Source organism: Scleropages formosus, chromosome 19 (assembly GCF_900964775.1).
Source record: "Scleropages formosus chromosome 19, fSclFor1.1, whole genome shotgun sequence".
NCBI lineage: Eukaryota > Metazoa > Chordata > Actinopteri > Osteoglossiformes > Osteoglossidae > Scleropages > Scleropages formosus.
In genome coordinates, this window is record NC_041824.1 from 1,927,245 (window position 1) to 1,999,333 (window position 72,089).

Consider the following 72,089-nt stretch of genomic DNA (forward strand, 5'->3'; position numbering starts at 1 on the left):
CCACCTGCTGTATTCGAGCTCCACGTGGACTGACTGACACCGGCAGTCACTTTGTGTATGTACGGCTTTCCCAAGTCAAATCACGTGACATTTTTTTGAAGGGTCTCTCTCATCAGCGAAATGGAGGGAAAATTGCTGCTGGAATGTGTCGTACCCTAATGCCCTATTATTTTTACATCCCTCTGAATGTTAGCGGGGGACAAGGAAGTTTATCTTGCTTGTAATTCCTGAATCTGGCAAATTTTTCTTTGTTTCATTCATTTTCGTTTTGTTGAGGATCCCTCCGGCACCCGTTTCTCACAATGCCGTCTCGCTGCATGCCTATGGAACTTTGCAAAAAGACGAGTGAAAACGAGGAAAGGAAGGGGACAGAAGTGGGGGCCAGCTATGGAACGAGTAGAGGGGGTAGAGATACAATCCAGATGGTGTGGAGGTGTGTTTAGAGCCTTGCGGAGCTTAAATGCGTCCCAAGGGGGTATTGTGGGTTTGTTATGGTTGCATGCTGTACACAAAAGGGTTTCACTCACTCATGGTGACTGCTCGTCTAATTCTGGGCTGTGGCAGTACAGAACTTGCATTTCTTCATTTAGACGATGCTTCCTCCAAAGCGACTTACAATTATTTACCTCAGCTCCGCACCTGAGGTCTGTAGCGTAATGAGTGTAACAGTACTGTGGTCAGGAAATATGTAATGAATAAAATGAGTGCGGAGCAGTATGGAGCAGTATTGACAGACTGTACTGCTGGACTCTAAAGCTCTTGATTACGAGTCTGAGTTCTGAATATCTCCTCTTGAGCAATACTTTGCTTTGGTTGCTCCTCTAAAAAACAAATCCGGGTGTACGAAGCAGTTGAAGAACATGCTTCATATGCTCGTAGCCTTAGGTTAGGGTGTCCTGCCGAACATGCTGAGCGAAAGTCTTTCTGGACAGACGACAAGGCGACATATCATCTAAAAAACATCTGGAGGTTCCTTGGGGTCTCTCAAGTAGGAGGGAGCGAGAGAAAGAATCAATGTTTCGCGGTCCAGGCCAAAGCATTTAAAAAGTCTTTGTGTCGGAAGCGGGCATGATCTCATCAAGAACCTGGCATGAAAGAAAGCTGCAGATGTTTTCTGTATGTTATTTCTCTTCTGAGCTGAAGCGCGTTCCCTCTGCAGGCAACTCAGCCCTGTGATGGGCCACTGATAATGACATTACTGTTTCACGTCCACGTGTTTTTTTCTGTTATTACTCCCACTGGCATACGCTAACTTGTAATGACATGGGAAAAAATATATGTAAATGAACAACAAAGCACTATCAATAAGTACGTTTTACCATATGCGATATAATGGCAGTTCACACAAAATGCATTTTCCCTTTCTAAACTGCAATACACCCACTGTCACTAATTTCATGGTTACCATGGAAATCAATATTTTCTCAGAACTCCCTTGCTGCCTTAATATTGATGTTTTTTTCCTCTAGAAATGCATGCGCTTACTTGTGTGTGTTTCTGTGAGTGTGTGCGGTCTTACGGCGGTATCACAGGTGAGAGTTTCACACCCACGAAAACCAGCCCACACGGAAAGCGTACGCTAATGACCCCTTTTCTCCTGCTGCACTCATTTGGCACTTATCCCACTTTATTTCGAAGTGGAGGAGTCACTGGTGTGTGCCATCCATTAATGCTTTATGTCTTTTAGAGCGCACAGGGGAAATAAGGACATCTATTTACCTGGTTTTAACTAACATCTGATTTCAGAAATAAGGGTAAATAGGCAGAGTGCATTTCCTTTTTTGGGCTGAAGCTCAGATTCAGGTTATTGTTTCATGTTAGGATCTGAGAAGAATGAGGTAGGGAAGGGTGGGGAAACTGGAGCAGCAGTGGGGTTTGGAGGAGGAGGAGATGGCGGGGAGAGAGTGTAAGAATACCCTGGTGAAATGTCATTTGGGATTAGTAACTGAAGAATCTGACATGTTAAATCAATAACTATTACAAACAATAACAAACAACAATAATATGAATAATAATCACGATGATGATGATCATCAAAAGAGGCTATAATAAAAGTGAACATATACCTGTGTCTAAACAGCATTGACAATAAGTGATTTTCACTGCCCTCTACTGTACAGCTTGATAAAAATTCACTTCTAAACACTGTAAATACTGTACTGTATCCAGGTAACTCCCTGCTGTACTAAAAAAATTAAAAAGGGAGAAACGGTGAGAAACGATAACGAAACTAAAGTGAACCTTGGCAAACTGGCAGAAAAAATAACAGAATCAAAATAACCGCATCAGTCAAAAATAATTAATGAAAAGATTACAAGTTATTGTAGCCCAGGTAATTTTAGATGTGCTTTTCCCCCTCTTTTACATCTTGCAAATTTCTTCTTAATGCGTTAAGAAAGCGAGGGTCTAAATTACTGTGTTCAATACAGGTGCTATGACTATGAGGGTCTTCACTGTGTTCAGAGGAGATGCTCAGTGGGGGGTCTTTCTTTGTTCAGCAGAGGTGCTCGGTGACGGTGTGGATCTGTGCTGTGTCGGAGGTGTTCAGGGAGAATGTTTCCTCTGCTCATCGAGGGTGTCTCCCTCTCCTCCGTCTCCTCCGTCTCCTCCCTCTTCTCTCTCTGCGCCGTCGGGCTCCTGACGCGTCGCTCCGTCCGTTATAAGCGGCTCCGCTGGGGGCTCCGCAGAGCGCAGGCGCCCTGAAGCGGCTGCGGGTTCAAAACGGCCGGCTATGCCGCTGAGCCGAGGCAGCCGAGCTGGGAGCGACTGATCGGCGCATCCATCGGGACCTGCGAAGAGCGCGCCGCGCCGCGTCGCGTCGGTCGGGTCGTGGACGGGGACGCGGAGGAGGAGGAGGAGGAGGAGGACGCGGATTTTGCGTGCCTTTTTCGTGAACCGTGAACGCGCTCCGTACCCGGTACCCGGTAGTCGGTACCCGGGCTGAGAGCTTAAATCTCCGCCGACGGGATTTACTCCATCTACTCGCTCCACCAGTTTTGCTCTTCACTCGCTGAACGCAAGCAGCAAATAAATCGAAAGAGAAACTGCCGCGCCGCGGTCGCGATGGTTTTATTCACGTTCCGCGCTCCACGACGCGCGAGCAGCGCGTGTCCCGGGCCGCTGTGCCTGCAGCTCGTGCTGTGGATTGTGTGCGCGGTTTGCGGAGAGGAGCCGCCGTTCAGCGTGGAGGTAAGACCGGCGGGGGACCCACGCACGGCGCCAGGACGGTGGTTTGGGTCATTTGTGAGCAGCCACGCACACGCAGCCACGCACACACACACACACACACACACGCCGGACCCCACGGTTCACCCACGGTCCACCCACTGGCAGTCCGGACTGCGCCCCGCTCCTCTCCTCTCCTCTCCTCTCCTCTCCTCCTGTCCCCGGCGGGGACCGACGCCGGTCCGGAGCGCTCGCCGCCGCGCTGCATGCCATGCCATGGTTTCCTCCCACGGTCACGTCCAGTGGACATCGCTCCCTCCCTGTCACGTGCCACTAACGGCCACGCGGTGACAGTATGGTAAATGTCGTTTTTACCTGCTGTACTCCGTCTGTGGGCGCGTGCCGCCGTGACAGTTTGCGTGCACGTGCAGGTATGAGGCTCAATGGGATTCTGGGAAGGACCGGTCAGTGTGTTTCGGACATTTACGGCCCGAAGCCTGTCGTGTGTCCACACTACACTTCACTGCTCGAGCCCTGGACCTCGAGGAAACCCGCCACGCAGTCAGAGTGTTTCCATAGTCCGCCGTGCCGGTGTCTGTGCATCGCGAGCACGCGACCCCCCCCCCCCCCCCATCCCGAGTAAGGAGCCCCTGGCCTGTTACACACCGTTGCTGTAAGTGAACCTGTCACGAGACGTAACGAACACCTCTGTCGCGCGCCGCTGTAATCGATACTGCAATCGACAGCATCATGGGCGCGCGGCGTTTCCATGTGAACGCCACTGGAGTGGTCGCGCGCGAACCGCCGGTACTGCCGCTACGCGGGGGTCCCGAGTGAGGGTTTGGGGGGGGGGGTCTCGGCTCACATTCCTCCTGTGGACTTCACCCGGGCCGTGTTACTTCGCTGCACCTGCGCAGCCTCGCGGACGGAAATGATGGGGGGCGCGTGGGTGACACATGGCATCTTAGGAGGACACGAACAACGGTTGAGTTCTCCCGCTCGGGACCTAGGGTTCGAGTCACGGGCGGCGCGCAGCCGTGGGCGCGCCTCATGAACGCGCTTCACCTCGAGCTACCTACCCCGGTCGGTAAAAAAGGTCAACTGTACCGTTTCTTTTTTCCGACACGTATGTAATAATGAGAAGGGTGTGATGCTCCTCGCTGTGCTCCATGATGTACCGACTGGCAAGATTTCGCTCCTTCCTTTTTTCTCTTGTTGTTGTTTTTACTGTAACAAACACTTTTTTAAACAATAAAAAGTTTCCTGAAATTGATAGAACTGTAAGGAAGTCCAATGAATGCTTATTATTATTATTACTGTTATTGTTGTCATAATTGTTACATGCGGGAGGTGCGCTGTTTGTTTGTTTCAGAAATCGCTGTGTCCACGTCGGGCTTGGGGGGTTGGGGGGAGGTTGGGGGGGGGGGCTGCGGCCCGGCAGGGTGGGGCTCTGATCACACTGGGCCACACAGACAACGCAGTCGTGGCAGCGCAGCCACTTCAAAGCTGTGCAGAGTAACATTTGCAGACAGTAATAAATGAAAGGATGAATAAATGAACAGACGCTCAGTGCTCAGTTGAGCTCAGCAAAAAAAAATAAAAAAATCTGGGAGGGGGCTGAGGGGGTTGTGAGGAAGGAGAGCACATTTTTCACGATGGTTTCCCTCAGGTTACAAGAAGGACAGTGGTTTTTTGAATGGGGGGCCGGAGTGGGAGGCCCGTGGACAGCGCTCATAGCCGAGGCTCTTCTGGTACACAGGCATAGCCGGACACACACACACACACACGCAAATGTACATGCATCCTGAGCTCCCGTTCAGTGTCCCCAAATTCCCTCAGCACCACAGCCTTTGATGTTTTACCGAGTGACAGGGAAAATCTACACACACACACACACACACACACACACACACACACACACACACACACACAGAGAAATGATCCCTTTCCCTCTTCCTCCGTCGTCCTCCTTCCCAACCAGTGCGCGAGATGCCAAACGCCCCTCGTCGGCTCCCTTTTCTTCTCCCTCCGGTGCTTTTGTGCCTCTTTGAGCTGCCTGACAGTAGTAATCGTGTGTGACAAAGGTGCGTTAACCACTCTGCCGGCTGAACAAGGACATGTCAGTTATAGAAGAGAGCTCTTGGAAAAGATGTTTTATGTAACAACAGGCGGAATAATTAGAAAAGGACAAAGGATCTGTAATCTTTTTACACGCTGCGCCGTCACTCTGTAGGTGTTTGAAGGTTTTTCTCGCGCAAACTGCAGGGTGGCCTGCGGACCGCGGTAACCGGTGCCCTCGGCCCACCGCCGCCGCTCGTCTGCCGAAATGGAGTAAAAAAAGCACTTGACTCTTGCTGCCATGAACCATTAAAGCTTTTCACGTGCAGTAAAATGACGTGGAGGAGCTGCGGTGGAGCAGGACGACCGGGGTGAAGGCGAGTCGCCCTCAAAAGAAGCTGAGCGGCTGTGAAATGCAAAAGTATATCGATGTCGAGCAGAGTGACTCATGACAAGAGTTTTTTTTTCAGAATTGTGACCCAGGGCTTTGCTGCTTCACGGTGTGCGTATGAGTGTGTGTGTGTGTGTGTGTGTGTGTGTGTGTGTGTGTGTGTGTGTGTGTGCGTGTGTGTATGATCAAGCAATGGGAGGGTTTTAACTGGCATTAATTTAATAAGCACATTTTTATATTTGTGTGTGTGTGGGAGAGTTTGTGTTGCGTTGATCGTCTCTCTGCTGTCCTCCTGAGGGTTTCACACCCACACCTACATCTCCTGGACATCGACTGCTTGTCCAGCGCAGGGTTACTTGTCCACCGTAATACACACACACACACACACACACATTTTCTGAACCGCTTGTCCCATACGGGGTCGTACTGAGCCTTATTCGGGTTCCGTGTGATTTGGACACGGACACAGCTGAGGTTCTTGGTGTGACGGCGCCCTTTTGCTTCTTCATCCTCGATGTGGCATCAGTTTCAAAGTCCTGCTGAGATTTGATATCGCAGCGTTTTTGCTAAAGAAATTGAGGGCCTAGAAACTGCTCTGTAGTGTTTTACCAGGGCTGTGGAGTCGCTACACAAAACCTTCGATTCCAACTCCACAGCACTGGTTTATACTTTTGTGTCTTTCAGGATTGCTAGGCCATCAAAACTCCTCTGGTGTCCTACTACCTGCCCTGTTACCCATCCTGTTACCTGCCCTGTTACCCTGTGTTTTTACCCATCCTCTTACCTGTGTTTGTTACCTGTGCTGTTACCTGTCCTGTTACTTCTTCTATCACAATGCCATTTACCTGGCACATGTTCTCCACAGCAGAATAAGCACCCTATTTCTTCTGCAGCTCTTAAACGAACTACAACATCCTTCTTTCTCGTCACTACCACCTGTTTCGTCAGGGGAACATGATGCAGTAGCTAAGGAACCGGTCATATGGCCAGAAGATTGTTGGTTTAACTCGAAGGGCGCAAACTACTTTTAAAAAAAATGAGAAAAGCGCTTCGTCCAAATCGCTTCGATGAATGTAAGAAAATATCTATGCGTTGTTATTAAAGTATGTTAGTATAAGCTGTGGTTGTGCTGTCAATTGAACGCGTTTTTAATAGTTTTTTTAAGAAGGAAGGTTTGTTTTTTGTTCTCGTCGTTACCGTGGTGCAGTAATTTCATCCGTGACCTATTAACACACATCTCCTCCAACAAATGGAAGGCGCCTAGTGTTGTGGTAATATGAGCATCTGGCTGGGCAGTCATGCACGCACTTCGATGGTCACATGATCCTCTCCAAGGAGCCCACGTATCTGGCCTGGTGATCAGCTTGCTTCACCGAGACACCGTGTGAGTGGAACAGGTTTCTGTTTCCTGCCGTAGACAAGGCCAGTTGCAGCGTGGGCTTCCTTTTTTTGTCCGTAGACCTGTATCCGTTGCTCAGCAAATGCTTCCATCCCTCAGCGCTCTATGCCTTTCACACTCAACCCAGTCTTGCACCTGGATGTTCACCGCAGAAGTTCTGAGATGCAAGCCGAAGGCTACAAATGTACTTCCCCTCTTGGCATTTGAGCCTGCAACCTTTTGCTCTAAGGCCGAGTCGCCACCATCTATGGAAACCTGTCCTGGAAAAGCCCACAGAGGCAAAGGCCTCGAGGATTTGTTATGGAAGCCAAAGATTTTTTTTCCCCCCTTTCTGGCTCCTCTTCTCACTTGCTGTTCGCTTTGTTACTTATCGCTCTTAAGGGAAAGTCGCTGGGAAGTTGTTGGGTTTTTGATTTTGGAAGCTGATGACTGAAGCCAATTGCTTTAGTGGCGGGGAACAGAAAAAAATGAACAAAGCGATAAGCTGAATCAGGCATGTTTGGACGAGAACCTTTCGAATGCGGTTGGCAGACCATGAGGGAAATTATCGAAAGGCCTGGAGGTCAGCTCAGTTAAAGACATTTCCGGTGACATTTCAAGGTTCGTGTGTGTTCAAATGGTACAGTAATGGTGCCCCAGATTTTTTGTTTTAGCTTTATTAGGAACTGGATATTTCTGCCCTTGGCAAAAGAGGAGTTTGGGGTGCTACCATGTTGGCCCTTCCATTTTTTCCCCTCCATACTACTTAAACCCATTTATGCAGTCAGGTAGGGTGCGGCAGTGCCTTTTTTTTTTCGGAATGGACAAGAAAAAGATTAAAAATCTGTCTGGGATGCATTTTTTGCATTGGAGTTGGGTTCTGAGCTACTGTTTCTTCAAAGGGTCAGTTTAGTTGGATGTGGAGGCATCTTCAGGGCTTGTAGTTGTAGGGGAAAGCTCTGTAGAGAGCGCTCTAGCAGCTGACGCGCGCACGAACACGCGCACACACACGCACGCACGCACACACACACACACACACACACATACACAGTGAAACATTTCCCTACCAGCCCGCAGGTACATTCACACGAACACAGTTTCGAGTGGAGCGACCTGTCGAAGTGCACATCATGACACACACGCATTGTTTGAGTGGGAGGCCCATCTTCTCTCGAGTGTCCATGTGTTTAATATGTATCACGAGGGATTGTGGTGTTAGATTCTGACTGGAAAAAGCCAGCAGGCATAAGGGCATTCTTGAGTGCTTTTGGAAGATCCCTCAGGAAAGTTTTAACGCCTTCTCCAGAGCTGGTGGGAAGAGAGTTCTCCTCCTTGACAAAAGAAAATATATTTGAGATATTTTTATTAGATTTTTTGTTTTAGTAGAACCTCCCAAAGCTGCCTCTGACAGTCTACCCATGAAATGCTGTCTGCCGAGGGCCCTGCCTTCTTTCTAAAAAGCCAAACTTGCACCTCTTTGAAACAAGACGCTTGGTATGCTCATTGTAAGCATTGTAAGTGCTGTTTGCTTGTCACTGTTCAGACTGCTGAGTGGTCTCCTTGGGCCATAACTCCTCCCCCTCAAAGGACCATAGGAGTGTATGAGGCCGTCACTCCTCCTCGGAGGTTCAATCTCTGGTTCACCCATGTGATTGGAATGTGGTCTTGGTGGATATTATCATGGAACTGAACCCTGCGAGTACTGTTGGGATGTTGGGTGGGCCTGGGAAGGGGACGGTGTTTTTCACCACAGTCTTGTTCTGGATCTGTCCGCACCCGAACTGCGTCCTCCACACGTATCATGTACTAATGAGCCGAAAGCCTCGGTGTCTTCAGCTCTGCAGAGCTGAGCTCCAAACAGCTGTAATTCACGTCGATGAAACAAATTTCCAGAACTGACTTCCAGACATCTGTGTTCCACTTGCAGGGTGTTTTGCTTCCAAGACCAGGATGCAACATCTGCCATGTACATTGTAGATCCAAATTTCCAGAACAGGTTTCCAGGACTTGAGATCCACATCATGCAAACACACACAGATTGAGATAATGTCCTCCCTGCTGGATGGACTCCAGGCAGAGCGAGGAAGAGAATCAGTGTGAATAAAAAGAGCTTTGAGGAAAGTGGGCTTTGACAGCAGAAGAGTCGTGTCACCTGTTCTTGTGTAGGAGTCCAGTACACCTGCACACTGTATACAGAGTGCAGGGCTTTTGGCTCAGTGCCGCGTTTGGCAGCCAAGGCATCAGCCAAAGAGCTAGATTACATCACCTCTCCTACAGCTGTATCCCAAAGGAGGTTTGTGTTCTCGGTGTAAAGTAGCACACTGCACAGAGTGCATGTGTAAACTCCACTGCCACAACTCCAGAAGCGAACTGAAACACGCTGTGCCTGCTAGAGAGTTGCTTTTTGAAGGTTTGGATGCGGAGACGTGGAACGTCAGGAACCAGGGGCTCCGGGACACACGCTGTTGCTCGCCATCGTGCTGTAAGGACTGATCATTTCCGCTTGTGCGGGGAGCCAGCAAGAGTTTCAGATTGGGGCCGAGATTCTCATTTCTTTAACTGGGACACCAAGACCACCCTTGGAGGGGGCCCACATGGTCCGAGGGCCAAGTGAAAGTCCTAGTGAGCCTTGGGAGTATACGTCCCTGGGGCCGTCTTACTCAGAAGCAGCAAAAATCTGCACACGCAGGACTGGAGAATCCTGCAGTGGACTTTCACACAGGCAAAAGTGTTTATTCTGGTGGGGAATAAAAAAATAAACTGGCTCTAGAACTTCTGCCCCGCTGCTATGTGGCAGTGGGATGCTGGCCTGCCCTTCTGCGGTTTCCTCTCCCAGACAGGACGTTAACTACAGGGTGCGCTGTGGTCAGAACTCCACGCCCCCCAAGGTCACACGTCTCCATTCCAGTGGCACTGGTGTGGAAGGCTGACCCAGTGGGCAGGGCCACTTTCCCAGATCCCCTTGGCAGACTGGTGCTGAGGACGCCATGTCATGGAGGCAGAATGAGAACTGCGGCGTTGAGAAACTGTCATCGTCTCAGAGGACGCGTCACCGCGTCCGATTGTTTTCGGACGCAACATTCTGAGTACAAAGAGTTTTCTCTTGATGTGTTTCATGCGCTGATCATGACTCTGCAGTGGGTCATACAGTGAGAGGAAAACACTGTTTGGTCTGAGACCACAACAACCAACAAACATGCGCGTGTGATCACACACACACACACACACACACACACACACACTTGTGCAAACACACTGAGGACTGCCTCCATTAGAGAAATCCCAAGGTTTTAGCAGGGAAATTGATGTTTTCCAGCTGCTGTAACTGGGCACTAAATGAATACATTTACTCATTTAGATTAAGCTTTTTTTTTCACAGATCAACCTAATTTACTTACAAGGATTTATCCATTGATATAACTGGGTAATTTTTCACTACAGCAATTGTGGTAAACACATTGTTCAAAGGTAAGGCACCTGGAAATGCGGTCCAGACTTGTAACTTGCGAGTTGAGCGGTGGCGCCTCTAACCACTGTTCTACCTGGGACCACGATAAATGTCAACAGACCTTTCCCTTCAGTACCAAATCCCTGGGGTAAACAGGAGGTAATTAAAAAAGGACTTAGACTCCAGCACAGGAAGTTCTTTATGACTATATTAACCACACTGCTTTGCCCCCCTCGCTGTGTTGGATTTTGGCTTTTTGGGTGCTTATATGGCAGAACTGGTTTGTAATTTTTCAATATGGGCTTCAACTGCTTCTTTAAGTGACAGGATGGAAATCTTTGTCATTCCATGAATGGAGAATGAAAACGAGAATAATTGAAACATTTTGTACCTCTTAGAAATGTTTTTTTTTTTTTGCCGTGCTTGTATTTGAACATACTTTTTGCGCAAACTTTTCTCCGGTCGTGTTAGCGAGTCAATGTGTGGCACTTGCGCACGTGAGGACTTTCGCATCCGGACAACAGCAGGAGTTTGTGGTCATCGTTTGGTTCCCTGTTTGCAGGGCTGAATATGACTAAACAGTGGTTGAAAAATTTCTAGACAGCAGTTGCCTGTTAATAAGTTACTTCCTGACGTACAATACTGGCATCCATTAAATGGGTTATTGGATAATTTCCATAATTTTGTGGGAACAGGAAATAACAAAAGAGGTACAACAGGGAACTGACTTTCTGTGCCATTTGTGTCTGTTGGAGTCTTTCCGTTGGCAGTTAAAGCATTTATTTAGCCCCTGATGGTAGTTGCAACAGAAAATACATCTCTGATTCCAATGGCCTCACCCTGGGACAGCCGGTTTTAATGAACGCGTCTCACGCTGTTGACTGTCTTTTTCTGTGGCTCTACAAACGCTGTCGTAACGTTTCCAGGAGATTGTCACTGCCACGCCACTGCAACACTGGTACGGAGTGTGTTTGTTGTGGACACTGCCATGGAAATAACGAGGAAAGCCACTGAGCCCAGGTTTAGTTTCCCATGGAAGTACGATTTTAGCTCCCCTTTAATTGGGCCATTCGGCTTTGTTTGGGACCGTTAATCTCTTTTATGCCGTGTTATTATTATGGTGAGTCCTAGGAGCTTAACAGGGCCTGCTACCCAAAGGTACTTACAGTACACTGCTCACAGCTGTACCCTTTATACATATGCATATTCAGTTCCTTAAACACTCTGCTACCTGCTGCCGCAACATATTGCTTTTCACCGTGCAAGTACAGATGCTCCTCGACTGATGATGGGGTTATGTTCCGATGAACCCATCGTAAGTGGAAAATTCGTAAGTGGAAAAAAAAATACAGTAGCGCACCTACCGAACGTCATAGCCCAGCCTGGCCGACCTTAACCGTGCTCAGAACACTTACCGTAGTCTACAGCTGGGCAAATTTAAGTAGGAGACACACATGGGAGTTCAGCAGACATGATGGGTGATGCGAAAACATGAAATAAAAAATGTTTGCAACACAGTATCAGTTGCCTACATAGACTGCGAGCGCGGCTGAGTGGATGCTGCGGCTCGCTGCCATTGCCCAGCATCGGGAGAGAGTATCGTACTGCATATCGCAAGCGCGGGAACGGAGCGAAATTCAAAATTTCAAGTACGGATTCTACCGAATGCGTATCGCTCTCGTAACTTCAAAATATCGTAAGTAAAACCATCGTAGGTAGAGGAGCACCTGTACTTCATTCTCCGAAGCTTTATAGTGTAACAACCCTCGTTACCTTAAGTTTGAGCGGGAAATGTGTTTAATGTAAATAGTTGGATTATGGGTAAATTGTAACTAATGTGTTCAACCACTGGAGGCACTTCTGGGGAAAATTATGGGGTGACTATGCTTGCCAGTACAAAAGGAAAAAGCTTGGAGGCGCTAAGCAGGCTGGGAAGGCTGGCTCAATGCACAGGTCCTTGAGGAAATGGTTTCTCTGTGTGCGGGTGTTCTAATAAAACGTTCGAAATAAACACTGCTTGGGCGTCCTTCTTCGCCCCATCCAGACGCAGAGCGCTGCGTGCCACAATAGTTTTGTTCTCTCCGCAATGCACCATAGCAGCTCTCAGGGTTGTCGTGTACCTTCTGTACTGTTTTACCCTTTTACCGTAGCCTCTGACTCAGATTCCTCAGCTAAGCTCTTTTGGGAGGGGTTGCAGATGCCGGTTGGCAGTCTTGAGAAGGTCCTGTGCTTTTAATTTTGCCTGGAGAGCCATGGCGATGGAATGGGATCCCTCCGTTTGAGCTGAGGACTGTGTCAACAATCAGTGCTGTAGTTAATCAGCTAAACTTGTGGGTTAAATTTCATGCTAAGAACACTACAGTTTTGCCTTTGAACAGGATGAGCCTTCTGTTTGAAATTAGTGAAGCTGTGCACTGTAATCAATGTATGAGCTGCTACATTAAGTAATCAATGATGTCATTGCAATAATCCGATTTTCACAGAGCTGTATACAAAAACATTAACAGGTGGCGCACAGAGCCACACTCTGCGATTCAGCATTTTTTCCATTGTTTTTTGCACGCGATTAAGAAATCTATTAAGATATTATTAAAGAACAGTACGTGTCTGACCCGGCCCCTTCTCCTCCGACCCAGGCATGGCTACAGCGTTATGGCTACCTCCCACCCACTGACCCCAGAATGTCCGTCCTGCGTTCCGCCCAGACCATGCATTCAGCTATCGCTGCCATGCAGCGTTTGTATGGTCTCAACGTCACAGGAACGCTGGACAGGAACACCATCGAGTGAGTATTGACCCCTTTACTCCCCGACAGCTGCAACGATGTTGAACACCCCCCATCCAGACTGGGTTGAGACAACAAAGACCACGTATATTCTAACCCTGCAATGTGGTTTTCAGGCAGGTCTGTCTGCATGCAAGGCATTCCTGACACCCTGCATTCATTATGATGTGTGCAAAGTACAGGGTGTTTATATTAGAAATAGTTACTGTTGTGTAAACACTGGAGGGGAACGATCTGACCTTCTGGTCAAAGGTCCAGATGGATCCCAACAGGCCCCAGAAGATTCTTACCTACAGTGTGTTGGGTGGGGTTATGAGAAGCTACCTGCTTGGGTCTACAGGTGTTCCATTGAAACTCAGTCACCCTGTCTGTTCAGGGGATATCTTTTTCAGAGGTAAAACAGCAACTGTTGGGGTAACTGGTAGCGTAGTGCTTAGAGCTGCTACCTTTGGACCTGAAGGTAGCAGGTTTCAATCCCACCTCAAGGTGTAGTACCACTGAGCACAGTACTTTTCTTAAAATTGCTCCAGTAAAAATTACCCAGCTGTATACATGGATAAATCATTGTGTGAGTTAACATTGTAAGTTGCTTTGCAGAAAACTTTCGGCTAAGTGAATAAATGTAAATGGAAACTTATCATTCAGGTAGTTGAGCCTGTCCTAGAGCACAGGCCTCAAGAAGATTTCCGGTTTGGAAATCGGATAATTTACTCAGTTGCCAGGAGTAAGATTAGTATTTTTTTCGTTTATTCAGCCAGTCATGGGGCATGAAACACAGTGAGATTAGGTGTCTGTCAATCAATTCATTCATCCAATTCTAGGACATAAAACGTAGGAAGATTAGTGGTCTGTCAATCGGGTCATTTTCCAAATTGTAGGGCGTGAAAACCAGAAGAAGATTAGTTGTGTGTCAGTAACTATATTGGTACACATGATCATAGGAGATTGTCTTTTTCACTAAATGATGGTGAGAGAAAGAAAGCACCTCATCTGCCATATGATGATATTCCATATACTGCATGTTTGTAGTGATGTAGTGATATTTCAACTGTCTGTCCATTAAACATACATTAATCATGTACGATACCCTGTTTTCCCTCCTCTGTACATCTCTCCACCCTACTACTGTAGTATTTTAATTGGTGTCTATTTGTTTTTTTTCCTTTTGGCTTCTGTGTAATGATGTAGTGATGATACACTGAGGTGAGGCTGTGTCTCTTTGTGTCTTTTTATTTATTCATTAATTTCCCAGGGCTAAACTAAATGTCTATGAGGGCCAGTAGTGATTTAGATCCAACTCCTGTTATCTTTATTACATCACCATGTTTACTAAGTTTAAGTATGTATTTGGGAGGAGCAAAACGTGCAGCAGCCTTTGCAGTGGTTGCACTAGTAGAAGTGTTTGAGAAAGGAGAAGCAATAGTGAAGGTGGCAGCATTCTCTTCCAAAGTATGAGAAATCATTATAGGAGGAATAGTGTTCATCGCAGCAAACCCTCCGAGAGCTCAGATGAGGGTTGGGCCACTTCACATTGTGATGCTCTGTCGTTACTTGGGAAAGGGGTAAAGATATTTGAATGTAAAGAACAGCATGCAAAAATGTTTTCATTTGTACGATGCATGACACTATAATTTTATAGAGCTTTAGCTGTAGGCACTCTGGTCCGACCCTTGATGAGGTAAAGCCCCCCTGTGAGGTGAGGCCTGGGCCAAATGGTCCTGCTGATCCCCCTCTGCCATCGCAGGAATATTTTCAGCCGTAACGACAATCATGTAGTAGTTGTGTTGTGAATAGAAGCAGTGACTGTGAGTGTTGAGGAAGCTCTAGCTGAGGTTGGCATTCACATGTGATCGTTCGGTGCCAAAGTGGCCACTCTTGAGTCCCCATTCTCTTGTGCCCTTCCTGTAGCTGGATGAAGAAACCCCGCTGTGGGGTACCAGACCAACTGGGAGGTGCATCCAGGTTCAGTGTGCGAAGACGACGGTACGCCCTCACGGGGCAGAAGTGGCAGCACAAGCATATCACCTATAGGTAAGCAACCTTCCTGGGTTCACTGTGGCAACGCCGGTGTAAGTAAACGGGGTGGAGACGGTGCACGAGCCACGGAAAGCCTGGTTTTCATCTTTCCGAAGCGCGTCTGCATTGTTTCCCACCCGGATTCCCCCGAATCGCTCGTGGTTTTGTTGTTATTTTGGGGGTCAGGTGATGCTGGGTTGAGGGCAGGTGGGTTTCTGGTGAAATACCTCAGTGGTGAGGTTCTTCAGGCATCACTCGCCCCCCGAAAGGACCCAACTGTGGTCCTCAAGTCGACATATTTCCTAGCATGGTAAGGCTGGGTTCAGGTCCGAGGAGGACACCTTATGAGCGGTAATGCAGCGTAAATACGAGTCACGTCTTTTCCCTTTCGCTCGACTGGCAGAAAACTGCGGCGTGGTCACGCTTTTTTGAATCTTTTTTTTAATTGCAGAGAAGCACTCCCCAAGCACACCCCCTCCTGCGGGGCTATTTCCTGCTGCTTTGCTTTGAAGTTGTAGTCTTCCTATTTATGGCAGGGATTTCGTTGGATAAAACCGCCTTTTTTTTTTTTTTTTCACAATTTCTCTGCCAGCTCTAAGTTGGATTTTAATGAAAATAAAGGTCAGGTTCAAAGTTAAACTGTTCCGTCTCCACAACCAAGGATTAAACCTTCTGGCTAAGGTCCAAACGTTTTTTTATGGCCTAATTTCTCGTTTAGGGAACAGATTTCGATGATGTCCAGCCCAAAATCTCTTCTGGCTTTTGTTCCACATTTTGTAGTCTAGGTCACCACGGTGGTACAGCTGGTAGCACAGGTGCCTCGCAGCACCGGGACTGCGTGACTGGGTTTGGGTTTGATCCCTGTTGGGTCCGCCTGGAATTTGTATGTTCTCTCCATGTTTGTGTGGGTCTTCCTCTGGGTGCTATGGCTTCCCCTCGCAAGCCAAAGGTGTATTTCAGGTGGATTGGTGGCGCTACAGTGCCCGAAGTGTGTGACTGTGAGCATGATTGTGTGTTTGTGGTTACTCCGAGATGGACTTGTGTCCTTGCCTAACCTGGCACCCAGCGTTTCTGGGACAGGAATCCAACCATCGCAATCCTACCCAGGACATGAGGTTATAAATAGTGAGAGAGTTAGTCTGGCCCATGTTTGAGTCTTGAAAATGAATTATATTTGCACAACTGGAGAAACAATGAAGAGGCCCACATCTGTGGCCTCTGGTCCAGTATGAAGGATTCAGCAGATCAAAGAGGGGAGGGATATAACAAATATCTGAGCTGAGGAAATATGGAGGTACAAGTGGGAGAAGAGAGCGATGTGAAGAAATACAATGGCTTCTGGGATGATTACGGCACCGCTTTCACCTCTTTCCTCTTGATATGCCAACAGAGGCGGCTCTCCTCTCGGTGTGTTATTTTGGACGCGGTGAAGATGTTTTCCATGGCATTTGGTCAAGAGCATGATGCTTCCACTAGCAGACATGAAATAAGTGACAGAGTCATAACACACAGCTGAAAACCCTTGGCTTTAATTTTTGAGCGCTCCAAGACAAATTCAGAAGTTACAGTGGCTGTTTGGTGAAGTGCGGCTCATCAGAAGTTCTCCATCTTCCTTCCTTCTTCTCCCCTTTCCAGCTTCTCCTCTTATCCTCTTATTTATTAGGAAGGAGATGACAACCAGTTCTGAATCTGGGTAAGTCCACCGCTTTTGCTCGTCCACAGGTGGACCGAGAGGGAGGAAGGGCAGGTTATTATTGGAAGTGCCAGGGAGGTTGAAGGGCATATCACACGCGCCACGGCTTCTCATTTGTCCATCTGAACACTTTACCTGCACAGCGCCTCTTTGGCCCTTCACATCCCAAAGGGTATCCTTCTGTTCCACTTCTGCTCTCCCTGTCAAACTGTCTGACCTCAGATCCCAGTTTTTCTCCCTTTTTGATGAAATTCTGCTCATGTGCCTCTTAAAAGCCGACGTCATCCATCATTCCGGAGTGTGATAAACAGCCGCTGTTGCTTTTTATTTGTTATTCCAGTGGACTGGTTCACAAAGACTCTGTCAGCAAACGGCCTGCCAGAAATCACTCAAAGTGGCCCCAAAAAACCCGTAAACATGGTATTTGTCATATACTGCCTTTGTAACAGTGCTGCTGTTTCTCCTCTTCAGCAACCGGGTGGCTGGTTGCACAGTGGCTAAGGTTGTTCTTCAAATCCCATAAGCGAGACACCTAACTCAGATTTGTCAAACAAATATTCGATTTTATTAAACAAGTGTCCTGGATTTTCCAACATGTAGAAGGAATCAAATGAAATGAGGTTTTTTTGGAACGCACTACAAGCACCGGTCAACCACTCTAGAGCACGTGAGTGAGGAGGACTTCCTGGAGGGCAGCGCTGTGCCGTGCTATCAATACTCCTCCGAGATGATGGGTTGGACTTGAGCTTGTTCTCATGGCTCAGCGTGAAAGAAGTCAAAGCTCTTTCAACAAAGGCCTAGATGGAAAAGCTCAACAATTTTTTTCATATGACTCAAAGGCAAACATACATGAAATACTCCTTTCAGTGATGAGAGAGCAGCAGAAGATTTTAACACTGCATTACTGTTGGAGGCCTAATGCAGGGCATACACCTGGTGTTTTCACCAGATGTTTTAAAAGCTGACCTCGGTTATTAGCCTGTGTGATACGAGGAGGAAGATGAAATTAAGAGAGTGAGACATGGCAAAACGAGAAAATTACTTATTGATTCACAAGTATATTTTTCAGGTCAGCTCAGCAAAATAGATGAGATGTATGTGCAGGGCTGAAACAACAAACACATATAATGAGTGCTGGTGATGATTAGTGTTTGGAAAGAAACCGACAGTTTCTTCAGCAAAGATCAGTGCTGCAGTCCATTGATTTGTCCCTCAGTGATGTTCAAATGCTGGGAAAACTGGCTGAGGGATGTTTTAATTTGCATATGAGGAGGACCTTGAAGAAGAAGTAGATAAAGCATTCTATTTCCAGAGGAGGGGAAAAAAAAAATTATAAGTCAAACCCACTGTTGCCCTGCCTGATTAAAAAAAATGAATTGAAATGCGAAATGAAATAAGATGAAAATCTGAAAGTCTGAGAATTACCCAAGCCCAACTGGAGTACTGGCCTCTTGATAATCCCTAATTAGAAAATATAGTTCCTGAAATCGTTCAACTCCTTCAATGTCTGTGGCGCATAGTTTAGGGCAAGAACCCAGCTTTACGGAACGCTAACATGGTGTATTCTCCGTTGCGTTTTATACATATTTAAAAAATATACCAGTCTGCATCAATGTATAAATAGTAAAGCCACTGTTCCCCGGCCGTGTTTGCATTACACTGTTTGTGACACGGTGACAAAATAACAGAAGTACTACATTAAAATGAAGTTAAATAACTAAATCACAGTTACGAGCTCAGCTGCAGAGTCATATTGGGTGGATTGCCAATGAGCAGTATGTGTCGGCTATAAAAGAGGTCTGACAGTGAGCACTTTGGTATTACAGTTTTCCAAGCAACTAACAGAGTCCAGAAGAGGTCACATAGTTGGTGTGTGAATTGCAGGTGCAAAGGGAACAGTCTCAAAAATAATGAGTGCATTTGACAAGCAGGGATAAACTGCACTGGCAAAGAGGGACGGCGATGGCCGAAGCTCATCGACAGGGACAGACGGACAGTTCGCAGGATAGTTGCTAAATGCTGCAAAAATACAGCCTCGAAAATTAACACAGAATTTAACCAGTACCTCTGTGACCCAGTGTCAGCAAAAACCTCTGTGAGCTTCTCAAAGCTGGAATTGATGGCAGGACTGTCATTTAGAAACTGCTTGTATCCAAGACCAACGTACAAAGATGCGTAACCTGGTATAAGGAGCATAAAAGCTGGATCCCTGAGAAATGGGAAAAGCAATATACTCTGATGAGTCATCTTTCGCTCAATTTCCTACGTGGCTTTACATGTGGAGAAGTCTCGAGACACCAAAGGATGCCTTCAGCCCGCAATGTCTGCTTCCAGCTGTTAAAAACTGGGGTTTTACTATTGGTACGAGCACCCATATTGTTGCCCCTGAAGATACTTTATCGCTGCATTTTGTGGTATATCACGGTATGTTATTGTGTGGAACAGTCAATAAGCTCTAAGACTGGCTGCCGTTTGATGGTTTGCAACCGATACATTGCTGCATCGCGGCTAGTCTTAAAACTTATGATTGTATCATGTATATAGTGTAGCTTAGCACTGCGGTGTGTTGTATAGTATGTATACAATGCTATAATACACTACAGTGTATAGTGTAATATACGTATAGTACGGTGTATATTCCTCAATGTCAAATACAGGCGAGAAGTATCTATGTCACATAAGTTAAGGGATAACTTACCACTGCCTATAGCAGCTGGCCTTTTTTTATGGGCAAACTATAACCCTAGCAAGGGAAAAGCAATCGCAGATCACTGCGGGATGAGAATGTCTGATACCCTAGTAAGTTTAGTCATTTGGGGAAACAGATGAGGTGGACGAGCCATATAAACGGTTGTAACGGTGTTCTCTCCCCACTTGCCTCTTCACCTCACATGTTGGCTGTTTGTTTTGTCTCCCCAACCCTTGTACAGCATAAAGAACTTCACGCCTAAGGTGGGTGCAGAGGAAACGCACAACGCTATCCGCCGAGCCTTCCAGGTGTGGCAGAGTGTCACGCCTCTGCGCTTTGAGGCCGTGCCCTACAGCGCCCTGGAGAACGGCAAGCGTGATGTGGACATCACCATCATATTTGCCTCTGGTTTCCATGGCGACAGCTCCCCCTTCGATGGGGAGGGGGGCTTCCTGGCACATGCCTACTTCCCAGGGCCTGGAATTGGGGGCGATACTCACTTTGACTCAGACGAGCCCTGGACCCTCGGGAATCCCAACCACGATGGTAAGTGTCTAGTCTGTTTCCAGTTTTGCACTTTTGATACCACCCTGTGGTATCAGGGTCAGTAGAGTGTCACACACATTGAAATGTATACAGAGAAAGACAAGTTGCGCTATTATGTTATCGTTCAGTGACCTAAGGTGGCACAGCAGCTTTCTGCCTTCGGTCTCTATCCAGGCATACATTGGCGCACTTTTGTTGAAGCAGTGACTGTGGTCAAGGTTACAGCATTGTGTCCTCTCCTGGGATGTGAAGCAGCTATCTTGTATGCTCAGGAAACACGGCACAGAGCTTGGCATATCCCCAGGGACAAGAATCCTTGCAATAACAGCTACTCATGAAAGAAAATCATAAAATTGTAAATGCTGTTGACATGGGTGCAGCTAGGAACTCTGGGCCCTCTGAAAATACTGTTCTGCTCCCCTCCCCCTTTTAAATAAGGTAAATGAATTCAGGAATTTTTGTTGGTCCTCCCTGGGTATGGAGCCCAGATTTGTCACCAGCGCTCACCCCACTATGAGCGATGGCCCTGATGTCTATTCATCCATCCTTCTGTAAAATACGAATCGCCACTTATCCACACTAATTTTGGTGACCTGGAGGCTGAACCTCTATTGTAAATCACAGGGCATTAGGTGGGGGACACCCTGGGTGGAGTATCTGAGAATGTGGTGGTTTAAGTCTTCAACTTTGCTTTCTAAATGTAGCACATCTTACACGTGTTGGCTGATCTTTGGGAACGGATTGACCACAGATACACGTACAAAAACAGAAACACAAAGCTATAAACAATCACACACAGATTCATATATATATATATATATATATATAGAGAGAGAGAGAGCGAGAGAGAGAAGCAAACACAAATAGGCAGAAAAATACATGCACTCCCACATATACACGCTGGCAGACATTGCACAGGCATATCAAGTTTGCTCCAGAGTACAGAGCAGCGGGGTTTGATTTTACTCCCCTATGGCCATGACTCATCAGCCCAAGTATAGTCCATGAGCTTGTTGGCTGATCTTTCACACACACACACACACACACACACACACACACACACAAACACACTCACACTATTCCTCTAGAAGCAGCCTTGCCCCATACATGCCATCCAGCCAGCAGTTCCCATCTGCAACAAAACACATCAGAAGAACTGAGCTCAGACTGAAGAAGTCGTGGAACAACGAGGAGCGCGAAAGACCGAGGAGGGGAGGGCGACTACAGCGAAGAGAGAGAGAGGGCGAAGGAAACAGACATTGTCAAAGACGTGAGGGCAGCTGAGGAAAAGACAAGGAAAAAGAAACACAATTAAGGAAAGAAACGGAGGAAGATAAAATTATCAAAGAAAATTACTGAGAGGAAGAAGGAAAAACGGCAAATGAAGGAAATCGATAAAGAGGAGGTTCAGAAAAGGAAGGAAGCAAACTGAAGGGAGGCACTGGGGGAGGTGGGGGGTGGGGTGGGGCGGGGCTTACTGAAAAGGTAAGGATGGGTGCGTAGATACACCCAACTGCGGGAAAAGGGGGTGGGTTGGCGAGGGCCTGTAACCCTGCAGAAGCCGATTGGGCCTTAAGTCTGTCAATCAATACAGGTATACGTCATTTACAATGCATTTACAGTATCTAACACAACTTTTGAAATGGCGTAAAACAAGAATGTGTCAAAGGTAAGAAGTCAACTGAGCCACAGTTGAGCCACAGAGCCAAGTATGACATCTATAGGAAAAATACAGTTGCATATACAAGAAATGGTCTTGCATGTAATAGGAGATGGAGAAAAGCATAATATCACAACGATCGTGAACGTGCGATAGCCGTCACGAAAGAAACAGGGTGAATGATAATGGTGAAGCCCGTCAGGGAGCTGACATGCAGTATCTGATGCATTGCACTGTGAGATCAGGTTGGCACAAGTGCTACCAAGCAGCACCGAGGGTTGGGTGAGGGTTACGCTCATCTGATCAATGCGGAGTGGAGCCACTCAGCTGGATCATTCGATTTCACTTGGTGGTTAAAGATTTTTAAATGCATTTAAAGGCCTATTAAAACATATCGCCGAGAACAAGGGCGTTCGATGGAAGGTGGGATTACTTTAGCGATTTATATTTAGCTGTGCACACAAATGAAAAGGTCCAATTAAAATTCCACTCTAATTACAGTGCGGCTTCACCAAAAGTATTGTGTACCTTTAAAAGTAGCCACATAGTGCTTTCTTCCCCTGAACACCAAGTATGTACTTCTACCTTTTGTAACCCGGTTCCGGCACTTACTGCTGTTTTCCCCAAGAACTGACTCTCCACTTCTGTCACAGTCAGCATTTGCTTGGTTATAATTGTTGAGCCCAGCACAAAGTTCTCCTTTCCCATGACATTTACATCTATTTGTTGACCACATGTCTTCCTCCAAGGTGGCGAACAATTTGGAGCACGCAAAAGTACATGTATCTACAGATGAAAAGCCGTAGATGCGGACGTGAGGTTAGCAGAGCAGAATTTATTTATCTGATACCCCCATTTTTGCGACCACACGTCGCTTGAGTAACCGCTCATGCAAACGACGCTCAGATGGGAATTGTGAAGATGGTTATGTGGCCAGAGGTGGAGGAATGCAGCTCTCTTGCTGGGCTGTAACAAGTGGTCAGTTGAAACCTTGTGCCATGCTCCAGGATGCCACGATCTGGCCAGCTTTATTCTTTCCCCTCGTTCTCCTCCCTCATGCTGGCCATTGCTAAGCGCTGGTTTGTCTTACGTCTCTTGTAGCCTTTGCTCCACGTTGCTGCATTACGGATGTTTTGTTTCACAGTTCGTTTGGAGGCTTTTCGCCGGCGTGGAAATGCACGTACGAACTCATCTTTCCTCCACGTATCTTCAGCGGTTGTGACCCCCCCAATACTGAATACCTTGGAATCCCGTGTCCCTTCGCAGGCATGGTCTCTTATTTACTCGTCCCACAGCTGTTTATCAAACAGAGTCTCGGAGAGGTTGGAGGAAGTAGGTCAGGCTGATAATGTACAAAACGCTCACTGACAGTGATGTAGCGAGCATGGAAATGAATAGGTCACATTCAACAGTACATTTCATCCGGGGCCCCAGAGAGGCCCAGTGCCAAGCCAAGCTTCTCTCTATCATACTCTCTCTCTTCACCCTCTGTCCTTGTACACTGCTTATCTGCTTTGTTGAAATCTCCCAGTGGAGCAGGAGGCCCGGTAAGGAAACAGCAGCAGATAGTGAGGAGATGGGGAGCCTGAGCGTGCCAGGGAATGAGCAAAGCTGGCTGTGATGTACGACTGATGCGTGAGGATGAGACAGCAGAAGCCTGCTCCGTCCCGCCCTCCACAATCCACTTTCCTGGCCCAGCAAAGTGCTCACATCAGCCTCTCTGTCCCTGCCTGTCCTGTGACCTCTTCTATCTACATTTACATTTATTTATTTAGCAGACACTTTTCTCCAAAGCAGCTTCCAATGAACTCTGTGTAGTGTTACTAGCCCACACATCTTATTCACCACAGTGATTTACACTGCTAGATATACACTACTTACACTGGGTAACTCATCCATACCTCAGTGGAACACACACACTCTGCCACTCACAGACTATGGGAGAACCTAAACAGCATGTCTTTGGACTGTGGGAGGAAACCTGAAAATGCAAACTCCATAGAGACTGAGCAGGGATCAAACCCATGTCCTCTTGCACCACCCAGGTGCTGTGAAACAGCAGCACTGCTCACTGTGCCACCATGCCACCCATGTTTAAGACCAGAGATTAACTGCAGTCATAGTTATCCGTCACTGTGCCCAGGTTGGCCAGTGAGTTTCAATTCTGAAATATTAAAATGAGGAGAAAAGCTCAGATTATTGATTGTTGGGTAGGACCCTCAGAAAGACCTGTACTGAGAAAAAGAGCTGGAGGGACATACTTAGAAGATGAGAAAGAGTGCATGAGCAGGAGTACTTGGATGATGAGTGGGTTGGGGTAAAGTACTTGATGGATGAGTAGAACAGCTGGAAGAGAGTACTTGGTGGATCGGTGGAGCTGCTTGGAGAAAGAACGTAGCAGCTGAACCGAATAGCTGGTCGAGGAGCAAAAGCCAAGAGTGAATACTGGGGACTGTACTGGGAGCAGCAACCCTGACGATGTTCCCAGCCGATGAGTTTGTCATCTTTTTGTTGTCATTACCTCCACATGGGATGCCGGCGCAACAAAACCCCTCGCGTGTGAGTCGGTGTTCGCCAAGGTTGCACACCCACTGTTTTGCATGTAACCGCATGATTATTATTGCTCTAAATCGGGAAGCTTTTTTGCATTCTTCAGCCAATGTTTTCTCAATGTCAGTCTCCCCTTCTTTTCTTCAGTGTAGTTATCTGAAAGGTCTCACCTGATTTATCAGCCCTTTTCTTTCACGTTGGTGAACCTGAAATGCAGATGGACATCAGTTCTGTGCTCCTGATTTTCCATTGCTGTAGATTTCACATTGATTACATGTATTGCTGTTATTCTAGATGCTGGAAGCTGTTAATGCTGGTACCTGTGGAACTGGGTGGTTTGGGTAGTTGCCGAGACTCTGTCGTGCTTAGAGAAAAACGTTCTGGTGATAAGACAAGCCGTTGGCTAGGGAGCGAGGGGGGTTGTCAAACAAACCGGGGTCATTAAGGCACAGGAAATTGAGGAGAAGGCCAACGCCGGATATTTAATGCGAAACATTGCAGCACTCTGTGTTGCCACAGCGACGGGCAGCGAATCACAAACCAACCTGTGAATACTTGATCGCTGACGCAGGAGAAGGAGCAGGAGCATGCGTTCCCATGACGAGATCGCCCTTAGTCGCCCCAGCAACACAACTAATGAGGGAGAGAATGTCACAGACCGGATGACCGCAGGGCAGCAAGGCAGTAGATGCGACAGAGCCTATACATGGCCACAGCAGTTTATGAACGCAGTCATTCTTGCCTGTTAAATTTACGCGAGCTGTGATGTTGTCAAAGGCCCTTGGAACAAGCCAAGGTTATGTACAGTGGGAAATTGTAAAGAGTGCATGGGGCGGTTGAGAGGCGGTTGTGCTCATTTGGCGACTTTATGATGACTCAGTGGGCAGTGTGGTGCCTGCCTGCAAACGGCTTTCAGCCAGGAGAGCCAGGAGAGCCAGGGCATCGCCAACATCTTAGCTAAGTCTGGGTTTACTTGGTCCATTAGCCTTGCCTGAGAGGCCTCATTACGGAGCACCTCAGAGACTCTGGGACCAGTTCTTCTTATGGTTCACCCCGCAAACGGCCCACTTTACCCTGGGGTTATCCGCAGTCCAAGTCCCTGGTGGATTCCTTTGTCCCGCTCCGTGTCAAGCGAAGGTCAGGAGACTGCTAATGAGGCATCCTGAGGTCACGTCTGTGCTTAACCGTGAATACCATTGACGGAAACACTTTAGATTAAGGATCTGTGCATAAATGCATTTTAAGGGCATATCAAGTTATTAACCAGCATTTATAAATTCATGTATAAATAGTTAATAACCTTTTAGAATTTATACATCATAGATCATTTCTCGGCTATAAGAGCAGCTTGAATTCTTTGCGGCTGGAGTGGTCGCGAAATACTGTGGATTAATAATAAATTGCTCAGATAGACTCCAGCACTGATAAAAATATGAGACAGGAGTAAAATGCAAACCATAAAGGAGATAAGTGAACTTTTTCATGTTTCCCGAGCCTTTTATAAAATACATTTTTGTAAAGTGAGTGAGACGATGGGTGCCTGAATACAGCCTTGCAGGGCCAGGCCACGTGGTTCAAGGACAGTTCAAGGACAAATGGATGGGTGACAACAGCATGCTGGGTACATGTTGCAAACAAAGAAATTCCATGCAAAAGGTACGTCTTTCCAGGTATCATCCAGCTTAAGGATGATTGGACAACAGTTTCCTCCGTGGTGGGGGAGTGAGGATAACGGTACCTGCCTTTACGCTCTGCACTCTGGCAGCGGCTATGCTCTATATCTAGGCCCGACTAGCAGTCCACTCTGAACTATACAATGCCGGATGCTTGAGTGCTTTTTCTTCCATTGCAAAGTGTCGTGATCATAACTTAAGAATCTTTTGTTTAACCATGAGACACCGTTGTGCTCAAAGCAAGGCAATCCAGGTACCATTTTTCAGTGTCCATGGGACCATCTGCTCTCGGCTTACACACCATTTGTCATCCTGTGCTCAGAGGAGCTCGCTGCAGGTGCGCAGGTGTTAAATTGGGAAATTTTAAAGGAGTGCAGCTCGTCTTTGATGGCTAATTTTAGCCTGTTCAGCAGTGTGTGATGGGCAGGATGTGTCCCAGTGATAACGGTGAACAGCCTTTTAGCTGCGGGAGAGCAAGGGCTATTTATTCAGCGCTCGGGCATGATCGCTATCAGCCCAACCTAGGCACGTGAGATAGCGGGCACCAAGAACGGGAGATTAAAGTCACCCAGAGCAGCCATCTGCAGAGCCAGGCGGTGGTACAGCAATATCGACATTTGCAGGCCATAAAGGATTTGTCAGCTAAGGGCACAGGGAAAGAAGTTGTGAATTCCAAGTATGGTACAAAAGTGTGAGTGTCTGGAATCCCAATCCATGTCAAAACAAGAAACAGCAATCAGAAGAAATAAACAGTGATAAGTAACACTAAATAATGTGCAAGATAGTGTTTATTACCTAATTATTGTGAGTCACCACATCTTACATTAGAGCCAGCAGTGGTGGGATCGTGATGCCTCCAGGTCATGTCTGCCCACACCCTACTGGTGCAGCAGCGCAATCCTGCTTCTCCAACATTTTGCTTCATCGGTGGGGGGTGATCTATATTGCTTGTGCCTGGTTCAGTGCTGCAAATTCTGGTTATAATGTCCATCCACCCACTCAACTACTCAGCAGAGAAGTGTGCCTAACAGGACTGATTCCTGAGAAACTCTTTGTGTGACAAATTCTCTTGTTTAGTAGGGATGGTATTGAGGTCACTGAGCTGAGTTCATCTCTGCTGCTTTGCAGGATGGCCAACAAAATGGCTTTTTACTTTCCGAGATCTCACTTTACACTGAGGTTTAGTCATTTATCTGACAATATTAATCTATTTACAATTATTTATCCATTTATACAGCCAGGTAATGTTTTTTTTACTGGAGCAGTTTTGATTAAGTACCTTGCACAAGGGTACTACAACTAGTGGTGAGATTCAAACCAAAGGCAGCAGCTCTAACCACTACGCTACCAGCTGCCTTTACTTTATACTTGCACTATTTGAAAGGCACATATGTTGTATAATCTGATCTGGCAGGAACATAGCTCTGTCCAGAGAGATTATCTTGTTGCCATTTTGACCTCAAAGTGTCCTGTCATGGGATGAAGTCCTCTGGGAGGCCTCTTCAAAGGCAGGAAATAGGTGATAGTGCCCAACTTTGAAGATACATTCAAGCATCCGGCTGTGAAAGGGAGCAATTGTACAGCTCTTAAGGCCTGTGAGTGCAGATGAAGGCCTCTGCTACTCTTGTCATACAATCTTTGTTGAGGATAGGAGACCTGAGGTCAGCTGGGTAGAACAACACATCTGGCCTCATTTCTCACACCATGACTCACTCCTGCTCCCTGGACCTAACCTGACCACTCTTGGCTTTCTAGAGCCATAAATTGAGGTCTTGAAGTGTCTGACTTTCCGTAGAGTTGAGTCCTTCTCTGGAAGAAACATCCAGCAGGTTCTTCTGCCCTATCATTACATTGCTTATTGCTGTTTTTGAACCTCTCAAAGTGGGCTTCAAACAAGAACACCAATATGTAGCATTTGTCTCAGGGGGTCCCATAGTACATATGAGTCCTTCCTGATGCCTGTGAAGATGCACAGCACTGGAGTGGCTGGTACCTGGTGTACTGCAGCCACTCCTTGGAAATCCAGCTGCCCGTCAGTGGATGCCAGTCGCATGGGGAGCCCATGTTCCTAGAGAGGGAGGGGTTTTTGTTGATGACACTGACTTCTGCAAAGGAATTTCTAGGGGAACAATGAACACATTTAGAGGCTCAGAAAGAGCAAGGAGAAAACAAGTGAAAGAATGCACTTATTTTCAGAGGCTTGGTTAATAAGGCAAAAATTCTCGAGAAAGGGAAAATGTGGTCTGGTGGAAATGGGGGGGGGGGGGGGGTGCTGATGTATTTCTGTCTTCTTCACTTTCATGTCTTACATCTGCTTCCATCTTTTAAACTTGGTCTTAATGAACAAATTAAGTGAATATAACATATTTATGTGGCCACAGTGGAAAATATAGTCACTTATAACAACAAATCAAAGTCGGAAAAGTAACATTATTCTAATTTTAAAAGTCAGTTTTTATTTGGGTAACAGGTCCGACAGTGGTTAGATGTGTGGCCCTACAGCCAAAGGGACCCAGGTTTGAATTCCGATTCCGCTGTATTACCCCTGATCAAGGCAACGCCTCCGACAAAGGTGTCAGCCAAGTAACAGCTACAAAATTATTTTCCCTAACTACAACTAATAAAAGGTACCTGAGGACGTTTAAATAGAAAAGAAAAAAAACATCCTTGAAAATGCATGAGAAGTTAATGTGTGTTGCAATAACGATAGAGAGTCTGACGCTACGCACTTCCTCGCTTGATTAAACCTCAGGGCGATTTAATTTCATTACCTGAGCCAGCTGAATGATAATTTCTTTAATTACTTATGAGCAGGACAAGTTGTTGCTGGTTCCAGCATACGAAGGTATCTGAATGTGCTGCAATGGGGGAAGGTGGCAACTGGAACTGGGCGGTAGTCGATTTCAGACCGTAAGCGCTCTACTGCGACACAAGTGGTTTTGACCCTCGTGCAACATAGTTTTTGCAGTCAGGAAGAATTATCCCGTTGGGAGAAGGGGTATAAATTCCCTTCATCTTCTGCTAAAGGGCCGGACGAGACAGCAAGTAATCCTCGACGCTCCAGTCGTCAATCCTGCAGCGTCTCGCTGATTCCATCATGAGGTGACCCTAAGCACCTCTGAGTGTTACATCCTCATACCTTGTGTGAAGAGCGTAACCTTCTCTTCAGACAGCTCTTTCCCCTCAGAGCTGCATCCCTCTCATTAATCAGCAGGGGGTTCAATTTGAGGTGTCACTGGCAAGTGGAGCCACGTGTGGGTTGCATAACACGCACTCTTACCGCTCCTCTTTCGACCTCTTGATGCCAGGTGTTCGTCCCCTTCATCTCAGCGCATTTGCATTGTGATTTCATTGTGTTTAAAAATATATCCCTCCTTCGGTTCCCCTGCCACCGCGACACGTGCTCTCAGCTGAGCCTCACACCAGGATTTCAAACAGCCGTCCTCTTCATTACAGCTCTCTCCATTCATAAAACACGAGGCACGTACCGTTAGACTACTATGATGTTGTTTAGTGGGAACAACAAAGAGATCCTTTGGATTCTGACTCCATTCATTCGCAGGATTATGGCATAACAGCTGCGTCACTTGACTCAGCCAGGTCCCATACAGATACATATTTGTAAAGAGAACTTGTGGACCCCACTTACCCACCCATGATCCATCATTTCCTACAGCCACTTTTTTTGCATCCCTGACTGTGGCTCATGAGTAGGTTTGCGCTCAGCCTGCTGTTCGCTGCCACCAGACCTTGTTGGATCAAAGGTGCTCTACCAGTGTAAAATCCTGGAGAGTGATTTGCTGGTGTAATTAGAGCCAATGAGGGTTGTCTTCCTGCAATGGCAGGTTCCCAGATCTTTGAAGTGAGCTGCTCCCCATCTTTCTGCCTAAGCCTCTGCATCAGATGGAATCCGAATACACACAATACAAAGACATGCAGAGGCGCAGGACCACTCTTCGTAACCAAAGATACACAAGTTCTCGAGTGAAATATTTGCATAGCACTTCTGCTATTTACAAGGTCTTATCCTCACAGCTTCCTCTGTGTTTGGTTGTGTCCAAACTGGATGTGTGTTCAGAGGTGTGGGTTGTTGTGGTTGAACCCAAATTTGACCTGGCGTTATGGGGAGTATACAGAGTTTTATTTATTTATTTATTTATTTTTATTTTTATAGAGCGCTCTTCTCACGCAGTGACACAGAGTGCTTTAACACAGGCATAAAGCAAGAAAAATTGATAGAAACAAAGAAGACAGTCAACTAATGGCTGCCATAATGAAGAACTTATCATAGAGCTACAAGTATACCTACTGGCCACCGGGGAAAGGAACAAAAACTCCCAACTGAAGGTTGAGGGAGAAAAAAAAAACCTCTGGGGGTCCACGGGCCAGTGGTTGCCCACCCCTCCTGGGCACTCTAGAAAGTAACAATTTGTGTGTAACAAGTAATAATCATAATGTTGGTAAATGGCATCTTGGATCCCCAGCTCGGCATGGAAGGTCTCGATCGTCACGGCAGATGGACATCATCCTCTGTCAGCAAGGGATTTGTCTGTGACCGCTGGCCGGCCTCCTCAGGTCTTATGTAGCGAGGTAGTGCTCAACAAGAAGAAAGAACAGAGTTAGTAATTTGTTACTTAAGTAAATTTAATATGCATTTTTATAAAGGTGATAAAAAACAACCAAGGCAGGCTTCAGATGATCCCCAGGTGTTCCAGGTTAGCTGCTATGTATGTGGGCATCTTGACTGCTCTCATGTCTCATAGTTTGGTCTTGTTAAGTGTGTTTGTGTCTGTACCTCCTCAGGAAATGACCTCTTCTTGGTCGCGGTGCATGAATTGGGCCATGCGCTGGGCCTGGAGCACTCTAATGACCCCACTGCCATCATGGCGCCCTTCTACCAGTACATGGACACAGAGAACTTCAAGCTGCCTTATGATGACCTGCAGGGCATCCAGAAGATATATGGTGAGATATACAATTGCTTCCCCAATCCGTTTCTCCAGTCCCGTCGCCCACATCTGTCACATCAGGCTCCGGGGGGTGCACAGTTTGTTTTTGGCATTTTTTCCTCCTCACTTTCACTCTCGCTCTCTTTCATGTTACGTAAAAGAGAAGATCTCCCCCCTCCCTCCTAATCCAGATGCTATTTTAAGAGGGTTCATTCAGGCAGTAGCAGAAATCCCTCTTTCGTGGACCATAAGCTCTGGGCGGGTGGGGAGAGAGAGAGCGGAGGGTAGGTAACTAGCAGAGCAGCAGTCACCCTGCTGAGTGTAATTTTAATGTGCTGCCTCTGGGGTCCACCTGATGGAGGACATTTATAAATTCACTCACCCATTCACTCATTCATTCATTCGTTCACACGGCTCTTTTTTGCCACCCTTTCCCTTGCTCCCTCGCTCCCTCGCTCCTATTTAAACCGTAGTCCATAGCAGAGCATTAAGCATTAACATTTTCAACATTGGGCTCATTTCAAAGTTAAAATTCACCTTATCTTACGTTCTGCAGAATGTTGGGAATTTCGTGTGCCAGCTTTTCAGTTGTATACGGAGGGTGCACTACAATAATGACTCATATAATGGCTCCCATAATAACTTGCATGCGTGATGTAATTGATATTGTAATAATAACAGTTGGCCGAGCATTTAAATGCACACTGTTACCAAATTACCAAACCCGATGAATATTCCATTTGCAAGGTGATTACTGGTTTCTTAGTGGGAGACGTCTCTGTTCGGTGTGTGTCTGTGCATGTTTGTGGGCATGTGTGAGAATTCCTTCTTGTGTAACTCTGTTTGTGTGTGCGTTGTGTTCGCGAGTTTGTGTGTGTGTGAGAGAGAGAGAGAGAGAGAGAGAGAGAGAGAGAGAGAGAGAGAGAGAGAGAGAGAGTTATGTCTGTATTATTCCAGAGTACATTTTTATACCGATTTGCTCGCCGGCCTCTGCGGGAGAAGTTGATGTCTCCAAACTGAAGCGTAGCTGCCTGCCTGCCTCCAAGTGCCTGACACTAATTTAGGGGTGGAGGGGAGGTGGATGTGGAGGCGGAGGGGGCTCTGTGGGGCTCGTCATGTCGTCCCACAGATGGGTGATACATGACGAGTGGAGCTTGCTGGAAAGAAGTGACTCAAGCTTTTCACTGGTTCTTAGTACAGAGTTGATGCTCAGGTCATGCATGTTGGGTGACTGTTGGGGTGATGACCTGTCCAGCTCCTGTCCTGCATGACCCTATGTGTCCCACAGGGATGAAACACAGTGTATTTGAAGTTTACTGCTTAAAATGAGGAAAGAGTATGGTACTGAAGCACTGTGTGTGTGTGTGTGTGTGTGTGTGTGTGTGTGTGTGTGTGTGTATAACCGAGTGCGCTTACAACCGTCCAGTCCAGAGGAGTGCTGTGTTTGCAACAAGACACTTTACTCTCGTTTAATTCAAAGTAGTAGCAATTTAATATCTTAAGGCAGATTTAATGGGCGACTCCTTGATGGAGCTTGTTCTTCTCGGAAGGCGATGAGCTGCCGGTGAAATCCTCACCAGGACAGGGTGAGGTAGGAGATGTCAGTCAGCCCTGCTGATGTGAGGGGGCTTAATACAGTAGTGATGTCACACGGTGGCATTTACAATTGCAGTAAACATCCTTCCCTCCTCCTTCCAGGTCCGCCGGACAAAATCCCCCAACCCACCAGGCCGCTGCCGACGGCACCTCCCCCACGGAGCCACGCCCCCTCAGACCCTCGCAAGCACGACAGGCAGACGCGGCCCCCGCGGCTGCCCAACGGGGACAAGCCCCCCTACCCGGCAGGCAGGCCCGATATCTGCGAGGGGGGCTTCAACACATTGGCTATCTTGCGCAGGGAGATGTTTGTGTTCAAGGTAAGGGGAGCCACACAGCAATAAGGGTGGGGGGGCACTAGGAAGGAAAGTGAGACGGACACTTCGTTGTTGCGCTTACAGGAGTAGGCTGGCTGAGAAGAACTGCCTGTCCCCTTGGTGTGTGCTGGTACCAATAGTTGAAACGCGCACACACATTTCAAGCTATAATAATAAAAGCACGCGCACACACACTATATATTTGACTGTACGTGTGTTTGTAAATGCTGTTGTGTAGACAGAAGAGCCGAGCTCCTAATTTGCTCTCAGAATTACTTTGGTAAAAAAGTATACAAACCCGCGGGCGGAATCATGCCCGATATGTCACGACAAGTTAAAGAATGTGCTCGACAAATGAACACACGGTGATGTTAACAGCGGTATAACTGTCTCCTTGATTTCCCCCTTTTTCCAGTTACCCGTCGGCCACAGATAAGGTGACCGAATGCTGTTTTCGGCATCAGCAGTTGACATTTTCTGCCAGCCAGTGATAGGAAAGGGTGGCGTTGATCACTAGTCGGTGAGACTCGAGACGCATCGCTCGGGGCCTGGGGGTGCTCGCGTGCCGCTGGACACCAGTGCGGTACCGCTGTAGGATTTTAAAGTGAGCCAAGGCTGGGGGAACTGAAAGGTAGCCTGTGTGCCACTGGAAGATACAAAGGCCGGCTGTGCTTGAGTGTATTTTTATGAACTTATAAATGGTTAGTATTCATTGGATAAATGGAGCTCATGGGGGAGAAATGGTACAGAGGCCTTTTTCAAAATTACAGAAGCCTCAACGGTTCACATACGTTTTCTGTAGTTTTTCCGCTGTAAAATGCTAGTACTGAGTGCTGTCTGGTATGACGCACCATATCTGATGGTTTCTCTTCTCTTGAGTCTCAGCCAGCAGGCGGAGGGTGAGAAAAAGGGGGGTTTGCTCTCCTCTGTAACCCCATGCTGTGTGTGAGAGGACGAGAGAGACAATTGCCATTGGAATATCCCCACATCATCTCCGTGCAACCCTCTACCTTGGCACTTCTCAGCTTCCTAACAACTCATGCTTTTTGGTTCTTTTGGGCTTCATCGGTCAGGATGTAAGGTTTCAAGGCTGCGGGGGAAAAATAAGGAAAAGTTACGATTGCTTTTCATGGAAGTTTCCGCAGCTTCTTTTCCATCCAAAAACTGACTCCTTGCTCCCCTTATATGTACTTTATACTGAAGGTCATCTTTTCTTCCCGCTTCGAACTTCCACCAGGTTCTCTCGTGTCTCCCAGTCCTCAGTGTTATTAACTGGCCCTTCACGTCGATAGGCAGTAAGGTACCCCACTCCCCCGCCCCATGTCCACCCTGTCTTTGCTAAGCGCATTACTTTCCATCTAAGTTCACCTCCTTCTGCTCTTGCATTTGGAATTATTTAGCAGGTGCTTTCAATGGGTCTTGGAGGAACTTTAAATGTGTTTGATGCAGAGAGGGCCTTCGGTGGTGCAAATGATTTCCACGTGCTTCTTGCCAGCCACTACGTCCAAAGCCAGGCAACGTGCAGTAATTCTTACAGCATTGTGTCTCGTTGCCTTTTCAGACGTTCATGTTTCCACGAGACCCAAGCTGATTTTTATCTGATGGCAGAGGAAAGGAGTTTAGGCAAAAACAGGCACAGTGGAGTTGATGAGAAGTTTAAAAAAGGCATTTTACATTTTCAACAAGATTTTTTCAACTACATCTGCTACTGTTAAAATTGATGTGAGCCATATGAAAGTTAACAGGATTAAAGTATAGTTCAGAGATTAATTAAAAAAATCTTCTAGAGCCAGTTTTATATCAGATCAAACTGAAGCAATAAGTAAGGATGATGAAATGTTGTGAAACTGTGTTAATAAAAGATTACGAATGTTAAAATAGACGATCCAGAAGATGCATTGATGTATACCTGCTGCTAAAATGTGCCACATTTCTATCCATGTAATTTTATTTAAAACATTCAAGACCAGTCAAAAGTTTGTATACTCCAGTTTTTTTTTTTCTCCTTTATTAGGGGGAAATTGCATGTCTTCCCAGCTCTTCTTCAGCAGTTCCCAGAAATGTAGGGATCTGTAGGTTGCCCTGTTTTGACTCTTCATCCCATACGCTTATTTCTGAGATGGGCTCAGATTTTAGATGCGTGTAAGATACATTGCAGTGAATGCTGTACCAATGGATAACAACCGATACCAATGGAGTGGCCAGCCGGTAGCATGGTCGTTAGTGCTACTGTCTTTGGATCCAAAGATTGCAGGTTCAATCCCCCCCTCTGACTGTAGTACCCTTGAACTAGGTACTTACCCTAAATTGCTCCAGTAAACTTACTTTGCTGTGTAAATAATTGTAATCTTAATACTGTAAGTTGCTTTGGAGAGAAGTATCAGCTAAATGAGTGATTGTAAGATAAAGTGCTTAAGTTTATGCTGAAGAATACAAAAACAATACTGTCCCTTTGATTTAAACCTGCAACCTTCTAAGCCCATTTCCTGTCATTATTTTTTGCAATTAGATGAACATTGCTGTAGCTTTGGTAAAGGTGTACGAGGCAGCCAAGGTAGAACGGACATTCCGTTTAGTCCGACTAATCCTGGATCTATACCCAAAGCAACTTCTTACATTCAGCATTTTAGGGTGCAGCAGCAGGAACTCTGCAGGGACTGAACCAGCAATTCATGGGTCGGTGATGCCTACAATGCTATGTGTTTTGCTTTGGGGGCAATGGTGAGGTTCTGTGACCTACAGCACCAGCCCTCCACACAGTGCAGGATGGCAAATTTTGAGCGATAAGGTTCCCTTGTTTGCCTCCTAGCCATGGGTCTCTGGCCTGGTCTCGCTTCCCATGAGAGTCCAATTTAAGAGCACTACAGAGAAAGAATTCCTGCCTGATGGCTTTATCCAGTTTGCTTAGCAGCTTGTAGAAGAAGGTGCAACAAAATGAGCGGTCAAGACGTTTACACCCAGTGCTGGGAAAAAGGGGGGAAATACAGTTGTCAATTACTTTTCAATTAAAGCGTCGGTGAAGACGGATTTACATAATGAGAAACATCTCGCTGTGGGAATCTTAGCGAAGTAGTAAATTTGAGAAAACAAGTGTAAATGCAGATTTTTCTTGCAAGAATGAATTAGACACTACTAATGCAGGCAGAGGGAGGATTTGACCGGTGCCTCGCTGTGTGGCAGGTCTGGGGTTCGAGTCCTGCTTGGGGTGCGTGGCGGCTCCGTGCTTCTCCTCGCGCCTCCCCCGACATGCAGAGGAAGGACCTGGCAACCTCCCTTGACCTGCCTTGAAAACCACGAGAGTGGTCACTATGGGGCCAGTTTGATTCGGCACCTACAGGCAGAAAGCTGATGTTTCTGGTTCTGCCTTCATCTGGACGCTGTGGCTCTATGGCACAACGCTGTTAAACAGTTTCCAAGTCCTGGGTTGTTACCACAGGCAGATTTGACCTCTTACATCATCTTTCATCTAGTTGCTTCTTCAGTGGAGTATCCATCTTACTGCTGATCTGCAGGTGTTTTTGGCCTTCTCTGGATGAGACAGCCAGCTTCGCAAATATCTGATTATGGTCTGTAGTGCATGGTTTGTGCAGTACAGCATAGGAGAAGGTTGATGTTTGTTTTGACTCCACCGCTGCAGTACAGCCAGCGGTTTGCTGTTTGGCTATGAAATGCAAATATGATATGAAAAATCTCTCTCTGCCTTCAGCACAATGCTTGCGATTACTGTAGTTCAAGTGCAGCTATTTACTGCACCCATTGTCCGCTTTTACAGCAACGACACAGAGATAAATGGGGTGTCTGGAATGTATTGTCCTCTTAACTGTGTAAGTAGACTCCTCCGGTGGAGTGCGTCACTGGTCCACGCCATGCCTTACTTTCTTCTGACCATCCAGGGCTCCTCCCTCTTTTCTCAGGACCAGTGGTTCTGGAGAGTCAGGGACAACACGGTGATGCCTGGCTACCCCATGCAGATCAGCTACTTCTGGAGAGGATTACCTCCCAAGGTTGACGCTGTGTACGAGAACAGCGAGGGCAAGTTCGTCTTCTTCAAAGGTAAGAAGTGTGGAGCTCAAAGCCCACTCCTCTATTCGCAGACAGACAGCACACTCTTTAATTCTTCTCGTTCTTGCCTATTTGATATGGAGAATAGTATTTTGAAGAGAAAAAACCTACAACTCACCAGAGGAATATTGGATCGTGGACCACAAATCTGTTGAGGTGCTGAACACAGTGAGTCTTGCTCTACATTTTGCCAGTTTCCAAGTAGTTTCAAACCCCTGGGAGAAACTTTGACCTACCCGACTCACCTTCCACCTCCTCCACAGGGTCCAGTAGACATGGTCCCCATGCACTAGGTAGTACGTGCAAGGCTTTGTATGCAGGTCCTCACTCATGTCCAGCCTTTGCTCCAGTAACAGCAAAGGTTTGCTATAAGTACCGAGGTGGGAGCGACGTCCTGGGCAGAGGGCCGACCAGGGACAGAAGCTGCGTGTCTCCGGTGTGAATTATCGTGTCCTGCGCTCCGCTCTGCCGCACTTCGGGATTGTTAGATCTCCCTGACATGACCAGGAGAAGCCCCTCAGCAAGCGCATGCCTGGCAAGTCAAGTCAGTTGTAATTTATTTATTTCCTAATTTATTGAATCCTAAAGCCTGCTCTCCAGGCATCTCATGACAATTTCTCGGAATAAGAAATGGTGGAAATTTATAGAGCCGGCCTCGCCCTCAGCCTGGTCTTCCCTTTGGTTTTATTGGAGTGTTTTTTTGGCTGCCTCAGGAGCCAAGGTTGAGAAGGCGTCTGAGAGTGGCGACCTATTCCATGGCCTTCTCCGACTCCAAACCCCACCCTCTAGTGGGTTCCTGTCCAGGCCACGGGGGCAGCAGTGTTTACAGCACAGATGGAGTAGCCTCCTGTGCTCACGTGGGGTAGTTCGTTAATGCTCGGCTCTTGCTGGCCAGAAGGATTCTTAACTCTTCATGAGGTCACTGGCCTTTGAAGAAACCCCGCGGAGACATCTCCACTTCTGCTCTTTTAGCTATTGTTTGCCACAGATCCTTGGAAACGTGTATCTCTGATAGCTTTGGTTGAACTCTGAAACGACGCATGCTTCCTGACCTGTTGCCTTGAATTCACAAAATAAATAAATAAATAAATAAATAAATAAATAAACAAACAGGGAGAGCGTGCCGTCCTGGCGCTGTGACGTTTCCGGAAGCTAAAGTGAACGTCCTGACTTATTTGAATGTTCTGAGAAAGACGTGGGAAGAGGAAAGTATTGGGGAGCAGGAGGATGAGCTGTGGAAAGAGAGGATTGAAACGGAGGAGGTTGCTAAAGCTGTGGGAAGTTGGGCCTGCAGAAATGAAAGTGCGACAGGCGCCGCTATTTTTATGCTCTTATTTGGTTGTTTTCTGTTTCTGCCGTCGATGTTTCGTGCGCCTCGCACGGGCCGACGCGGTACGGCTCCCGAGTCTGACGTCCGGAGGGACCGCGATAAACCCTGTTGGGGCCGAATTATCTTCTTCTGTGTTTCTGAGTTCCCTTTATCATTTGTGAAAATAATCAGGATGGTTTTCCTGCGAGTGTCAGGCAGCGATCGTGTCAGCGGGGGCACCGTATTGTCTCAGCTGCCGATTGCTCAGTGTACCCTGTAGACGTGTGTCGGTGAACCTTTCAAGACCAACACGTAGATATGAAAGGCCCCAGAGAAGCTTGTTTTCTGCCTGTTATTGAATCTCCCGCAGCTTCATTACATCAACCGCAGAGGCTCTCCACCCGAAATAACTTTGTCTCCTTCCCTGTTTGACAAATTAGACGCTTTTCATGTGATAGAAACTATTTTGCAAAGGCTTTCTGACAGGAGTTCCCGGTTTAAAGTGGGTCACATTTTGTAGCAAAATGCTACAAGCACATGAACTCGAGAGTCAAACCTATATTTACATTGTTATGGAGGCGATCACCAAACAAGGAGATGGCCCATGTACGTTTACATGTATTATTTATCAGACACTGTTCTCCAAAGCGATGTACATCTCATAGAAAATACAATGTGTTCATTACATGAGCAGGAAGAGACACTTAGATGCAGACGTGTGATTCTTAAGTGCAGTTAGTTTCTTTCTTTCCACCATATGAACCGATGTCCATCACACAAGTAGCTGCATAAAACTTTATTAGAATATCCAGGCTTCCTGGTCACTTTCCCAAGATATATTTATATGTGTTAATCTATCTGATGCTTTTCCCCAAAGCAACTTGGAATGTTAGTCTACCTACACTTATTCAACCATTTTTACAGCTCGGGCAGTTTAGGGTAATTAACCTTGCTCGAAGGTACTACAGCCAGAGGTGGGGAATCAAACCTGCAATCTTGGGGTTCAAAGGCAGTAGCACTAACCACTACACTACAGGCTATATATATGCACTAGCTATATAGATATATATATACATATTTACGTTACATTACAGGAGTTTATCCGGCATCATCTTGAAGTTATAATAGATGAACATTTACACATATAATAGATGAACATTTACACCTTACATGAACCTAAGAGATGAGGAACGAAGTGAGTCTGGAAGAGGTGAGTTTTAAAACCCTTTTTAAATGTGGACAGAGATTCAGCAGTTCTGAGTGAGAGGGGGAGGTGGTTCCACCACAACGGAGTCAGAACTGAGAACCTCCCTGTTTTACCTTTCGTATGTGGGACCACCAAGCGGGCAAATGTAGAAGAGCGAAACAGTCTGGTTGGGACGTAGCGGCCGATCAAGTCTTGTCGATAGACGCACCTTTTACACAGTGGTGCCACCTGCAGGGATCTCAAAATGGGTTGTGTATTAATCATTTTAGAGACTCGTTTTGTGTATAAATTAAGATCTAATTATTTTCCTTTGCAGCTTTGTGTTTTGAATGGAGGACGTGGCTCTTTCATTACCAGCTAGTCCAGAAAACAATGAAGACTAAATATGGAACATGGACTAAATTAGATGACTCAACTGGCCACACAGTTTTGTTGTGTATAAACAGCATTTTGACACCCCCCCACCGAGAGTGGATTGCGGGCGCATGGCACAACAACCGCAATGACACACGAAACAAGTCACTGAGACACAAGTGTGTCATGCGTCCATCACCTTTAATGCAGGATGGACCCCCTTACTCTAGAAACTCCTTGACTTCTCGCTCCACTCACTGAACATGCCGCGCTCCCCCTGGAACAAGGACCCTGCCGGCAAATCATGTGAAAAGTGCCAGGTGACACGAATGGAATTTCCTGGCATGGAATGATCTGGTAGCTCGCAAAAACACCCCATCTCCCGCCTCCCCTCCAGTCCCCCCTTCCTCCAGATCTGGGTCAGTACCCACAAAATGTGTCGGGGGGGAGGGAAAGTAAACACTTCCCGAGGTCATTGGTCAATAGTCTGTCAGTCCACTGAGCGAGAGGTGCTCCGTCAGCCACTCTGCACACTGACTCCCTTCTTCCCCTGTTATTTCCAAGCCTTTGTACAACGGCAGCAGTTGTGGCACTCGAGAATTTCCACATATATATTGACATTCGGGAAGAGGGAACCACCCGGATTCCTCGGCAGAGGTGTCGGCCCTTTTGTTTCAGCGCTGGCACGCAAAAAGGCAACTGCTCTTACATATTTTCGAACAAGGTGTGGCTATCGGCGATCCGTGCTTCAGTGGTAACGGCTTCCGGAGTTCTGTGTCAGTGGCAGACCCGTAGCCTAGAAGCTTAAAAAATATTCAGCTCTATTTCCTTCATCTGAACTAAGGTTCCAGGTTTGAATCCGCAAAATCTGAGTGCAGTTCCTTCGAGCAAGACACTTACACTGAATTACTATAGTAAAAATTACCCAGTTGTAAAAATGTTAAATAGTAATTATAAGTAGCATATAAACACAACATTCTACGTTGCCTTTGACAATGGTTCCCACCCAATAGAACTATTATTATTATTATTATTTTTAATTTATCATGGGTATATTTATATAACAACAACAACAACAACAACAACAACAACAATAATAATAATAATAATCACAAGAAATGAGCTGGTCTCCTTCTGAGGCAGGGGGGTAAGAGCTGCTTTCAGTAACCCTTTCTGCTGACCGCTTTTCTCCGCTCATTTCTTGTGTTGACTGGACCATCTCCCAGAATTAACCGGCAGAATTTCAAAGGTGCGATTCACACTTTTCCTAGAAAGTTTGAAGAAGCATCACTTTTAATTAATTCACACCAAAATCCCTGTTGACACATTTTAGTCCGGCAACAACTTTCTGGAAAAGAAAAAAAATCAATGCACATTTCCGAACTGATAATGGCCAGTTGTGAGCGGAGCTGTGGGTATTTATTAAAGGAACGCAGCACTGATGAAGAAATTCGTTACATGACCGTCAAGATATAGTTTTTTTTTCGGTGGCATCGGCCGAGGAACTGCCACTTTGCATCCGATCACGGCATTTAATGTTAACTGCTGCAGTAAGTACCTTGCAGTATAGATGACCAAACCTGTCTTAGCCTTTGCCTTTCAGCTTGGATAAAAATAAAGCAGAATGGTGAATGGCAGCTTCCTGCTTTGGAACATCTGATCCTCAATGTTTCTTGTGTCCTTTCCTCCGTCCAGGGAACCGGTTCTGGGTGTTCAAGGACACCGTGCTCCAGCCCTCCTATCCGCAGGACATCTCCACATTTGGTAAAGGGATGCCGGCGCAGAACATTGAGACAGCTGTGTGGTGGGAGGACGTTGGCAAGACGTACTTCTTCAAAGGCGACAGGTGTGTGACCTCACTTTGGCGTGAAGAACCGATGCATGCGGACACACTGTTTGTGTAGAATTATCTGCTTTGCTGTTTTTTAGTGTGTGCGTGAGACTGACTGTCGAGTGACTGGATTTTGATCAAATGTGCCTAAAATTCAGTGCCCGGGCTGGTGAACAGCATTGAGCTCAATGCTGTGTGTTGTGGCCAGTGGTCTTTGAGTAGCTGATCACCACACTTTTACATGTGTTGCCATGCACGCCGTTACTTTGCCGCAGCAGCTGTGTCACTGATCAGTCCTTGTTGGCTCAGCAGTGCCACTGGTCTCTCCTTACTGCCACAGTGGTGTGTTTGAGAAGCCTGTGATGCTGCAGCATTTTCCCTTCTCGGTCTTCGCTGCAGCCGTGGGGTCACCGACTGGTCTTTGTTAGGACGGCAGTGTCACCGATGCCCTTGTTGGTGCAGGTACTGGCGCTACAATGAGGACATGAGGACCATGGACCCTGGCTACCCCAAACCCATCACAGTGTGGAAAGGCATCCCAGAGTCTCCCCAGGGGGCTTTTGTGGACAAAGCCAACGGTATGAACTGTTGACCTCTCTTTCTAGCTAGGAAGACTTCATGGGAACTGAAGGGCTGATTGCTGAAGTATAATTGTCAAGCAAATGATTTCCACTGTTCTGCTTTGTGGTGTCAAACTACCCCGACTCCCCTCTTCCTGAACCCATCCCGGGAACATCCGGAGCTCTAATTATCCTAATTACACCGGGGAGCACATTGACTGCCTGCTCCTCGTTTCTTCTCTGTATGGTGCTTCTGAGCCTAAAATAGAGAAATTGGACCGGGCTGCATGCAGCCATGCTGTCAGGCCAATAATATCACTGCATGGTTAATTAATTAATGAATGAGCTTCTGCCAGCCTACCCTCTACCGAAGGCTTCTGTTGTCATGTTCGCTATTGTGCTTATCATGGCTCGGTCGTTGCCCGGGCCCATACCGCCTAATCCTCCCCTGGTGTTTTATCACACGGAGGGCAAGCGCAGCAGATTGTACAGATTATCCCAACTTCCCTCGGTGCATGGCGCTTTGTGCTGTTTCTTGTGCGACGTGGTTCCTGCTTTCAGAAAAGAGGACGTTGTCAGGAGTTTTTAAAACATTCTTTCGGCTTCATGTTTATTCTTCCACGGGTTAGATCTGCGGATAAGTTCTGTATAACTGGATATGTTATAACATGATGAAATATGCATTTCTGCGTTAACAAAGAATGAAAGGGTGACCATGTTTTTCCATCTTCCTTGAAGGCTTCACATACTTCTACAAGGGCAAAGAGTACTGGAAGTTCAACAACCAGAAGCTGCGCGTGGAGCCAGGGTATCCCAGGTCCATTCTGAAGGACTTCATGGGCTGCGAGATGTCCCTGGACCCCGACAGGGATCGCGAGAGGGACCGTGAGCGGCAGCCGCCACCCGAGGAGGACGTGGATGTGGTCATCAAGCTGGACAACACGGCGGGTACAGTGAGGGCGGTGGCTATTGCCATCCCCTGCGTCCTGGCCCTCTGTCTCCTGGTGCTGGTGTACACCGTCTTCCAGTTCAAGCGGAAGGGTACCCCCCGGCACATACTGTACTGCAAGCGCTCCATGCAGGAGTGGGTGTGACAGTGTGGCTTCCCACACCACCCGTCCTCATCCCGTACCGTCACGACCAGACACCACCTGCGTCGGTCAAGGTGGAAAATCGACGATAACCTGCGGACTGCGGTCCAGCCCTTCCTACGCATCCTTGGTTTTTTGGCGATGGGGAGAGGAGGCGTGCACCTCAACCTCCTCGTGGGGGGGAGGGGGCTCATTAGTTAAACTGCCGCTCCTCTTTGCTCAGTGCATCCATAAAATGGGGTAGGCCTTCAGCTTGGACTCTTCCCACGGTGCACTGCGTTCTCCTTCGCCGCATCAGGTCTTTTGTTCAGTGGGAAAAAATGACTGTGCTGTATCTAAATGTTATTCCCCGCTTCAAGCTCAAAACAAAAAGAAATCCTCTGGAAGTTACTGGAGGAGACACGTTTTTCTTTTTTCTTTGTGTCATCCTTAAAATAATTTATTTTTCCAGACACTTTCTAAATGCCCTTTAAGCATCATACTTGCGAAGACGAAACACCCGAACCAAAAAGACTTTCTCTCCAAAGAGAACCACTTCCTTTTTGAGTTCTTATTTTTCTATCTTTTGCTTTTTACTTTCCTCCTTGTCCTCTGCTCTTGATACTTTGCAGCGATTGGGAGCCGGGAACTCTGACTGTTGCGGCAGCGTGCCTGCAAAACAGGGGCCAAGATTATCTGCAATATTTTTAACCGCCTTAATTACAGATCGTGTTCTTCTCGTATTCTTTTTGTACGCTGCTTTTGTTTGTGGAAAGAGCTGGATGCAGAAGCATCCTCCCCTGTGACCTTCCTCTGACTGACAGGCCTTGACCAAGCGTCTTTGCCAAGCGCCACAGGGGCCGATCTGCCAAACCGCGGGAACAGGGCAGGAGTCAGCCGGCGCTCACAGTGAAATATATCAGTCAAAGTCAGAGTGAGGCCCAAGCCGCATCCGGAATAAGCCACTAAATCCACTGTTATGTTATTGTAAACGGCCCATTCCCTCTATCAGTTGTGTGCGCGAGAATGCAAGGTTATGGGAAGTGGAGGAGAAACGATGCATGGACTGATCCCAGAAACCGACCACTGTACATCTCCGATCTTCAGTCTACCCAGCCTGTCATTTACTGGGTGACTCCGAGGGACGGTCACTGCCACCGTTACCAAGAGTCCTCCAGATTCCACCCATCTTGAGATCTGCAGTAGCGATGCTGTCGGAGCGAGCTGCTCGAGTCCACATCTTCAACGCCACAGCAGCGCCGTAGACTGGTGAAGGTGCCAACTCTTGTGAACTGGTCACTTGCCTTGAGACTGGGCTAGAGCTGCCTGTATGGCAGTGCTACCAGCCGCACCTGACCAGTCCTATCCCCAGTGCTTCTTGTTCACTTTGCTGTTTTTATTTTTGTTTTTTACTTTTCTTTTCCTGGTACAATGGAAAAGACGATGAAACCTCAAGACTGAAGCGGTACATTCGATATCTCAAATGAGCTCGACCCATGTGGAGTGGTTGTTTTTCTTGGTGTCAGTTTGACTTTATTATGCAGACGCACATATAAATTTTTTTTTTTTTTTTGCTTAATTCTTTGATCAAAAGAAACTTGCAAACTCGTACTATTGCTGTACGACACTTTGAGTCTGTGTCTGTTTTATGATAATTTTCCTGTTTTGTTTTTATTTTAAACTCAAAAGGTTGGAAGGGATATTGGGACGCTCAGAAATTCTGCAACATATAAGAGTCCGTTTGGGACATTCGGTGGGGATTATGCAAAGAAATTAATAAAATGAACCGTTCATAGTTCAAAATCCCTTGCATTTCTTTGTGTGTGTGACAAAGAGGGGCTCGATTGGGTTTTTCGTGTGTGAAGCAATGGATGGACAAAATACTCTTATAACCCTGTCTATACTGGCTAAATGCTTCAGAGTTTGCTTACGGGGGCCAAGTTGTGCTGCAGATGTACCCAGTGTACCGTAGTACCCAGTACCCTAGTAGGCCAGCAGTGCAGGAAGGATCAACCACAACATCATCAAGGAAGAATAGAGAGACGCCTACGTACACCTCTATTTCAAGTCCTCTGTTCCTTGGGAATCCTGTTGGGTGCCACCCAGTTGAGGGATGCTTAGCCATCGCTCCTTCTGTGTCACTGGGTCATTAGATCACAGGGTAGCGTGGGTCAGACCATCCTCAATGTGTCAAAGGAACTAACAAAAGAAAGAAGGATATTTTTATGTAGAAAGCTGGGCCACATCACGGGAAGACTGAGATCTCTATTCGAAAATGTGTCAATGAAGAAAGAAAGAGTGCACAGTTGCTGTTACATGACTTCTTTTATCGATTCATAGAGTTTCACTGTTGATATTCACTTTTCCACTTTATTATTCTGTACATCACACTTAATTGTGTGTCATTGACTATTCAGTACAAGTCAAAAATTCATGTTCCTCTGCAACAGAAATAATGGACACTGCAGTATCAGACCATGACACATCTCCGTAGGCTGCATCTCAGGACTGTATCTCTGGGAAAGAAGCCCAGTTCGAGAGAACCAGCCAGCAGCAACACCTCGCTCTTCTAATGCCCCTTGGCCACAGATGAGTCTCTCAGAGCAGATTTCAGAAGAAACGTGTTTTTGATTTCTCCATGAGGGATACTGTCCGAAATGTAGTTGCAACGTACTGCATAAATACATGTAAAAACATGTTCAAGGTATCTTATATGCTCACATAAAAACTCTTGATAAAAACCTTTACTGTAAAGCCTTACACTGCTTTTTAAATATTCTAAAGTCATTGGCAGATAATCCAATAATCATTTATTGTGTCTCATTCTCTCGTTGGTCTCCCCCATATTACCAAGTAGCATTTTTAATATTTTCTGTCCTCAAAAAGATCTGCAAAGTTGACTCAGTAGGTTTTTCTTACACCTTTTTACACACTCATAACATCTTCTTTTAAGGTCAGGTATGGTGGGCAATGCTTGTACCTTACAGCTTCTTTGCTGTAGATTTGGATGTGGGTTCAAATGCAGGTAAATCCGGGTGTAGTTTGTGTGGTTTCTTCTCACAGTCCGAAGGTGTGTTTCAGGTTAATTCTTGACTCTACGTCGCTGTGATTGAGTATGTGTGATTCTCCAGCAATGGACTGACACCCTGTACAAGGTACAGGTATTCTACTTTGCACCGTATTTCTGAAATAGTCTCTGGACCACCATGACCATTTAACAGAGGTTATTGACTGGGGATGGATGGATTGAAGGATGTTTTTTCCAGGATCACATGATATCGTGTATTTTGGTAAGTGTATTTCTTGAAAAAAAAAAGAACGTACTTTTCTCATTTTCAGCTTTTCTTGTTGGCTCTGCTACTCTATTTCGGTTTTAGAACGCAGTAGACTTGTGTTGTGGGTAAATATTCACAATGTATTATGAGAATGTTTTAATTTCTTTAGTGAATATATAGATGCGCTCAGTTTTGTCTTTGATGCAGGACTTTTTAGCAGGTAAGTCCTACTACAGACATGATTCATCTGTGCCTTTGGGCCTTGTCAGGAAATTGTATCGGGACATTTTAAACCGTCTTCTAATGGGCACTTTTTTTGTTTGTTTGTTTCTATTTTCCATCCGAAATATCAATTCCATCAATACCTGTTGCCAGTCAGATGAAGAAGATAGCCAGTTTCTCCTTCCTTCATTCCAATTTCTGCACATACTCCTTTCTGAAAATTGAGCAGTTTGGTTGAGTCGTGCTGCACGGGCATCGGAATTCTTAACATGTTTTCGTGGAGTAGCCTATCAATGCAAAAGTGTGATTAATGTCCATCTGTCACATTAATGCACACAGAGTCAGATGGAAAATCCCAGGCCATAAACCAGATATTATACATGAACCTGGGGGGGGGGGGGGATGGATCATTCTGTCTGGTCTGTGGCTTTTCGAACAGGGTTCCAGAGCTGGCTGTGTAATGTACATTCCTGTAGTTCACAACGGCTGGGGAATCGGACTTCAGACCCAATGACTTCTCGTTCGACATCCAGTGCTCCCCTCCTTATATATATGAGTAAAAAATATCAGTGGGTGGCACGGTGGCACAGTGAGTAGCGCTGCTGTCTCACAGTGCGAGAGAATGTGGGTTCGATCTCCACTTGCTCTGTGTGGAGTATGCGTGTTCTCCCTGTGTCTGCATGGGTTTGGTCCGGGTGCTCTGGTTTCCTCCCACAGTCCAAAGACAAGCTGTTCAGCTTCACCCATAGTGTGTGAGTGACAGTCAGAATGTGTTCCACTGATGTATAGATGAGTGACCCATTGTAAGTAGTGTATCTAGCAGTGTAAGTTACCCTGGTGAATAAGGTGTGTGGGCTCATAACACTACATAGGGTTCATTGGAAGTTGCTTTGGTGAAAAGTGTCTGCTAAATACACACACACACACACACACACACACACACACACACACACCTTCAGAGCTGCTTGTCCCATACGGGGTCACGGGGAACCGGAGCCTAACCCGGCAACACAGGGCGTAAGGCTGGAGGGGGAGGGGACACACCCAGGACGGGACGCCAGTCCGCCACAAGGCACCCCTAGCGGGACTCGAACCCCAGACCCACCCGAGAGCAGGACTGCGGTCCAACCCACTGCGCCACCGCACCCCCTACTGTCTGCTAAATAAATAAATGTAAAAAATATCAGTGACTTGGTGAAAGTGTGTAAGAAGAAGGCTGACTAGATCTTCTTTTTAGTTTAATAATTAGATAGAATCTGTTTCCAGTAGCTTTTGTGCACAGTTATCAGGACTATATTTCCCATTTTCAGATTCTCTAGAACAGTCAAGTCCCAAGAGCAACTCTGCTTTTACTATGATTTCAGTGGAAGTGTGTCACATCCACGCCCACAACTCAACCGACAACACCTGACTCTGCTCCAGCACCTGGTTAACCGCTCACCCTTTAAAAAACCCTCCTCAGCTCCCATACCTTTGCGGAATCTCGTCAGGGACAACCGCCCTTCCTTGTGACTCCTCGCTCATACGCATCTCCGGTTTTCAGTTCACGTTCTCTGGTTTTGACCCCTAGTATTGTTTCTCGACCACGTCCACGGATCTTCGTTTCAACTCCGATCGCTGTTCGACCGACTCTTCGCTTTGTCTCCTGACCTCGCCCATGAATTCCCGCCTGTCCCCGATACCGAGAACTTGCCTGATCCTCTGACTCCAGACGAATGACTCTGCACTTGGGTCTTTCCGTCCTGGTTCTCTTGGCCTGTCGTGACAAAGTGAAGACCACATCCCAGGCTAACACAAGATGAAAAGCAACAGGTGGAAGATCAGATCTCAACGAATGACTACATCTTTTTGTGCTGTTAACCTTGTCAGGGTCCCCATGTGCTTTGACGTTGTCATTTTTCAGAGAGGCCCACAGAAAGGAGGATTTCACTGTGACGATGGGAACGTACACTTGGTTCCGTCGGATAGATTTTGAACAGCTCTTTTGAATAGGGATGGAACTCTTCTGCTCTTCAGCATAAGAGAGATTTATCCATCAGGTCAAGGGTTAAACCCCCCGAAATGTTTCTGTTTATTTTCTGTAATGCAACACCAGGCAACTGAGGCTGACAATCTCCAGAATAGCTGTGGTTTTTTACAGGTGTTTAATTTGCCCTCGAACCTCAGCTGATACTGCACTACTTTCATTTGTCAAATTCTCTCATGTTCTTCAAAAAGGTTTTTTTTTGGGTCGTTCAGTGCTGTTCTTCAGTTTTATTTGTTGTGACACCTCTGACAGTGTGACAGAAGACAGAGAGCTTGCAAAGTGTCATTTTGGAGGTCTCCTTTTTTCCTCGTCGGTAGTAATTGTAGCCTGTGATCGAGAGTGAGCGCCTTCTAATGGGGTTTTTCTTCACCCTTCTGTTCAGACGTCACTTTCCACTCCCCCTCCTCCCCTGGGTAATTAAATAGTTTCTGGTTAATTAAACCCAGAGCTGAAGAAGAAAACCTGATGACACAGGTTCTCTTTTCTCTAAATATTTAAATGCAGAGGAAAAAGTAAAGATGTAAACGTGACAATTTGGTGCTTAATTTCTGAACTCAAGACTCATAGGTACTCTGCTGGAGGTAAAAAAGACAGGTCTATGTGTGGAGGAGTGTCTGGCCTCCAGTATGAATACAGCGGCATCTGTTAAGACAGCAATGTTTATTATTTTCATTTTACATACTGTTACCTGGCAATAGATATGTCACTGTTGTCTCACAGCGCCTGGGTGGTACGAGAGGGCGTGGGTTCGATCCCTGCTCAGTCTGTATGGAGTTTGCATGTTCTCCCTGTGTCTGCGTGGGTTTCCTCTGGGTGCTCTGGTTTCCTCCCACACTCCAAAGACACGCTGTTCAGGTTCACCCATAGTGTGAGTGACAGAGAGAGTGTGTGTGGTCCACTGATGTATGGATGAGTGACCCAGTGTAAGTAGTGTATCTAGCAGTGTAAGTCACCGCGGTGAATAAGATGTGTGTGCCGATAACGCTACATAGAGTTCATTGGAAGTTGCTTTGAGAAAAGCGTCTTCTAAATGAAATCATGCAAAAATAAAAAAAGGTATAATAGAATTTATTGTGAATTTACTTGGCTTCTATTAGAGCAATATCTACCTTACTACCTCACAGGAGTACTTCTGCTCCTAGGATTTGATCCAGCAGTATTCTGTCTGTTATTGGGTGATATTGGTGTAAGGGAAATGCACCGAGTTTCAGATTCAACACATGATGCTCAATGTGCATATGCGTCCCTTCCAGAAATGACGAGATCCGGCATTACTGGCATGTAATGTGGAAGGGGATCCAATGTAAAGACAGCATAATCTCGGCCCTAATTGTACAAACCCAACATGGCACTAAATCCTCTCACTTCTCGAGCAGCCAAGATTTCTCACAAACATGGCTTTGTTCGATGAAACATGTGAAAACAGGCAAAAACAATAATGTGAAAATCTGGAGCCTTTTGGGAAAATCGTCTTTTTTTTTTTTTTTCCATGAATCAAATCCTAGTGACACCAAAACACCATAGTGACATAAGGGAGTAAGTCTGCACTAGTGGGTCCACTGTCCTTCACATCTTCACACTGACTCAAAGGTTGCTTGGCTCTGATCAGAACATCAACAAATCAGAGGATAAAAACAGATGACAAAGAGAAATATTTATCAGAATAACACTATCCAGATGTATTTCCCCCAAATCTTAAAGTTTGACATTAAAACAAACAATTCAGTTTCTTAATCTTTTACATGTTTTAAAGGCAATGGCATGACCATGTTTACTGGTCTCTCTAAGGAAACTGGCTCACTCAATAGTCTGTTATATCCATTGTTTACTATATACTGATGCTTTTCCAAAATCTGTGATGTAAAATATACCTCTCGGAGCATAAGCATCTCTTTAGGACCTACTAATCAGGAGATGCGAAGGATGATGACAGAGAATGTTTGTCATGAAAGCAGACTTGCATCTATGAGCCTGGAGAGTTTCAAGAAAACTGGTCATAATTGGCAGTGTCCTACTGGCTTTGGAGCTGCAGTGGACTCTTCTGGTGCCCTTCCATCTATCTAATTGCCACTATTTTCGACCAAGTGCCGACCTGCCCAATACCGGACCTGGAAAGGACAGTGGGACAGTTCACAAGACCATAAAAAGAAATTTGACATGTAGCTCCCACCACCCCCGCCCCCGCGACCCCACCCCCACCCCCCAACCCAGCCTCCAGTATCATTATTGTTGAGACAAAACGTAGAAAAAATGTGAATAATTTCTGCCCATGATTTATTTTTAGACAAGCCATTATGGTGTCTGAAATGAAAGATTTTCAGCAGAAGTGTAATGAGTTTCAAACGAAAACAGACTGTTTCCTCGTGAGAAGTCAGCCAGACAAACGAAATGGCCCACAGCAGAAGGCAAACACAATTTCCTTCAAATGAGATTATTAATCTGCACATGTCAATAAAAACCACTTTGCTGAGCACCAAAGCATTAAGATGCTGGTTTTGTTCCAGATGGAGAAGTGACAATGCAACTCATCCCGGGCACTGTGTCGTACTGCGCTTTGTCTGACGACGAACGAAACATCAGTGTGTACTTTGTGTGTGCAGAGTACAGGAATGTACAGCAGCTACACCTCGCCTAGTTACACAAATGGCCACTTAGGATGAAAAGTTACAGGATGACCGTTTACAGAGGCCCCTCTCATCTATACACATGCTGCCTACAGACATATAGTACATTTATTTGATGCTTTCCTCCAAAGCAACTTACAATATTAGGATAACAGTTATCACAAGCTTACTTACCCATTTATAGAGCCAGGTAATTTTACTGGAGCAATTTAGAGTAAGCACCTTACTCAAGGGTACTACAGTTGGAGGTGGGGATCAAACCTGCAACCTTTAGATCCACAGGCAGCAGCATTAACTACTACACTACCAGCTGTCCCTGCACATACCTGATATAAGACTGTCTACAGGGGTCCAGTGATTGAGATTCAAGTTGTAGCCATCAGCATCTTCAATGTTAAAACACAAAAACTAAGGTAATTAAATGTAAAATGAATAGCACATTTAAAATATTTCTGCTCACTGCTCATGGTTTTTACATCTCATAGTGATATGAGCATGAATTAACGTTCACGAGAAATAAACAGAACAAACATCCCTAAGTTCTTGTATTTAAAACCGGTTTTCAACCATTCGCTACAAAAAAAGCTTAAAGATTTTTACTCCAATAGTTTTACATGCAAGGTCCCATTGGCTGGAAACTTTCCATACTGATTCCATAGGGATGCGTATGTTTCAGAAATTCAGTGAAATGCTTTTTCTTTGTGCTCAATTCAAAACACACCCACGTACATAGAAACACACCCAAAACTGTGTCCTTCTCACAGTAATTACAACTCAAATGCATGACCAAAGAGAGTCACATCATTTTCATTATGGAGAATGAGTTCTTTTTGCCAGAATAGAAAAGTTTTTTGGAAAAGAAAAGTTGATGGAGTCCTGAGGGTCCATTCTGGCTCCAAAGTTGACACTGTAGGGAGAAAGAAAGAGAATATGAGAGAATGAGGGATAAGGCAGAGTCAGACTGTGAGTCAGACTGCCAAACAAGCATGTATGATGTTCATAAAAAATAACAGTACTGCATGGTAGTCATTGCCATCACAGACGCAAAGTCTTCAGGAACGGGAATAGACAGCACTAACACATGGCGCCTGCAGTCACTATTGCTCCTCCACCTGTAGGCCAAGTAAAGGGACGAAGTCAGAGATAGAATTTTGTCCAGGATGTTAACCAACTCTAAGCCTTGACTGAATAATGGTAGATGTTCCATCTGGACAGGAGAGGAAAACTGAGCTTTGAATCTGCTAGGATGGGTCTGGAGGAGGCTATCATTGGACATCCTGGTCAGGTACGAATGAAAGTGTGCAGCCATGATGGTTTTGACATTTCTGAACAATGTTAAAGGAATTGCGATGTCAAAAGCTACAACTTACATGATGTCTCAGTCCTTCCTGTGTCAGTATCCATTTCCTACCTGTGGAGTTTGGCTGAAATGATTTACACTGCAAAGTGCAGGCAGAGAACATTTCCACAATGTAGTATCACTTCTCAAAACCTAAACAGGCATGGAGACAGCGGTGTACATATTTACCAGAGAAGAGACAAAATGTAAAAACTTGCACAAAAAATTTAAACACACAGTGTGTTCATGAGATCAGTCAGAGGCCTGTTGCAATGCAAGTTGACAGCTAAATCAGTCCTGTCTTTAACCCCCATCATTTAACACACAAGAGCTGACAGGAGTCAACAAATTTAATTACACGCTTTCTGGAGAAAGTAGTGGAGATGAACTCCAAAGCGTTTTGAAGACTTTTGAAAGATCTGTATCAGAGGAGTGACTGCACTCAGTCTGACCGATTGCATGGATACTGCTAACTTGAGTGGTGAAACCTGAAAGGGCAACCAATCGTAGGCTACCGGTGAAATTTCCAAGGTGGAGTCAGTTTTGGCAGAGTGCATTCAAGCCTTATGTCTTAAAACAAGAAGAAGAAGAAGATGAAGAAGAGGAAGAGGATGAAGAAGAAGAAGAAGAGAAGGAGGAGGAAGAAGAAGAGAAAAAGAAGCTGAGTGTCGGAGAGAACAATGCTGAGGAAACACACTAATACAGTTTCTCTGCATGTCTATTTTCTCTTCTGCCAATAACTACCCATTGTTGTAATTTGCTCCAAATGTAATTTTGGTCTTGCTGATCACTCTGGATAAGCGCACAATCGGGGCACAATCTAAATTCAGGTAAATGTAGCATTTCCCTGCTGCCGAAGCTGACTGTTTGATAAAAAGCTGTAGATCTAATCTCTGTCTCTCCACTTTTCTCGGACTACAGCCAATTAACGCTTCGCGGCCGAGTCAGCAGTTCCACCAGTACCTTCTGAAGGTTAATTTGCCTGTAGACTGTGCTAGGAATCGGGATATGGGAGAAGTTTGGTGTTGAGAAAAATTCCTGATTTCTACTTTTCTCTCTGCCACAGTCACACCTTTCATGCCCACTTGGGAGACAATAAAGAATTGTTAAGTAAAGCCCATTAGACAGACCAGAAATCGATTACTGTAACTAATTGGTTTAAGAGTGGCCTGTCCAGGTTAGGTGGCTTCACGGGCTACTACTGTACTGCTTATGGTCTCCTGGTTCAGGACACAAAAAGACTATAAAAAGAACCAATCCGAACCGTAACGGTATGAAGACTGTTGTGTAAAGTATCAGTTCTCATGGCCATCTTGCAAAAACCGTTGTTTCTTGTTATTAATCCATTTTGTTAATGTTGCTTGACTTTTGTTACACGAGTCGAGGCAACAACCTCCTTGTTACAGGTTACCTATGTATTTCTACCCTCGTAGGTCCAGAAAGACATTCTGCTGGGGTTACATGTGCTGTACGTTTATATGAAAAATTTAATGGGTTCAGTGTATATAAAAATATGTATTTATATATACAAATATATATTTATGTATTAAATTAGAACTGTTGTTTCACAAACAATAAAATTATTGTACCCACATGGGCAGAAGTAATTAAAAGAAGGAAAACCGAGAAGCTACTTGAAAATGTTTGCAGAAGCCCTCTGTCTAATCCCCCCCAAAAAGAGCTGGGCACGTGTGGAGGTTCTTGCCATGCCAGGTGTTGCTCCAGTTAAATCTGAGACTTGCCAAGATCTCGTGTTCACTCCGGTTTCTGGACTTTAATAATGCAGCAGTTCCCAGAGCTTCTGGCCTGTCCTCCTGGCCAAAACGACTTCAGTAAGAGCTTTACTGCATCATGTGGCAGATGTGGAATCATTATTCTCTTTGCTCTAGGGCAGTGAGCCAAAGATTGTGTGTCTTTTCGAGCACGAATTTCAGCGTCTCAGTGTACATTTACACTTTAGTGTGTTTCGTGGCAGGGGGTGCAGTGGTGCAGTGGTGCAGTGGGTTGGACTGGGTCCTGCTCTTCAGGGGGTCTGGGGTTCAAGTCCCACTTGGGATGCCTTGCAATGGACTGGCCTCCCGTCTTGGGTGTGTCCCCTCCCCCTACGCCCTGTGTTGCCAGGTAGGCTCCGGTTCCCCGTGACCCTGTATGGGACAAGTAGTTCTGTGTGTGTGTGTGTCATGGCTGTGTGCATGGGGCTTTGTAAGCTCTACGATTGTGGTATCTGTGGGTGTCATCAGGTGTTTGTGTGTCTTTGCCTTTGTGGATGTTCCTTCTATGTATTTCTAAATGGCTACGTACATGACGAGAGTGTATGCTTGTGTGGTTTTTATTCAAAAATTGTATCTTCTAAATGTTAAAGCATAATAATAGATTTTAGGCTGCATTATTCTGTGTGTGTAAGTCAGAGTGTGTTATTATATCGTTTTGCCTGTATTCCGTTAACATCCCCAACTCCAGCTCTGCATCACAGCTCTCCAGATATGAGGAAAACAGCATATGCAGACATCCGGGTTTCCACTCTTCAAAATTCAGCACAACTCCAGTTTCAGCAGTCTTTCTCACCTTGTCTCTTTGTTTTAGCAGCAAAACAGGGCAAGGTTTGAACCCTTAGGCTGCTGTGGAAGTTGAGAAGAACCCCCTGGGTCCGTCTGTAGTTGAGTGGACGTGAATGATGGTGAGTTAAGGTGACTGAGTGAGGAGTGAGGAGGGCTGAACTGTCACTCAGAGCCCTCTGCCATGTCTCATCTGTCTTGTGTCTGTCCTGGCAAACTAGGCTGCCAAAATCTTAGCGTAGTTTCAGTGCAGCTGTTTTCACAAGAGCTAAACCACTGAAAATTAAAATAATGGTGTTACAAAAACCATGTAAACGTTACCGGGCGCTCTCTTCTTGTCTTGAGATCGTGTCAAAGCAGTGATATCGTTGGTCCACGTGACAGCGGGGAACGGGAAGCACGTCATCACAGCAAGAGCCACCTTCAGGAGGAAGGTGGGGTGGGTTTACCTCTGCAATCTAAATTTCAATTACCACACAAGATGTATTTTTGACATCAAATGTGTGCTGATGAGGTTGCATAGTTGGGGCACAAGTGGCTGCTCAATGTGATTATTTCATTACCCAAAATCCGCTTATGGCGGTGGTCAGAGATTATGGCAAACTGCAATTATGGGTACAGTCAAAGTCCAGATAACAGATGCAGCAATTGAGTTTGTGCTGCATCTTGAATGTCAAGTTTGTCATTATAAAGCCATAGAGAAATGAGATGAAGTTTACATTCAGTATGTGACACTTGGGACCAGAAGTGGCTTTTTGACCTAGGAAGACTGTGATTAATGATGTTGAAGGAGCCTATAGTGAGGCTGTAGTGATGGATAAACCCCGCTGCCCTCTGATAGACTGATGTCCTTTCCATCCACAGTTTGTGAAGCTCTATCACCCCACCAAAACTGGAACAGGCCATGATTACATGACCCATTTTTGCATTTATGTATCCATAACCCTGAAAGTAGGAGTGACACCCAAATCATTTTTTTTACTGACTCTTCAGGATTTCAAGAGAACTAGAAGAAGACAAAGAAGGTGGCAGTGTTACTGTGCTTTGCAAGTAAGTGATATTATTCCACGAAACTATGATGTTATCTGATGAGTATAAAATGTCAGGTTGAAAATAAAAATAGTGGCTGGTTTTTGGTTGTACCATCATCTATTTGTGATATGCCATGGCCCCAAAAACAGCAGCAACATTTTCTCCAGGATGACAAATCTAAAACTCCTTTAAACCAAAATTCAAAGATTCCAAGATTCCATAATAGCAAAGAGGAAAGTCAGAATTTGATCACTGCTATATTTCAGCCCAAAAACTGATTGGAATTAAAAAAAAGCATTAAAATGAATGAACGAACAAATGTAATTTTTTCATTTTCATTTAGAAGAAAATTTACTTTGGTTGCAGTAGTATACCATGCACAACATACAAATTGTACATACATAGATGACAAATGCACACACACACACACACACACACACACACACACACACACACACACACACACACACAACCAAACACATGAATAATTGGAAAAGTTTAAAAGTAAAACTCAGCAGCCAGGACTTGGGAAAAGGTTGGAAAGGGGGGTTTGGACTCAACAAACACTTGTCAGCCATCTCCAAAAATCACAGACAAAATGAATGAGAAGAGTTCTGCTCTCCACAGAAAACAGACGTGGGTCCAGGGGCTTTCCAAGAGCCATTGAGTTCAGTGGCAACATGTGACACAGTTAGCAGGGATTCCTCTCCAAGGTGATGCAATGGTGACCACAGGCGAGAGTGGTTGCCGTCCAGAAAAGTAACCAGTTCCAGAGAATCTTAAGTCAGCGGCACTCTGCCAGGAGATTTATGGGTTCAGGGGGGAGAAGTCGCTGCAGACCATCAGATCTCTTTCTCACTGCTCGGGTCTCTAGAGGAGAACACTCTTATTATACAGTATGTCTGATGCTTAAGGCAAGGTAACGCACTAAAAAAAGTGAAAAAAGTTGTCCACATTCCTTCACCATCAACCACATGATATTACCTTTACGTTACATTATTCATTTCCTGCAGCTAAGAGTAAATGTAAGTGCATTTCACCAGCAGCCAGAGAGATGCAGACACACAATTTTTGAAGTTTAGATGATTAATCCAATGCCAAAACTTTGGCCAGTTTACATGAGTATCACACACACACACACACACACACACACACACACACACTTTCGGAACCGCTTGTCCCATATGGGGTCGCGAGCCTACCCGGTAACACAGGGTGTAAGGCCGGAGGGGGAGGGGACACACCCAGGACAGGATGCCAGTCCACCGCAAGGCACCCCAAGCGAGACTCAAACCCCAGACCCACTGGAGAGCAGGACCTGGTCCAACCCACTGCGCCACTGCGCCACCATGCCCCCCTACATGAGTAGCTTCATATAGAACTGATTAGATATATATCAGGAGTGAATATGAAACAGATGTGTTTTCAGACTCTTCTTCAATTTTGAAACAAATTCAGCAGTTCTGCGTGAGAGAGAGATCACAGAACCAAGAACCTTCGGGCATTTGATTTTGGACCTTGTGTGTGTGGGACCATTAAACAGCGAAAAATGAAGAAGTGTAGCAGAGACTGATCAAGTCTTGAAAGTATCAGGGAATAGATCCAATGATGGTCTTGCAGCCTGTATCCAAAGTCTTGAACTTGAGATGGGCAGCAACAGGAAGCCAATGGAGAGGGACAAGGAGGGAAGATATATGGGAACACTTTGGTCGGTGAAATATAACATGCGCAGCTGTGTTTTGTATGAGCTGGAGGAGCTTGATAGCAGAAGGCAGATCCAGACAGGAAGGAGCTTTAGTCGTCCAGGCGGGACTACTGCAATTTCCTCCTGTTACAAACACGTATTAATTTCCCTTGCAGAAAATATGTCCTTATGACGTTGCACAGCTCACTCATTTTGCCCTTTTTAACACCTGGCCTTTTTACAAAATTTTGTTTGGTCAAAGTTAACAGCAGGGAAGAAAACCTGTGGACATTTCATCACAGCACAACAGCTCCATGACCTGTTCTCCACGTACAGTGCATGAAGGCCGGGCAAAGTCAAAATTCTGTAACAATGTGACAGTAAATCATAATATGTTAAAACTGTGTGGTGAAGCTGCAAGGCATTGTTGGAAGGTGATATTACAATCTGGACTCAGCTGATGATGTTTAGCTGAACCCCACCTCTTGCCAAAACCCTATTTCCTGCCCACACCCCCCACCCCTCACACAAGCCAAATCATGGGGGAGAGCTCTGGTGTCACAGTGCTGGGTGGGGTGACCAGCCTCAATGTGAGCTTCTTTTGAACAAAATAGCACAAGTAACACTGGAAAAAAGGAGCAAAGGGGAGCCTGACAGAGAGGGGAAAAAAAAAAAAAAAAAAGTAGTTCATAGCAAAGGAAACAAGAAACCAAGGACAAGAAAAGAGAAAGTGAGAAGCAGTAAGAAGAGGCGCAGGGACAAAAAAAGAGACATGAAAGGAGGATGGAGAGAGACGGAAAGTGTATGACAGCAAGAGAAGGAGAGTCAAAGAATTTGGTCAATGTTCATTGCTAATAAAAATACAAACAGGTCCCTACTAATTTTGGAAATATCTAAAACATATTGGCTGCTGCTCATCACCACAAATCTGTGGAACTTCAGGAGTTTTACAAAGTCCCTACTGTGCCAGTACTCAAATACACACCAGTATTTTACAATGGCAGGACCTACACAACATACATTTATTTCTAAAACATTGTAACATATGAAAAGGCACATGCTATTTGGCCCTGAAAAGACTGACCACAGCAAATGACGAAAAGTGGAGAACCGCCCTAACAAAGTACAGACTTGGTGAAAACTGTCCTGCCAGAGACTGGTCAACGCAGGAGAATCTCGTCAGAAGGAAAAGTCCGTTCCAACACTGCAGCCACATTGAAACAGACACAGATTTTCTCGCAACCTGTGATTGCGACAAAAATACACAGCTCTGTGTTTTTCAGCTAAAATAAGCAAAATTCACCCTTGATTTGACCACAGCCAGGACGCAGAAAAGCTGAACTAGAGCAGAGAAAGCTGCGGATTTTAATTTGCAACACGTTTTGGTCTGCAGTTCAACAACTACATTTGGAAAACACAATATGCACAAGTGGAACTTCTGTGTCGTGCTAACCAAGCCTTCGGAAACCCAGACGACGATGAGAAAGAGAACGTTGAAGAAGGTAAATCCACTAACTGTATAGCACTGCAGGAGGTCTCCGACCCTTGACCTTCCACCCTGTGGTCCTTTCCCTGTGTGCCTTTGCCTCTTTAGTTGTCAAATACATTCATGTTCCTCCCTCAGCACGACCTGCTGTCCCTACTGTAGTAGATCACAGTAAAGTGGGTATTCTCATGGCTGGAGAACTCTTTCCTGAAAAATCCACCGTACATTCAAAAACAGAGACGGAGCAGTTTAACTTCTCGCTGTACTCTCGCTGCCAAATGCGGTAATGGCATGTGAGAAACCCCGAGCCTCGCTTGAAAAGGGGCACATGATGCTGGATTGCGACCGCTGTGCTCTCATCCTGTCTGAGAAGCCCCAGGGAGGCATTCTCCTTCACAGATGGCTAATGTGCATGAAAGCCCCACAGACACACGGTCCATTCAGCGTTCAAGCTCGGCAATAATGAACTCACCATGGAGCCCCAGAGAAGCAAACATTCTGAGTGCATTTACAGCTCAAGTACTTTCTCTTTTACCCCTTTATACAAATAAGAGCCAAGAAGAGAGACGTAAGAATGACACTCATTTGGAAGAGCTGCGGATGTAGGTGTGGAAAGGTCAATAGATGGTTTCAGAGTGAAGAACCTGGTTAAAAGCAAATGGTTTTATACATCCCGTAGGTCAAAGTGTTTGGGAATTTTCATTTTTATTCTGTTTAGTTGCTTTTTTTGCACAGTGCTAAAAACATTTTGAGGCATATATTTTGGCCATTTTAAATTACTTTTGTTCCCAGGTGATCTGCAGTAGCATTATTAAATATTTTCAAACCTTGATAAACGCTGACCACATGTTCATGTGGCTGCAAACACGGGGCTTGAGAATGGGCCAGACCAGCTCCATAAAACAGCTCTGGTCATCCATGACAGAAGTGCAAAACAGTCTCGCTAAGACCAGTGATGAAGTCAAGGTTGACCCTGCATGAGACAGCTAGGATACAGATCAAGTCTGTGGCAACAACCACGATCCCAGTATGCCGTTTGGACCATAGTCTGACCGAACACGAACAGTGTCCGACGATAGATGTGGGGGCTGAGACCCTTCCAGGACCGTTAGGTGTGCAACGTGTTCCATGGATTTACAGCACCCCATCTGAGTGAAACCAAGACCTATTCCAGGCTGACATCGTTTAATTTTGATTTTAAGTTCAGTAAAGACCTCTGGTTCCTGCCCTCTGGTAGCTCTGGGGTTCAAATCCTACTTGGGGTGCCTTGTGACAGACTGGCGTCCCGTCCTGGGTGTGTCCCCTCCCCCTCCAGCCTTGCGCCCTGTGTTGTCGGGTTACCTCGCTTGGGATGAGCGGTTTCAGACAGTGTGTGTGAGTAAACACCTTCAGGATAATTCCTTTTTTAAGACAAAATTTAAACTGCAAATGAATAATCTTGAGGCTAAGCCAGAATGCCCATCACTACACGGCTCATACAGGCCTCTGCCTGCTATAACAAAAGAAACCTAAAACTGTTTTTGCATTATTTATTGTCATTTGAGATGGAACAGGTAGCAAACTAGCAATCAGGACTGACGGCACTATTGCACCCAAAGTCCTCATTCATACCCTGTTGCCTAAGTAATCGATAACACAAGGATCAGCCTAGAACACTGTGGCATTTCTGATTTTCTACGGAACCTCATCAATTCACAATAGAATGGCTATAAAATTTCACTTTCTCCTTAGAGGTCTTACTCTGTGGTGCTTTTCCATTCTGCCTGAACTCCAGCAGTTCCCGCTTGACTCATATTGGCACCACCCTACCTGCACTCTTTGCCAGATAATCCTATGAACTTCCTCACTCGCTTTGCTTTCTGCTGCCGTCTCCACTGCCCCTGCTGAACCCACCATGCCACTGGCATCCGTGGCTCGCTCGTAGCTCCATTCTTGATTCCCTGAGCAGATCTTCAGATCCATTCCCTGAGTTTCCCTTCTTTAGTGCTGCTTGTTCATGTATCCTGCCTGTCGCTTTCTTTAGGCAACTTCTCCTGCAAGGCATTCCTTATTTTTCAATGCCGGAGGTGGCAGCTCTAGTGTCACGGCCCTTGTGTGCACATTGGGCCAAATACTGTATTTTTAATTAGCCTAAGTCCAGTCTTGCCTTTCCTGCCCTTGCCACCCTGTTCTGTACTGGATGGCTCATTTCAGCCTGGTACATTGTCTACTACTTTTCGCCTGTTATATAGCTTCAGTTAATGCTTGCCAACACCGCTGTCTAGTTAGCGCTCCGGTTCTTTATTGTCACTGCCGTTCAGCTCACCCACAAGTTCATTGTTTGTAAGTGTAGTCATTCAATTTGGGTCTTCATTCTATTCAGCCTGTTCCCTGTTTCTAAGTTAGCGCACTCATCACTCCAACTCTATTTCCATTTTCTTGGCCGCTTAGTCCTTCTAGGGTCGCGGTAGCAATAGGGAGAGCAGAGAAGCCCAGACATCCCTGTCCCTCGCAACTTCCTCCAGCTCAAACTGGGGGATCCCCAGCTGCTACCAGGCCAGCTGGGAGATATAATTGCTCCAGAGGGTCCTGGGCCAACCTCAGGGCCTTGTCCCAGTTGGCCGTGCCTGGGATACCTCCAAAGGCAGGAGCCCAGGAGGCATCCTTACCAGATGCCCGAACCACCTCAACTGGCTCCTCTCAATGCGGAGGAGTAGCGGCTCTACTCCGGGTTCCTCCCAGATGACTGAATTCCTAACCCTGTCACCTAGAGTGAGTCCCACCACCCTGCAGAGAGAACTCAGAGTTCACTGGAACTCTTAGATGTTTAATGTGTGTTTTTATGTTCCATCCTGCTATCTTGTCTATTCTGTAGTTTATCGACTGCACCTCAGTCTAGTCCCTCGTTCAATGCTGACACCCCTGTACTCGAATCACAACCTTGTTTATTGTCAGTGCCATTTCTTTGCTATATCTCCAAGCTCGCTGGCTCCATTCAGTGTACTTTAACTAATCTGCCTTCAATGTCTCTCATCTCCAGGTGAAGCCCTGGCTCACCGCTAATGTGGTCAATAAGTTCATGTCACTTCTGGTATCCACCTCGAGCTGCTGTTCAGCGTGACCACATGGCCTACCTAGGTCATAGGTCATCCGCCTTTATTGCTGCTGTGTGCCCCTTCCATCCATCCATCCATTTTCTTGCCTGCTTGTCCTTCAAGGGTCACGGTGGCAATAGGGAGAGCAGAGGCTGAGACGTCCCTGTCCCTCGCAGCTTCCTCCAGCTCAACCCAGGGGGTTCCCCAGCCGCACCCAGGCCAACTGGGAGAAATAATCTCTCCAGCGGGTCCTAGGCTGACCTCGGGGCCTCATCCCAGTTGGCCGTGCCTGGTATACCTCCAAAGGGAGGCACCTGTGTCGTAATTCAACACAGAATTTACTCAAACTTGCTTGACGGCGGGTGTGAGTCCTCCAGTGGACACCAAGCCTATATGGAAAAGACCCATTTGAGTATCTACTCAAATGCATCACCAGTGTATTTATAACTGCTGAAATGTCATTCAGAGCAGGAGGCCAGCCTGCTGCTCTTGCCAATTACTTTTGACCTATGAAAATTATTCAGACACCGAGTGCTTTTGTCATGTTTTTATTGTCTCTTTTTCATTAGAAAGAGTCAGTTAATTAACAGGGTTATGAGATTCCCTCGATGAGAAGCAGCACACAGCGGACATGTAAAAGTTTTACTGGTAATTCCTGCACAACAATTACAGAGGCAAATCAGAAACATAAGATGCTGACAAATGTGAATGATCATTCCAGAACAATTGTCAGATGTTCTGAGTCATCAGGTCCTTTTAAGAGAAGTTACATAAAAGCCGCTGCTGTCAAAATTCATTTATCACAAGCTATACAATGTAAAGCACAAGACAGAATAAATAAGATCTTACTGAAAAATACTGCCTTTGTTTTTGTCTTATTTAAACTGGCCCTTATTTTACTGTAAACTGTTGTTGGCAGTGTGTATTCAATGGCAATATAATGAAAGAGTCAATGCATTTGTTGTCCCTCTGGACTTAATGAGCAATTGGCTCTCAACTCTGAGCTCAGGAAGAATCATCTAAATTGTCAGTCCATAAAGCCTTAGCCTCCTCCCTCGCCTTGAGTTAAGAGTCCCATGTGGAAAAAAAAGGTCTTGTTAGCTAATGAATCACCCCATATTATCTGAAGTCCTCTTCTTTAAAATAAAAAAACAACATGCGCAAACAATATAACAGTAGTACCCCACAAGAGTACTTTAGTCTTTAATGTAATTCATAGTGAAATGCTGTGTGATGTTTGTAACTGTACATGTTGCCTATTGACAGAAAGAGGCGGAAATAATAATAATTTAAATAATTTATTAACTGTGCAGGTGAAGGTAGTTTAGCAAAAGCACAAGCGTCTCTAGAGCTAGTTTGACACTCACCTTAGGACAACGTACCAGGCCACCTGGTAACTCAGTGGTTACAGCTGCTACCTTTGGACCCAAAAGTTGCTGGTTTAAATCCCCCCTTCACTTCTAGTACCTTTGAGGAAGGTACTTACCCTGAATCGCTCCAGTAAAATTATCCATCAGTATTAATGAGCAAATGACCGTAAGTAGCTTAACATTATAAGTTGCTTTGGAGAAAAGTGTCGGCTAAATGAATAAACACAAATGTACTTAGCAGTTGCCGCTCATCTGCCAGCCTGCATCATGCAAAATTACAGTGACTGCTTTTTTGAGTGACACTTGTTTTCTCCATAGTAGCTGCATAAATTGGATCCCCAGGGAAGGTTGTGCAAATGAGGGAGATCACCCTCGGTGTCCTTAATCTAACCTGCCAGTTTCCTTGTTTTGGGTTGCTGTGAGTAGATTAACTAAAAGTCCTAGAAATATCCATTTAAATTGCAAATGGCCTGCCTTTTAGAGCTTTTTGAAAGAATGAAATATTGTCCACGCCTCCAAGTCATCCTTTTAGGCATTGCTACTCATGCACTAAATAACATTGTCCTTCTTACAGGCTGGAAAACGATTTTCCTACGAAACCTGTCTTGACAGACGAAGTGTGACTGAGACTGGATGTGGAACAATGTCTGTGCTCTTCTGGACACCTTAAAGAAACTCTACTATGGATGAGTGGACCAGTTCTGCAGCTGCTTTGCCATCATGCCGGGATTCAAGGAAACTAGGTATGTAAAAACCCATCCATCTAATCCCAGTAACTGCTTCGCAGATACATAGGCTCAGCGGTCCAGAACCTATCCTGGGAGAATAAGCTGTGAGGCAGGGTCTAAGGGCAATTTAGCATCAGAAATTCATCTGTAATGCATGTCATTCGTCTGTCGGTGGAAACCAGAGCACCCGTAGGAAGTACACTTGTATCTTGTGTTACGAACATCTGATTTGTGCATTTTCAGAGACATGACTATCTCCCAGTGTATTTTGAACTTTTTTTTGAACTGCATTTTCTTCATATTTCAGTTTTTTTTTTTTTTTAATTCTCTATTGCCGAGTGAAAATGGCAATTCCACTTCCCTGCTGCTACACTGCAGCAAAATGCATTCTGGAGGCATGGAAGGGTGATTTGCAACATCTTCTCCACATGGAAATTGTATTCCTCATGTTTTTTCTTTGTGTGTTTTTGCTTTTAATTTATTATACTGTATTCAAGACTTCCACAGAAACTATGAAGTGAACAGAGGTGCAATGGGTTCCTTTGTAAACGACACGGTTTTCAAATAATGCCATATACCCTCAAGTATATTTTTGTTTAAGTTAAATTCAAATAATATGGATTTCATAGTTATGCCACTGACCTGCCGGAAGCTAATGTGTCACATTGGGGATCCTGGTATGCTGATATGGTTCTTCCCTAAGGCCCTTAAGTGTCCACAGTTGGCCATCATTCATTTATTCAATTAGGACAGGGCTGAGTCCTTGAGAGCTGTCAGCCAGCTACTGCCCATCTGCCAACATCAGGAAATTTGTGGGTGCTTGTGTTGAGGATTTCTGCAGTCTTTCACGGACTTTACCGTGCAGACTGAATCAAAAGCATGTCAACTTTTTGGCAGAACTAGAGAAACAGTCTGATTCAGACACACACACACTGTCTGAACCGCTTGTCCCATGCGGGGTCGCGGGGAACCGGAGCCTCACCCAGCAACACAGGGCACAAGGCCGAAAGGGGAGGGGACGCACCCAGGACGGGACGCCAGTCCGTCACAAGGCACCCCAAGCGGGATTCAAACCCCAGACCCACCGGGGAGCAGGACCTGGTCCAACCCACTGCACCACTGCACCCCCTTCAGCCTGATTCAGTGGAAACAAATCTGTCCCACTTACAATGGGTCCAGGTTTAGCCTTATCCTGTTTTCACGTAGTTCTCCCCAGGTGTCATTTGAAACGTGCTCGTTTAAACTGTGCATTTAATGAAACGCCAGCGCCGATTCCCTGTTGGAGTCACATTCAGGCTTTCCCAGGTCCTAAAGCTTAAGGCAGAACCATCAATGCAACAACAACAAATGGAAACAAATTGCTTTTGTGTTTGTGTTTCTTGCACCTGAACCCGGTCTGTAGGAACTGAGACTCTAATGTCTTGCTGCCAGGTACCGTCTGCTGTCAGCTTCCACCGCCATGTGCCTTTTCATTTCCCAAGACTGCTGCGAATCCAGTCACACATCATCTGTGTTTCTTCCCAACACACACTTGTTATGAGCGTCACCCGTATTTTATGTCAACCCCTGGGAAAGAAATGAGTGATTTCCAGTCCCTATGCAGACCCCCCACCCCCAATACTCCAACTACAGATCAGTCTGTGTTTATGTAATATGGTGAGGCAGATGAAACATCCACACCAGCATTAAACCAGAACCATGTTTTTCCATTGAGGAGGTTTAATTTTCCGCTCTCAGCTAAACAGCCAGACTGAAGCAAGAGGAAGGGAGAATCCATACCGCGGTGTGCCGACTCGAAAGGACTCCGCAACCTGCGGGATGATGACATTTGGAAAGACGGGAAGCAAAGGGGTGGTCGGTGAGCAGCTGCAATGAGGGGAATCTCTGGGGAGGGCACAATAACAGACAGTGAGGTCACTGCACAGGAGTGGGACAGCTGTTACAACAACCTGTCATACACTTTTACTTGAGAACCGTGAAACAGTTCTGTTTGACTGACACGCCATTTGACTCACTGATTTGTTTCCTTCCCCCAGATAGCTTCATTAGCTTTACTCTTGGCTGTACTACATCCTTGTCCATATTTTCCTTCTTGCTTCAACCAGAGTTGCCTGGAGGGGAACATATGTAGGTTGTATGTCGAGGTCATATCAGGCTCAGCCCAAGTTTAGAAAAGAGCCATTCCTGGTTATGACCATCTGTAGAACGGCGCTACGAATATTAAAAAAGAAATGAAATTCTTGCCTAAAATATTCTGAACTGGTTCATTAGAGGAGGGCATAATAAACAAGTCAGAACCCCATCCATATACCCATCACTGGAAACAGGTGTCAGACCAGGTTCCCGTCCTGTTGTCACTTTAGAAGCTGTCATGATTAACTAAGCTGGAGTTGGATGTCACATGTGACCTTTGAAAATGATTTTATTTCTCGCAGTGTCATCGTGTTTCGTGGACATCCAAATTCTAAGTCATCTGAAAGTGAAAAACAAGGACCCTACACTGATTTCCCATGTTGCAAAGGAAGTTGGGACATGCAAACACACTCATTATATGAAGCCCCAAGTATTTTTTCACATCTTCTGAAACTTTCTCAATACTCTCAATTCACTCATGAATAATTCTTGCATCTGAGTTGACATGAAAAGGTTTGTGAAATTGGACTTATCAGTGCATTAAAGTAGGAAGTGTAACCTTTTTAGCTGTTATGCTTCAAAGCTGCAAATTTATAATTCATTACACTAAAATGCTCAACATTCACTTCTCTATTGTCATTTTTCCACAAGTTCTGTTCCACTAAGATATGCAGCTCAAAAAAAAAGAGACTTTTCAGATGTAATTTTTTTTCATGTCAACGCAAATGCTGCTTTGTTATGCTTTTTGTTGTCTCAGCCCTCCTGACCAGACCCCGCAGATTCAGGCATTGAACATGAACATGGGGTCACGGTTGAGTCACAGACAAGCAGAATATCTTGTTGGAGTTGGGTAGGACAGATGTGGTTGGCTTTCAGGGGAATGCTGGGAAATTCCAGTTTGTTGGACCTGTAGCTGGAGCACATTTAGTGGACTATTTCACCCAGAGGTTCCTCCATTGTCCTTGACTCTAGGGTGAATCACACTCTACATTATGACCGTACCTTACCCATCTGACCAGTACAGAGATTGCTGGGCTCAGAAACATGTTTTTTTTTTTTTTTTTTTTTTTAAGTTTTAAATGTTTTCATTTTTCATGTTTTAATCCCATATCACACAGATTTCAGCATCAATCTGAACATACGGTGTGTGGACAAAATAGCAGACACCTAACAATACAGGTGGTCCCCGATTTACGATGGGGTTACACTCTGCAAAACCCATCGGAAGTCGAAAATATCATGTCGAAAACGCATCTCATACAAGTAACACACACCTCTTCGTGACAAACTGTGAGATGCGGATCGCTGCCACTGACCAGCATCGCGAGAGAGTATTGCTCCGCATATCGCTTGCCCAGGAAAAAGTCTAAATTCAAAGTATGGTTTCTACTGAATGACTATCGCCAGTTCACCATTGCAAACTCGAAAAATTGTAAGTGGAACCACCTGTATATAAGGATTGAATAAGGAGTAGAGTAACCCTTTGTCTTCAGAACAACTTCAGTCCTTCTTGAAATGCTGTCTTGCAAATTATGAGCTGTGGGTTATTGCACCGTTCTTCAAGAAGAAAATCCATCAGTTCTTTGAGGGGCGATGAAGGAAATCTACTTTGTACATTGTGTTGCAGAACTTCATATAAAGGTGCAATGATGGTCAGATGTGATGACTGGGGAGGTTGTGGAAGGTATTTGACTTCTTTCTGCTGTTCATCATTCTGGAATATGGGATCATCATGAGGGAACAGCGATTGCATCATAGGGTGCACCTGTTCCAATAAAATGGACTCATATGAAAAATCCCATTTACTATTTTGTACCTTTGTAGTTTTCATGGAAGGATTTTTTTCATATAGATTTTCTAAATTTTAATTAAAACTTAATAAGGGAAAAATACACACACACACATTTCCTGAACCGCTTGTCCCATTCGGGGTCATGGGGAGCCAGAGCCTAACCTGGCAACACAGGGCACAAGGCTGGAGGGGGAGGGGACACACCCAGGACAGGACGCCAGTCTGTCGCAAGGCACCCCAAGCAGGACTTGAACCCCAGACCCACCAGAGAGCAGGACCCTGTCCAACCCACTGCGCCACCGCACCCCTCTCAATGGAAAACTAATTCTCAAAAATATTTTTTTGTACTTATATACACTGTACTTATATGTATTGTACTTTATTCACTAATTTTCACCAACATGCAATATCTCAGAAAGGAGAACTCCTGCACTGTTTCCATAGTATCTTGACTGGGAGGGTTATATTTCAGAATAACGTTCTTGGGAACTTGCCAAAGATGCGGTAAACCCAACACTCATCTCTGACTTTCACTTGAACTATGCAGACTGCCCAGTGTCATGACTCTGGTGATGTCCTTCTTCTCCTCTTTGTCATGCTCAGCAGGGGCTTATCCAAGCCTCTTATCAATCCAGCGCCATGCACCAGTTCTCTACCTAGTTAACCTAGTTTAGCAAATTGAGTTAAATATAAGAGAAAAACAATATCAAGCATCCTTAGTGGAATCTCTGATGAGCCTCACCACCTTCAAAGAGTGTTTCCTGTGCCTGAACATTCAAATCAGTCTTCAAGTCTTCGTTCAAGTTCTTGCCCAGGTCTGTGTCCAGTTCCTAGTCATTGTGGTCCTGTCCTGAAGATTTTCATGGTTTTCACAATATCTTCATCACAGACACTGTGCACTACTATAAATGAACTCTGCACTTAGGTCCTTCATTAAACACGTCTCCAAGTCCCTTGCTTACAGTATGTGTGTATATGTTTGTATGCAGGGCTGGATGGATGTATGGATCTTTCTCTGAACCGTAGCAAAACGCCACATGGCACATGTACTGTAGACAGATGAGTAAATGACTGTAAGTAGCTCAGTTTACAAACTACCTACAAACATTTGAACAAAGGTGTCAGCTACATAGAAATTAATGATATACATAACAGGGCTGGTTCTGGTTAACATTGTCTGAAGACAGTTTTCATTTCCACAACATCATTGGCATCTAAGCGCAACATAGTTAAGCAGCAAGGAACAAAGGAAATGTGCTCAAGCTCCCCGTGTCACTACGTGAGAAGAACACTCTATAAAAATAAATTGAATTGAAATGGACTTTTAAGGGTGTTATTAACTCCCCACAGGTCAGGCCAACTTCCCAGTTCCCACTGCCATGGCTGACAGGCATGCTCTGTTGATCAGCCAAGGAGAGCAGCATGCTGGTTCACATGGTGAGGCTTTTGGAAACCTTATGGTTGTGCGAGCCCAGTTCTGATACATTTCCATTTGCCTGGGTGGTGCGAGAGGACGAGGGTTCGATCCCCGCTCAGTGGGTATGGAGTTTGCGTGTTCTTCCCGTGTCTGTGTGAGTTTCCTCGGGGTGCTCTGGTTTCCTCCCACAGTCCAAAGACTTGCTGTTCAGGTTCCCCCATAGTGTGTGAGTGACAGAGAGAGTGTGTGTGTGTTCCACTGATGTATGGATGAGTGACCCATTGTGAGTAGTGTATCTAGCAGCGTAAGTCACCGTGGTGAATAAGGTGTGTGGCTGATAACACTACACAGAGTTCATTGGAAGAAAAGCTTTGGAGAAAAGCATCTGCTAAATACAGAAATGTAAATGTTTTGAGTAACAACAAGACCTCACTGGCTCACTGGCTGCTATTTGTGGGCTGCCTGCCTTCCTAGATAATTGCCTCTTTTTTTTCCAGTGACCTGTGCAATCAAGAAGGCTACATTTTTTTGCATCGTGTTTGTTATGTTCATACATGACCGTAATGGCTTTGGTCAGCAGCGGATAAATAAGGTGCCGATTTTTCTACAAATAAGGCACCAAACAATTGCTACCATAACTGCTTGCCCAAAGCCCCCATCATCGACTGCTTTATGTACTGCAATCAGGCACAGATTCAACTGCAAGGACATCCACACCATTACCCTTTACTTTAAGCAATGCAAAAGCGTCTGTGCCTGCAGAGATGGATCCTTGTGCTATTTCTGAATTCCACTGGATACCAGGAAATGCAGACTGAAATATAGAAAATAGCCCGACACTCACAAAAAATTCTAGTGCCTCTTCTGAACAACATCTGCTGTTCTGAAACATGACGGCATGTTGAGATGAAAAAAAAGCCAAATTAGACTTATTGTACCCACTGGGGACTTAGATTTTGGTCAAACAAGATGAGATTGTGGAAATAGCACTAGTGTGGGGACTGGGGACAGAATCCCATGCGTGATGGAAAGCCTAATGTCACCTCGGCTGAACAAAAGCGCCTGCATGCAATTTCCCCAAGGCTAATTGCAACATGAAAAATTAGTGGGTGGTGAACAACTCTCCGTTCTAGCGATCACTTCCAGGTTAAAGAAGGGAGGGGGCGAGAAAGATGAAAACCCATAATCCATCTTGGAAATGACACACACTCCGCAGAAGACAGGCTGAAAGATTCAGTGTCACAGATGAGATGCAGGCTCTGCAAATCACTCACTTTCCTCACCTGAGCTTGACTGAAGAAGGTCATAGATTCTCTACTTTGTGTTCATCTGGAAGCGAAAGTGTGCACCCTGTGCTGAGCTGCACAGCCCACCTTGACCTCGGTTTCGCCAGCCGGGGGGCTTATAGCTTTGACCTCCACTCCAGATTCAAACAGCTTGAACTCAGTATTTCTGAATAATGACACGAAAAAAGTTGAAGACGCCTGGAGCCTAAATCAGCTAAACATTTGCTTACTGAAGTCATCATTCAGCTAGAAACTGAAATGCTGTAACAACCTGGTTATAAACTTTTAGAATGATTTTATTCTCTAATATACTGTCTTAACCAATATATGATAGTTTACAATTACACCCTTATAGTCATGTCTGCAGTGATCAAATGTAGGTAAAGTACTGCACTTAAGAGCACAATTGGACGTGAACTTTGACAATTTTGTTAACTAATTCAGTGAATGAATGCTTTGGAGCTGCGTACGGAGCCTTTTGTCTAGAGCATCCGCATTTTCTCTTGCTTTCTGGTTCAAGGCTATTTCATTAATGTGCTATTTAGGTTGTCCAAAGTGACTGTCTACCTAAGCAGGAAAAATATAATTGAGAATAACAGAGACCAGGAGATGTTATGGATTTTAAAGGTGATCAATGTTTTTAATTTCTGCAAGGTGATGTGTGGCTTAGCAAACATGACTGAAAAATGTGTTAATGAGGTTTCTTCTCCGTTGTTGGGCACAAATTTCAGTCATGAAT

The 72,089-nt window shown here is 45.6% G+C and overlaps 1 protein-coding gene across 1 annotated transcript; it reads left to right on the forward strand.

Moving 5' to 3' along the window:
* Nucleotides 1-2,158: 2,158 nt before the first annotated feature.
* LOC108927733 (matrix metalloproteinase-16-like) lies at nucleotides 2,159-44,892 on the forward strand. Its single transcript, XM_029246209.1, has 10 exons — nucleotides 2,159-3,189; nucleotides 13,077-13,225; nucleotides 15,134-15,256; nucleotides 19,865-20,169; nucleotides 30,856-31,017; nucleotides 32,700-32,917; nucleotides 36,829-36,967; nucleotides 41,542-41,692; nucleotides 42,140-42,255; nucleotides 42,976-44,892. The coding sequence occupies exons 1-10, from the start codon at nucleotides 3,064-3,066 to the stop codon at nucleotides 43,329-43,331; spliced, it is 1,845 nt and encodes a 614-aa protein (XP_029102042.1). The 5' UTR covers nucleotides 2,159-3,063; the 3' UTR covers nucleotides 43,332-44,892.
* Nucleotides 44,893-72,089: the final 27,197 nt, after the last annotated feature.

What these genes read in the sequence shown, in the direction of transcription:
- LOC108927733 (XM_029246209.1), top strand. Translation starts at nt 3,064, where the DNA reads ATGGTTTTATTCACGTTCCGCGCTCCACGACGCGCGAGCAGCGCGTGT. An exon ending in CGGGAATCCCAACCACGATG is followed by an intron (nt 20,170 to 30,855) that starts GTAAGTGTCTAG and finishes GTACCTCCTCAG; the next exon opens with GAAATGACCTCTTCTTGGTC. An exon ending in TTTTGTGGACAAAGCCAACG is followed by an intron (nt 42,256 to 42,975) that starts GTATGAACTGTT and finishes TCTTCCTTGAAG; the next exon opens with GCTTCACATACTTCTACAAG.